The sequence below is a fragment of the Papaver somniferum genome, chromosome 5, assembly GCF_003573695.1.
Source record: "Papaver somniferum cultivar HN1 chromosome 5, ASM357369v1, whole genome shotgun sequence".
Classification (NCBI taxonomy): Eukaryota; Viridiplantae; Streptophyta; class Magnoliopsida; order Ranunculales; family Papaveraceae; genus Papaver; species Papaver somniferum.
The window spans coordinates 55,830,721-55,902,809 of record NC_039362.1 but is presented as its reverse complement, the minus strand read 5'-3'; the positions used below and the strand labels follow the sequence as shown (position 1 = coordinate 55,902,809).

Sequence of the window (72,089 nt, the reverse complement as noted above, 5' to 3'; positions counted from 1 at the left end):
TGAGAAAGAAGGAGATATATAATTTTGGAATTATGCCTAGGTGTATGAATGGTAGATTTGGATAAAAATGGAAATAACATTAATTAAGAAATTTACTTAGTGTTAAGATGGAAAGTATATCTTTATTATTAAGCAAGATGCTTTATTATTTACTAGATTTGTGCTCGTGCTACGCACCGGGCTTATTTTTTTTGCTTGGTGTGCGCGGGGCTTCGCCCCGTCCGTGGCGATGTACTTTTGATTTGGAGTGTGCGGGGCTTCGCGCCGCCCCGTGACAATGTATGATTTGGTGTGCGCGGGGCTTCTCCTGCGCCGTAGCTATCCTTTTTTGATTTGGTGTGCCCGGAGCTTCGCCCCGCCCCGTGAAGACGTATTTTTGATTTGTATGTCGAGAAAAATACATTAAATAGGTGAAAAATATATTCAGATATTTATTTATTTTTCCTTTCAACTTGGTGTGCGTGGGGATTCTCCCTCCCCCGTGGCAATACATTTACGATTTGGTGTGCGCGGGGCTTTGCCCAGCCACGTGGAGATGTATTTTTTATCTAGTGTGGCGGGGAAAATACATTAAATAGGTGGAGGATATGTGCAAATTTTATTTATTTTTTCCTTCTATTTTCGCAAAAAATATATGGATTTTTTTTCTTTTTATATATTAATTTGAAAAAAAATCGTCCTAACATAAAAATTATTCGATTACCAAATTGAATTTGGACTTCCATAAAATCCAAACAAGGTAAGTTATGTTTTCCTTTTAGGTGTGTTATTTTTAAACCAATCATACGGTTGCCAAGTGTCTTCACCTAAATATTGTCACTTTATAAATTCCAAATTTAATTTGGTTTCCTTTATTTAATCTTTTTTCTATTCTTTTTAAACCAATCATAAGTTGGCAAGTGTCCTCACCAAAACACTCGTTTCACAAAACTCAAAAAAAGGCCTATTTCGGCCTATAGTAAGCGAGGGTTTCCTCACCATTCAACGTGGGAGCTTTATTTGTCTAGGCCTTTAAGTCTTTAGATAAGAAAACGAAATCAAAACATTATTATTAGAGGTACTATAACTTGATATTTTGGGAGAATCTTCAATGGAAGACTATTATGTTAGAAAACAGAAAAGTATTGTCACTAGATAAAATAGAGAATAGTATTCGAGACGATTATTTTGGTATTAAAGACGCTGAATCGAAGTGTCTACAAAGTTAATAGCTTGTATTTTCACAGCTTCTGGATCTTTCGATTTGAGGTAGGCGCAACACCAACTCTTAAAACTGTTTTAATTAAAATGATTTTAAAATTATTGATTCGTGATTTTGGTGTGATTGCTATTGTGAGCATGATTATCTTTAAATATTTTGATGGGAGACGAGATATCTTTGGGAACAGATTTGATTCCCTAAACCCACGTGGGGCTCCCTGGGGCAAGCGGTTAGTTTATTTAATTCTATTGTTGATATTGGCTCCCTGGGGCGAGCGGTTAATTGATTTGATTCTTTTTATTGATATTGGCTACCTGGGCGAGCGGTTGATTGTTTAATTCTTTTTATTGATATTAGCTCCCTGGGGCGAACGGTGAAAATTGACTTTTGATTATATTGTTGTTGCAATGGATGACATGGTGTGAGATATGTTATGGTTAAAATCATGATTGTTTTAATTAAAAGAGTTGAACATGTTTTGTTGCTTCTTTGCCTACTGAGTGTCAAAACTCACGTCGTATTACGACAAAAATTTCAGATTTGATGCATGGCAAGGATTTGATCAACGTGGAGCCTAGAGAATAATTTTAGATCTTTAAATTTGTTGTTTATGCGTAAAATTCTAGTTCAAAGATGTAATTGGTCTTATATTTAAATCTGTGAAATATTATATGATGTTGAGTTGACTGTTTATCATTTTAAATTTCTAATAGATTTAAGTTTGATTCTTTTTACAACAAACGTAAAACATCCTCAGGAATACTTGATGTAGATTTTATAATTTTATGAATTGTGGAAGTATTTTTAAAATAATTCTTTGTACCGGTATTGAATCCAGAATTATCCGACAATTTTAAATGTCTCGTAAATATCTTATTTTAAAATTATGATCCACTAAATTTTAGACCTTAATGCCTTCTGAGAAATTTAATATATATCCTTTATATTTATAAATTGACAAGTTTCATCCAATTTTGAGTTGTGATTGATTTTATATAATTTTTATAAAATAGAATGTCACAGTTCTGATTTTCTGCAGTGCTGGTCAACTACGTAGTTGACCTTGTTCACATGATATTCAAATAATTTAAAAATCCTGAATAATTTGCACCTAATAGTATTTGCAATTTAGATTTTATCCATATAATTACCATAAATTTTGGAACTCGTATGAAGCCTGTGATATTCTAGGAATCTACCTTGGTCTCATTTCAGTTTTACTATTTCGTGTTGAAATCGTTATTTATAAATTAAAACTTAAGTCTTGAACGGTGGTAATATTTTTATTTGAACATAAGAAAGTGTTTTGTTTCCCATGGCTATAAAATCATGTGAAATCAACGGTTAGATTTTCCTAAATAATTTTTTAAGTATTCCGCTGCGACAGAAATGGTAACATGAACATAAATTAATTAAGCCCAAATAACCTTGGGCTAGTAGCCGGGCTTCAGCTATAATATTGACGTAGAACTTCGGGTTTTCGTGCAGGTTCCGGGTCCGAAAAATCGGGGTGTTACAGTTTGGTATCAGAGCCGACGACAGGTCACCTTCCACGGGTAGGAAGGTACGCTAGCGGGATTGGTCTAGGTGCTTCTCATTAGAGGTATGGTACGTCGGAAATCTGTGATTGTATATATATTCCGGAGCCGAGGACGACTCCAATTTAAGGTGGTGGTATTTGTAATACCTTTATATTCGGAAGTGGTTGGCCGAATGGAATATAAGTAATGCTTTGTTCTTTCCTAACACCGAGGCCTGATGAGTACACTTGATTGAGTTGTGGGAAAAACTTTTCAGTTAAGCGTGCTCGAACGGAGTAGTCACGGGATGGGTGACCTCTCGGGAAGCTGCTTCCGGATAATCGCAGTAGTGTCGTTCAAAAACCCCACACTACCGGATGACCGCAGTGGCTAAGTGGGTACAATATCGATGGAAGAACGGTTCATTACAAATGGTATCAGATACGACAACGGGTCACCTGTCGAGGGTGGGAAGGCACGCTGGACGAGGTTGTTCAAGGTGTTTCTCATGAGGGGCAGAGAACGTCGGAGATCTGGGCTTGTACATATTCCAAAGCCGAGGAAGACTCTAATTTAAGGTGGTGGTATTGTAATACCCCGATATTCGGAAGTGGTTGGACGAATGAAATATAAGTAATGGTTTTTCATTTCCTAACACCGAGGCCTTTTCATCATAGTTGGTTCCAGAGTTGGCAGAAAACCTGCAGTTAAGCGTGCTAGAGCGGGAGTAATCCAAGGATGGGTGACCATCCAGGAAGTTCCTGCAGGAATACCGCAGCGATGCTCGTTGAAAACCCCACACTGCCGGATGACCGCAATGTCTAAGTTGGGACAGTATCGGTGGAGGGACGGGTCATTACACGAAGATTTAATAAACCAATCCATCTCACACAGAAAAGTTGTCTCCCACAGATAAACCTATGAGTTTTGTTCCGTCTTTTGATAAATCAAGGTGAACAGGAACCAATTGATATATCAATTTTATTCCTGAAGAACAACCTAGAAATATCAATCACCTCACAATAATCTTAATCGTATGGTAGCGAAACAGGATATTGTGGAATCACAAATGATGAGACGAAGATGTTTGTGATTACTTTTTATCTTGCCTATCAGAGAATGAATCTCGAGCCAATCTTAAAGAAGATAGTTTCAATCACGATAGAAGATGCAAGATCAGATTACACAACTACAGAGAAAATAGTTGGGTCTGGCTTTACAATCCCAATGAATTCTTCAAGTCGTTAACCTACAGGGTTTCGTGAAAAAACCTAAGGTTAAAGGAGAATCGAATCTAGTCGCAACTAGTATCACACATAAGGTGTGTGGATTAGGTTTCCCGGTTGCTAGAGTTCTCCTTTACATAGTCTTCAAATCAGGGTTTGCAATCAATGCTACCTTGGTAACAAAGCATTCAATATTCACCGTTAGATGAAATCCTGATTTGACTCAAGATAATATCTTTCAACCATTAGATCGAACTTAGCTTGTTACACACAAATGAAATGTACCATCATTTAGGTTTGAGTAACCGTACCTAAACGTGTACACCTTGTTGGCCCAACAATAGTTAACCGAAGTTAGCCATATGAACACTTACATATCAACCTCATTCATCTTAACCATAACTAGTTCAAATGACTCAAATGAAACTAGTTATAGAGTTTTTCAATTATTTATATTCTCATAGAAGTATACAACATACAATTGAAGAAAAATCGATTTTGATTCAGATGAATCAAGTCAAGAACATTGTAGCCAAGGTAAGCAAAAGATTGCATTCCTTATTATATAAATATATTAGTTCATGAACAAACCGATTTTAGAACATCATCTACTTAGGTATGTGTACGGGTATGCGTGCCTAAGTAGCCGGACCAAGTTTGGGTTTCGCCAGTATGCGAACTTGTACGCATACCATCCAAACTCAGCAAAAACTCTTGGACCTGAACTTTACGCCAGTACGCGTACCGGTTTGCAAACCAGGTTCCCGGACTTTCTTAAGAACATGTACGCATACGGGTATGCATACCATGGTTCCCGGACATGGATTACATAAATGAAAGTACGCATACTATGCCTAAATCCAATTGTTCTAAACTCTCATTTAAACTATTGAAACATTCTCGGAAGATGAGAATAGATATCTCACACAAACTACTAGCTTCAAAGAAATTTTCAAGTGATCAAATGATTCATACGAAACATTCCGAGTCTACATCAAATGACTGTCTCACACAAATCATGTAAGATGTTACCAGGCGATTTTCACATGATCATCTTTTGACTTTTTTTAATAATATAAGATGAACTTGGTTAAAGCGAAAGCTTACCAACACATATTTCGAGAAATATATAAGCGAGTTAAACTCAGCTCGAAATATCAAATGTGTATAAATGAAGTCTATATAGCTATACGACTTTTGTATCAAATAAGAGATACAGTAGATAGACTTTTGAGTGATAAATGAGTTCAAGTCTCCACATACCTTTTGTTGATGAAGTTCCATAAGCTCCCGTTAGTAGTTATTCGTCTTCAATCTATGAACGTTGTGAAGTCTAATGCTCAACTGCACTTTATATCATAATCCGAGACTTAGCTATAAGTAGACTAGAAATCAAGACTTATAGTTTTGACAACTAAACTTGACAACAAGCTTGATATAGCAATGCCTGCGAGTTCCACCTAGTAGTTCTCTAACAGATTGGTTTATCAAGTCTTCGACTTTGGGTCGTAGAAACTCTTACTTGTGGGTGAGATCAGCTAAGGGAATCAAGTGTGTAGAGTCCTGCTGGGATTCAGAGACGTAAGGAGCGCAACTGTACCTTGATTAATCAGTGTGAGATTGGTTAGGTATCAACAACATTCCATTCCGAAGTTAACTTGGAGTAGGCTAGTGTCTGTAGTGGCTTAATACAGTGTGGTGTTCAAATCTGGACTAGGTCCCGGGGTTTTTCTGCATTTGCGGTTTCCTCGTTAACAAGATTTCTGGTGTCTGTGTTATTTCTTTTCCGCATTGTATTTTGTTATATAATAGAAATATCTCAGGTTGTGCGTAGTTCAATCAATAAGAGATTTCAACCTTTGGTTGTTGATTATATTGATTGACATTTGAACATTGGTCTTTGGTACCGTTAAGTTGTTTCATATAATAATCAGGCTCACAGATTTCTATTTGTTTGCTTTGTTGATTACATTTTGGAACAAAGATACGAACTCTTCGATATATTTCCGCTGATTGAGTTTGAATGTCTAGTTGATTCTCTTTGAATTATATTGGAGTTTGTCCATACAGATTGCTAAGCGAAATATTGGGTGTGGTTGTTGTACCCCCGCTTTTTCAATATAGTTTCCCACCAACGGTACTCGTATAGCTTCTTGATCTCACAAAGTCTTTAAACGAGCGGTCGTAAGAGATTTCACCTAATTAGGATACTTTCCTCTCCGAATAGACGGCTCCACCAGAAACAACAAGAAATGAAGTTTTCCTGGCTCTTAGGATAGTGTTCTATAAATGCAAACTTAGATATTTATAAACCAAGGATGTTTGGACACCAAGGAATTTCCAAAATCGAAAGTATTCTCAAGATATGCAATGAATGGCAAAATTCGGTTTTCCTAATTCCAATAAATGCTTGTCCAGTATTTCCAAAATCTCTCAATAGAAAATCTCCAATTAGTAAATGCACATTACTAATTTTTATTTTCTAGTGATATGGATTAATTGTTGGTAATTAAAGCACATAAAACCAAAATCCTTAATTAAAAGATTCTTAATTTATTTCGGCACAGGATCACCTTGAGTACTAAGGAATATCTTTGAACAATAAATGATAAAAGTTACTTATCGTGTTCAAAGTATGTTGATAATATATTATGTTTTTAATTTCCAGGTATATGATTATATGTTATGTTTTCAATTACAGGTGTTGTGTTATTGAAGAAACATAATCTTTTAAAAAAGGAATAAGGAAAATTTGTCTTACAAACTCAACCAAGTGAAAGAACAACTTTTGGAACTTTATGATGCTAATGTGGACTCCAAATATGAGTTACAAAGATTAACCAATGTCAGAGATGTCCTTGAAAACAAGATAATAAAAGAGGAGTTTAACTTTTTAAAGTGTGTACGACTCAAATTGAGAGTCTGGAAAAAAATATAAGATGTTTTATTCCCTTTCTTTATTAAGCTTCATTTTTGATTTTCTAAACATGAATGTTATGCACTAGAGTTAGGATGCACGTTTTGAGACTGGAAAATAAATAAATGGTACATCAATAATGAAATGAACTTAGTTGGAATTGAATCCACTTGGGGTAGAGCTTCTAAGACTAGGTAGACCATTTCTCATATCATTAGGCTCAATTTTTTCTGAGTACAACAAACACTCGCAATCCATTATCGAATTTGATTATTACATATTCAAATTGATTGACATTTACTCATTTTTTAATGACCACACAATTCTAAAACAAAGGCTTCTTGCTAAATAGTTTCTATTTTAATAGTATCCAAATCTGGATTTTATTCTAGCTAGTTCAGGTTTTGCATTTTGCAACGCTTTGCATTATACTTCTACAAATGAAATGTATGATGCGTTAACGAACTTTATCATCTTCTTGATGGAAGTAATGGAAAACGGGACTTTTTCATGCAATCTTCTCTTATATTTTTGATACATTTCTGTGTTTGTGTTTCCTTGTTATTTATATGTTGATATTTGCAGAAGGAAGTTCTTAAAGTTAATACAATATACAAAGTCTTGTTGTCAAGAAAGACCGTTATGAAGCTGAGTTGGAGGATGTTAACACGAAACTGAACTCTCAGATTACTGTTTTCTATTCTGATGCCGTGAAGCTAGGAAAGCAATAATATGGAGCCTACTATGTGAAATTTATATGATGTTGTATGTGTATATCAAGGAACAACAATTTTTGTGTTACAACTCTTTTCTTTTTTGACCTGAACTCTTGGAAAGACTTGAAAAATACTAATCAATACTTGTTCGTGTCTCGGTAATATAGTCTTGATTTGGGAAGCCAAGCTGTCCATTTACCTTTTTGTTGGTGTTGTTTGATTTCATAGAAATGTTGGTCCATCAAGGCTTTCTGGTGAAGATCATACCATAAATTCATATTTATTGAAAACATTTAAGAAGACAACAATTATGAGCAAAAACAAAGCGCTATATATGTTTCGTAATTCAAGACAATACATTAGATGTTTATTTAACTACAAAAGATGTTACATATTAAATTTATTTATTTTTACTCAAAAAGGGTAATATTATTAGGGAAAAATTGTTTCACCGTCGATAAGATGTAAACGGACTTTAGCTTACATCAGATTAAAAAGTTTTTACTATATGTTAGATTAAAAAGTTGGTTCATCTTCACTAGTTTTAATTAATTATTTATTTTTATTTTTTGAAGCATGTATCTAAACACATGGTTAGTCACGTACTTTTTTATACGATATTAAAAAACAATTCAGCATATTTTTCTTTTACAAAAGAAAAAAGATTTAACTTTCAGGTTTTGGTTCTTAGAAGTGAAACATTTCCAATCCAGCACAAAGCGCAAGATCTTTTTAATCTTTCTTTTTAATCAAGGTACACACTTGCACCGCCTTAATCCTCTATATATACCTCCAGAAGTAAACGAATATTTTCGTTCCATTTTTAGCCTTTTGAAAAATTCAAATTTCCCGAACTAAGATTGTCCACTTAAAATATTAAAGAGTGAGAAAGTTCTTCAAGTTAGATTAAAGATTGCCCAACCAAAGCAGTTACTTCATCAATTCTTTATACTTATTGCTCCTTCATGTTTTTATTTTTAAAATCGTCAATGGCTCATTTGAAGAAACATGACATGGTATCTTGATTTGTGTTGTAAATCTGATATAAAAGGTCGTCAGCGACATATCATGGAGAAAGATACTGGTATGTTTGAAATTAATGAGAAACACAAGTCTTCATCACTAGATTCCGCATTTTATTATATATGTATGATTTTCTCTAAGTATTTTACTGATTTCATTGTTTGTGCATTGTATTACTGGTAAATGATTTTAGTTTAATTTTGTAGTAAATTAATCGTTTTCAATTCACTTTAGTATGATTTTCAATATTTTCTTTATAATTTCACCTTTGAACTCAAACTGAAAGGAAGTAATCAGATTCTTACATGGATCTTCTCTTCCTTTGTTATTTTTCATCGATTTTGAAGTTTATTTATGGGTTCGAAAAAGTTCTTCTAAATGGTTGCAGTATTCGCACGAGGTATCAACATTCAAGATGTAAAGGAATTCGGGGATGCTAGTACTTTCACTTACAATGAATTGGTACTCCGTACAAAAGAGGTAAACATATTTGGAAACCCCGAGTTCATGAGAATTTTGAGATATTTTCAAACTTGTTCCCTAGTTTATTTTCTTTCCTCCTAATGAAACAATCTTGTATTCCCATGTTTATTATAATCCAAGATTAGTCTTATCTTAAAAGCAGCTGACGAAAGAGCTATAAGTACGTTGATTAAACTACTGTGATTTTCAGTTGATTACTTCGAATGATGTACTCATGCTATTGATTTTGTTGTTTTTTAAAATCCTTTTTCGATGAGTGTTTTCCTTATTCTTTCAGTTTGATAAATGATCTGAATCGTTGAGATTTGTTGATGTTAAAAAATAAAGCAGGTACCAAAACGATAAAGTAAAGTATACCCTGGATTAACTTGTAGCAGATAAAAAAAAAATAGATTTTAACAAACTAAAAATATTTCTAAGTATCAGACATGTGTTTCTCCTATGACTACGAAGTTCCTGTAACTTGCATAATTCTGTTAATTTTAGGAATTGCATGTTCTGGAAGAGAAATTGGAACTACTTTTGGTGGCTTTTTTTTTTTTTTTTTTAATAGGAAAGATAAGTTTTATTGAAGATTTAAATCATAACATCCAACTCTTCTCTCATAAGAGTTTTAAACCAACTGGGAAAAGAATAAAACATACTTGAGTTTGTTCTAGTTGTTCTGGCTTTTTGGCCAGACAATTAGCAACCTCATTTGACTCTCTACGCACATATGTGCCTTTCCAAGACTGAAAATTCCTTAGAAGAGTTTTACAATCACGGATAATATTATTATTTGTCCATTTAACATATCCATTGGCTCCATTAATAGCTTTAACCACATTTGAGCTATCTCCCTCCAAGTGCAGACGTTGTACATTTGCTCCTTGCGCCATTTTTATTCCTTCCAATGCAGCAAGAGCTTCCGCCTGCTCCTCATCTTGGCCTATCCCAGCTGCTGCAACTGCACCTCCACATGATCATGTTGCAGAAAACATAGTCAGACCAATACCCATATGCTTAGTTTCCTTGACATAAGAACCATCAAAATTAATTTTAACAAACCCTTCTTCTGGAAGTTGCCAATGTGGTCTATCTCTACCTGAAATTGGATTAGGAGAGACAGTTCTAAGGTTATGAGAATTACTTACCCAGTCAGAAATATCTCTATTGATGAGACTCACAGTGTTCACAATATTAACACTTGCATTATCAAAGACCACAGCGTATCTAAGTTTCCAAATGTGCCATAAAGTAAAACTGACAATTCTGATGCATGTAGAGATAGTTGAATTTCCATTGTCATTACTATCTAACCATCCAGTAAGCAATTCATTAATATGTTTACCATTAAGCATGCCTGCATAATTAGGATCAACAGCTATCCATAGATTTCTAGAAACAGGACAATCAAATAACAAATGGTGAACGGTTTCATCACAAGAATCACACAAAGGACAAGTATTAGTTACATTGGAAGCATACCTAGCTAGTTTGCTCCTAACAGCCAGGCAATTTTGGACACATTTCCACAAAAAATGCTTGATTTTCTGTGGAATATCCATTCTCCAAAACTTTTTCCATGGAAAAACAACAGTCTCATGACTATAAAGATCATCCATAATGGCCTTATAGGCAGTTTTTACACTAAAAAGACCATTATAAGATGGTTTCTGAAAAAGCAGGGGTCTAACAACACCACCCAATATTTTGCTTAGCAATATGTATGGACTAACTCCGAAATACTTTGCTAGAGAATCAACTAGACAGTCAGACTCAATCTAGATAAAAGTATCTCAAGGAGTTAATATCTCTCTCTTGATTTGATTTTTACTCAAGCTAAAAACAATAGCGAGTCTTTATCAAATACAAGGAATAACTTGGACGGTACCAAAGACCAATGTCCAAGTGTTAATCAATAAAATCAACAACCACAAGGTCGGATCTCTAATCGATTAATCTTTAACGCACAACCTGTATTATTTCAATTATAAAGATAAACAATATAATGCGAAAAATGAAATAACACAGACACCAAAAAAATTTGTTAATGAGGAAATCGTAAATGCAGAAAAAACCCGGGACCTAGTCCAGATTGAATACACACTGTATTAAGACGCTACATACACTATCCTACTCCAAGCTAACTTCGGACTGGACTATAGTGGAACCCCAATCAGTCTCCCACTAATTCAAGGTACATTTGTACTCCTACGCCTCCGATCCCAGCAGAATACTGCGCGCTTGATTCCCTTAGCTGATCTCACCCACAACCAAGAGTTGCTGCAACCCAAAATTGCAGACTTGATAATAAACAAATCTGTCTCACACAGAAAAGTCTATCAAAGGATAAATCTGTATCCTACAGAAAACCCTAGGTTTTTGTTCTGTCTTAAGATATGAAATCAAGGTGAACAGGAACCAATTGATAATCCGGTCTTATATTCCCGAAGAACATCCTAGATTAATCAATCACCTCTCAACAGTCTTACTTGAATACACAAGAGGACGTCGAGGAATCACAAACAGTGAGACGAAAATGTTTGTGACTTCTTTATCTTGCCTATCAGAGAACTCTCACGATCTCAAGCCAATCAATAGATTGTACTCGTATGATAGAAGATGCAAGATCAGATCACACAACTACGATAAAAGTAGTCTCCGTCTGGCTTCACAATCCCAATGAAGTCTTTAAGTCGTTAACCTAGTTTTAGAGAAGAAAACCAAAGGTTAGAGGAGAATCGACTCTAGCGAGCGTACTAGTATCACACAGATGTGTGGGAATTAGTTTTTTCCAGTGCTAGATGTCTCCTATATATAGTCTTCAAATCAGGGTTTTTCCTTAGTTACAAAGCAATCAATATTAACCGTTAGATGAAAACCTGATTTAGATTCAAGTTAATATTTCTCAACCGTTAGATCGAAAACTTAGCTTGTCACACACACTTGGGTAGACGTTTACTGGGTTTGCGAAAACCATTCCCAAACGTGTACGTGTATGTTGGTTCAACATAGTAACCCAAAAGGTTAACCATATGAGCATTTCATATTAACCTTGATGTTATTCACCATAACTAGTTCAATTGACTCAAATGAACTATTTAGAGAGTTGTTCAATTTCTATGAGATCTTATGTAACTACAAAAGACACAATTGAAACAAAGATGATTCGATTCGATTGAATCGTCTCATGAACTTTATAGCCACGGTTTGCATACTGCATTCCTTAGTAATTTAAGTTTCATGTTCAGAACACATCTTTAGATCATAACCCACTCAAGTACGCAAACAAGTTCGCGGACTTAAGACAACCGGCAGAGTTTTCCAAACTCAGCAGAAAATCTCAGCAAGGAGACTTCCGCCAGTTCGCGTACTAAACACGCAAATGAGTTTTTGGAAAATCCCAACAGAAATTCTAGGCAAGAGAACTTCCATCAGCTCGCGGACTGAGTTCACAAACTGAGTTCGCGGACTTGGCAAAGCCAATTCCTCCGGTTTTTCTCAATCAACAAAGTTCGCAAACTTCGGATTAAGGAATATGACTTAAGCACATATGTGTTACCACACAATGCTTATATCCATCATTGGTTATATAGACCTAAATTCTCATTCCAACCATTGAAACATTCTTAGAGGACGTTATACAGTTGTTACACTATTTCTCGTCAAAGCGATTTTCAAAGTGATTGAAACAATATGACTTTCGTCATTAGGTGAAGATAAACTTGATCAAAGCGAAACGCTTTACCAACACATGATTTTCATATATATATAGGCGAGATATACTTGGCTCGAAATATCAAATGTGTATGATCCAGTCTATATAGCATACGACTTTTGTCTCATAAGAAGTAGGAGATAGAAGAGATAAACTTTTGAGTGATAGATAAGTTCAAGCCTCCACATACCTTTTTGTTGATGAAGTTCCACGGTTCCTTGAGTAGATCTTCGTCGTTGTATGATGAATCGCCATGAAGTCCTTGATCTCAACTACACTTTTCTATCCTAGTCCGAGACTTAGCTATGTAGACTAGAAATCAAGACTCATAATTTTGATCACTAACATTGACAAACATGCTTGAGATAGCAACGCATGCGAGGTCGACCGAGTTATGCTCTAACAATCTCCCCCTTTGTCAATTTTAGTGACAAAACTATTAATACATATGGAATACAAAAAAGATAAACTTTAGTGGCTCCTATTCCATAGTCTAATCTTCAACGTTCCCTGAAATCTTCGTCCTTCCAAGTACTCCAATGATCCCAAAGGTTGTAAGTTTAACATCACCGTTGTTGAAGATCCGTAGCTATAACAATGAGAGAAATCGATATCCTCGATCATCATTATACAGTGACATAGTATTATTATGTAACATCAAAGTCCAATTGCATCACGACTTTAACAATAATACTACAGTGATATGTATCACTCCCCCTTAGTCAATACTCCATCTCACATGGAAACCACTCCCCCTTACACAATGATCCGAAAACCATATGTATATGTAGTAGAACTACACATTAATTCTCCCCCTTTTTGTCAATAAAATTGGCAAAGGTACAAGAACGGGTTCCTAATGAAATTTCCGAGAAGAGACGTTTCATAGACTAAAAGAAAAAAATACATACCAACTTAATTTAGATGCAATCATAAAGCCGAAGCTAAATGCATTCATCAAGGAGTTTTAAGATACAATATAACCCCTATAAATTCCACAGCCGCACACCCTGCAAGATATTACCATTAAGCACAAGTTCAAAATAATTCTCCCCCATTTGATGTCATTCCCGAGAGAACAACAAGAACGACCTTAATTTCGAAGGAAAAGAAGGATTTTTAATTAGACACCAAAAACCATAAGAAAACGATTTTCTATATCCAAAACTCAATCAAATTAATCACAAGTAAACCCATGATTAATTTAATTGGAATACGTAACTAAATCAAATCACAAAAGTGATCAATTTAATTGATTGTGCTCAACATAAGTAAACTTACGGAGCTACGACTAAGGTAATCGTACGGAGATGACTAACTTAATCGTTCACATACTCAACATAAGGAATCCCTTACGGAATATACGACTACATCAACCAATAGAACATAGTTAGTATAGCCGTTCATATACTCAACACAAGAACTTGTGGAATATATGAAAACTCAACTTTACAAGAGAACCCATAATTAATCTAATTGGAATACAAACAACCAAACTAATCATGAAAGTAATAAATTTAATTGTAAAAAGTTTTGCTCGACAAAAGAAGACTTTCGGAGCAAATAACTAAATAACCAACCAAGATGATTAATTTAGTTCATAATGCTCAACATGTAGCATATTATGGAACAACCAACAAAGCCAAAAAGAATAATCGACTTAGTTGTATCGTACTCAACATAAGACACACAATGGAGCCTTCACGGTAATACAAAAAGAATGGATCAATGAAGATCAATACCGTGGAATTCATACAAGGATCTATTCTATCTTTCCATCACTATATGCATAATGACATAATAGACTTTATCCTTGTCACACAAAAGATTTTATCATATTTTCCATCAAATAAATGACTGCATAGGCATAAATTTTGTATTTGTCAAAAGTCCATTCGTCCTTTCATCAATACGAATACCAATTCATGAACGACTTTACTTTTGACGGCACATGGGACCTTCAAGTTCACGGACGCAAACAATACATATCCCATAAAAATATTGCAATAATCCAAAATCAAACAGATTAATACTGCAATAACATCATCCTCCAAATATTTTTAGAGTTTAAAACCAATAAACCTATAAAATAAACATAAGAAGATGAAAACAAAATAGCTATGTGTAGTCACAATCTTCGCTATTCAAAACGCTAGTTATTCTTCTAACTAATACAAAAAGAAGACATACTAGGTAACCAAAAAGACAAGCTAGAGAGAATCAGACTCCATCGTTTCCCTGACAGCAAATAGGGATATGGGCAGTACAGGATCCTCGCAAGACATGGAGTCTTCGGGCTTGTGAACGCCAACCTTCTCTGTTTCATCAGAGAGATGATTCTCTTTACGAAGATCATTTATTTGAGATTTTATGAGACCAAGGTCAGACACAACCTTTTCCAACTCATTTTTCACCTTATCAAGACCTTTTAAAGTATCAACAAGCTGTTGTTTTGCTTCCCCAAAGTACTTATGAAAGTCATGAACAACTTCAGCAGAGATCATATCATCCTTCACAACATCCTCATGAGAATAAGCAAAGAAGCATGAAGCATTGGGATGATATTCATCTAAAAGTTTTCTCTTCTTCCTGGAATCAACCTCAACACTTTTGTCAAGAATTCCTTTTCCGAAACCACCATAGAAAGAAGAGGAGGAAGACATTCTTTGAAAATCCAAAAAACCACAAGAAGTACACGTACGTGATTTGTAACCCTATGAGGTTGGATATTTTATCCTTGGGGATAACAATTTAGGGTTACAAATAAACTGTTGACTCGTGCCAGAACGGAATCCGTTCGAGTACAACAAATACCCAAGAAATCAAGTCCTCCAAACATTTTAAAACAGGTCCTAAAAATAACTTTTAAGATAATATGCAACATTTTCTTTTGACTTAACCAATACTTGATCTTAGCGGATCTGTCAACACAAGTTTAGCTATGGACGATAAGAAAATAGCTTAACTTAACAGATGCAAGCAACAAGTATACCTGTTTTTAACACAACTTACTCAACAAGATTTTATATGAGTAAGTTCTCGAACCTTGTGATTAATTAGCACAAGTACGAGCCACAGGCTCATTATGAGGTTTATGTCTTTGGTTAAGTTTGTTTTTCCTATTAGTCTTAGAGAGGGATCCTATTTGACATGAGAAATTATCATAAAATTTACTGTCGTCAAAGTAAGAGACATAGTTAGAGTTCTTACCAGAAGTGCCTTGACATAAGGAAGAAGATAATCTGTTGACAAGCTCTTTGTATCTTACAATTATCTCTTTAATATCCTTTCTTATCTTATCAATTTTCCTTTCTTCTGGAATGATCTTCTCAGCAGGAACAATGTTGCATTTAGAGACAAAGCGTTGAACTTTCTTAGGACGATGTTTATTAAGACGTCTATTCTTCCCTTGAACATTGAAGGAACTCACTGCACTGACTTTCCTGGTTGCATACACAAGATAGGTACGAAAACCAATTGGCTCAATCATACGGATGTCAGTCACACCTTTGAGAATCAAATCTAGGGTGTGTTGAAGTTGAACTAAGGAGTCTTTATTCAACTTGGAGTTTCTCTTCTGTCTAACAGAACACTTGGTCTCACAAACAAGACATACCTTTTGATCATATGAATGATTTGAGGATGTAGTCTTAATATTACCGTCAGAAGAGTTATCTCTTTTACAGAATGTCCCAAGTTCATGATTGGAGGAAACATTAGGAACATCTGTATTTACTTCTGAATGTAAAGCATCATAAGTTCTTGGTACATTATATTGCTTTGAACATCCTTGAATGGAGAGTTTCTTCAAGCGGCGTTCAATATCCAAGGCATCCTTTTCGAGGCTGGCCTCAAGAGTCAAGCATGAAGAGCTCTTCAGCGTTGCCGTGGACTTTGCAATCTCTTACAATACCAAGAAGAACATTGACATGGTGTTTTAACTGATTCATTCTAATAGCTTGCATTCTAACAAGATTTAGAATCAATTTACTCTCTTCAGCTGTATCCCATTCATTAGAAGAGAAGGTCTCTTTGAAGGGTAATCATGAACACTCATGTCATTGTTTGTCTGTCTCGTCGAACCACAAGGTTTCTCTATATTCGAGATTGAAATTTTCTCTTTAATAGATTCAGAAGAGAGAGAATTTTTATTACTGGTGACGCGTTTATCAGAGATAGTACTCTTGTCCATAGAGTCAGATCGCTACAAACACAGACTTGTAAGGTCTTAAACATGTTTGCTTGCTCTGATACTAATTGAAAAAACGGGGGTTGATAGTTGTCTAAAACATCTAAATTTATTATCTATTGATTATGCTTTCTTTGCTATTTTTCGTGTGAATTATGTATTTTATGTTTACTTTTGAGTATACAGGTGTTTGGAGTCATTCTGAACGAAAGAAGAAGAAATCGCCAGTAATTTCACAAAAGCGCAGAAGGTAAAATTGTCATTTCACAGACAAACGCTATTGAGAGCAAAGCCAAGGTTAAGGGTCGACCAGTCCTAGAGGAGCACTAAAGACAAGCCCAGCTGAAGTTAAGGGGCTGCCATTGGGTGGTCGTATCCAAGCACATGATGTGATTTTCAATTGAGTTGTATTAAGATCATTCGTTCACTCATATTTGTTGAGAATTTGTTTTAAGACTTAATAAAGAAAATAAGGAAAAATATATATACACAATTTGTCACAAGATGAAGAGACGCTGAGACGCGAGATTCCACTACTTTTCATATTGTTATGGTTCAGTCATTAACTCTAGAAAATATATCTCAAACAAAAGAAGTTGTGACTCTAGTTCTTTGCCAAAAATAGATTTCGTAAAATATTATTTGTAAGTTAAAAGAATGACGCATCTAAAGTATTTAGAACTAAGCATGCGGCATCTAACAAAATAACAAATAATTAATAGAAATCATAAAGCAATTAAATCTATGCAAAAAGTCAATAAAAGAATTAATTCATTTACCACAATCATGAAAAGTTGCTTCCTTCGTTGTCCCAGTGATGGGGTCTAGCTCCGCATGGTGAAAACACACTCAAAGGAATTTTTCATTGCTCAAAAAGGTGTTTACAAGGAGAAAATGGAGAAATAATTCAAAATCGGGTTTGTAACAATTATATTTGTTACAAACCAGAGAACGATACAGAGGATGTGTCATTTTTACTGTTACTCTAAGACTGTCTCCTGAACTACGACCCTCGGCTGTGGGTCGTTATCGATGTAGCTTCTACGACTGTCACTATGTGTCGCAACCACTGTAGCAATTACGACTGCTCCTTGTAGTCTTATTTCATCGAGAAACGATTATCCTCATCTTTGTTTCGTCGAGAAACAATTATCCAGCCCAATTTACTCGATCCAAGAAGACATATCGACCCTGTTTAGTCCTAACAGGACCAGCCCAACCAAATTGAATGATTGAATCTGATAAAATCACGTTCAACCTCTGATCCAAAAATTCACCAGCCATCTGCAAGAATTTCCCGCCAAATTCTTTGTTTGAAATGTTGAAGAAGATGCCCCCTAACCAGAGTAGGGGTGCGAGTAGCACTGGGATGCCGATTTTTTTCGAAAATTTTTATTTCCAAAAATACCTAAAAAAACATAAAAACACCATATTAGCACAAAAATCGAATTCCAACAAAACAGACATTGAGGAAATTTAGACACAAAAATGTGACTATCAGCACAATGGGTGGAAATAACTATCTCATTATTAAAGCCCTAAAATCGAGAGATGTTTTCCCTCATTCACCACCTCTTTTACCTGAAATGAAAACAAAGCAGCGGCTGCTGTTTATGATGGAAACAATTAGAAATTGAGAGAATTTGAGAGAGTAGTTGCCATTCGAATCTTAGAATGAGAAGGAACTGAGGCTGCTGTAAATCCGAGATAAAGGAGAGAAACGTTGATTGATGCACAGAGGATGAAATTAGGGATTTGAATCTGCAAATGAAGAACAAGAAGAGAAATTCAGGGTTGAAATTGAAGAATGGAGTCGAAGGATTAGTTGATGCAACGACGATTGTCGATGAGTTTCCACTGAATTTGTTGGTGATGGAAGGGTTTTGAGCAGCTGATGTGAAGCAATACTCTGAATCTGTAGCTGCAAGTGAACTGAATCAAAGATTAGATGGTTGTTGTGGTTACGTTGGATGGGTGAAGAATCTGGGTTGGAGTTGGTTTAACAGGTGGTTGAACTGGCTGAACTGCTGTTGAATGGTGCTGAAATATGGCAGTGCAATTGCAGGGACTGAGATGTTGAGAATGTCAACTGGAGCTGTTGACGCCATGGTTTGGAGCTGTTGATGCCAAGGAATGGAGTGTGTGTTGGTGCTGAGAAGAGATTGAGCCGACATTGAAACTGAACCTGCAATCAAGAGTCGACAATGTGATTTGTGGTGTTTGTCGCAGGCTAGACTTGTTGGTGTTACTGCTTAAGTTCATTACAAGTAGTGATGCTGAGATTATAAGGACTGAGATTGCAGTGGGGTTGGTTGTGTGTGCTGGTTGTGACCTAAGCTGGAATGGAAGTTGCAGGTACATTGGCTGTGAAAGACAAAGAGCAAGTCAAGGTTATGAGTTTTGATTTCAGTCTAATTGCTACTGGTGATGAATATACATGGAGTGATGCAGTTGGAGATGGCAGTGGTGGCAGTACAAGATGATGTGTTATAAACGAAGCATGAATGAATGATGTATGTGTGAATGTAAACTGTGCAGGGGAGGAGTTATAAAAGGCCTGAATTTGGCCTGGATCGGACAGAAACAGAGAAAACTCTGCTGGAATCGGGCGGCGACCCCGGAAGACCGTTAGCTTGACCCAGTTAGCTAGCGGCAGATTACAGGTAGCCGGTGATGATGTATTCCAGCCGGCGACACCAGTTTTTCCGGCGACAGTTTTTGGATAAAATTTTCACACGGGTATTTTCCACACATGGGATTGGTGGACCACTTGGAGATGGGTTTTGAGAAGACCTAATATGGGAAAGAGTATCCTTTTGGAATGGGAGAAGCTTATAAATAGAAAACTCTTTCTCTAAACCTAGATATATCCATTAGGGATCTCTTCTTCTACTTTGTGCTCTAGGGTTTAGAAACATGAAACCTTTTCTCTTTCTTCTTGTTATGAACTCCATGAAACATGAGTTAGAGTTTTATTATTGGTTTAAGGTTTGAGTTGGATTTCACATAACATGATTTTGGGTTTAATGAATTAGTTTTGTCTCATATTTATCGTTCATGATTCTCTGAAAATATAGTTGCATGATTGATGTATTGCAACATGATTTGAGTATTTGTTTTGTCAAGTTGAAAATTGGTAGAACTCATATTCATATCCATAGCTAATTTAGGGTTAATCATCGAACGATAATCCTTGAACACAAGTAGCATAAATATTATTGTAGGTTATAGTGATATATCCTTGTAATCATATGAGAACCATGACCTTTGTTCGAATTGTTTGCGCAATGTATTTCAATTGCATTGATTAGCCTAATTTCATGAATCTTAATGCTCCATGGGAATTGAACTTGATTAGCGCAAGGCGTTAGGTTATTCTTTTGGTAGAATTCATACTTGCATCGTTTTACATGTATGTGTAATGATAAGAGGAAATTGCGGGATATTCTTTCGACTAGGTATCTTAGGGCTTTTGATAATGAGAGATTAAATATCAATTCTAGTTATTAAGACAAGAACATGTTAGTGAATGAAAACGAAATCCTTGACCAATACTTTCACATATTTCTGAATTGCTTGCTTTATCGCTTTGTTTGCTTTTAGTTTTGTTTAGTTATAAAAATCAGAAAATCCCCCCTTGTTACCTATAGGAAACCGAAACATATTGACAATCTAGTCCTCTATGTGGGAGCGATCCTTTCTTTCCCTTGCTTCATTATATATTTTGAGTAGTAAGAAAGTGTAATTATTTTTGACGTCTACGACAGCGATCAAATTTTGGCGCCGCTGCCGGGGAGACAGCGGCTGTCACTTGTTTTTGGTTTCTTAATTTTGTTTTTAGTTTTGTTTCTTGTTTTAGTTTTTCATATTTTTTTGGTTCTTAACCGAGTTTTGAGAATCTCGTTTCAGGAACCAATTTCTATGGACGGAGCATTTTGGAGCAATCAATACGGCTTTCAACCTCAACAACATGACAACTATCCCTTATGAGTTATTCTCATACATATCAACCTTCTTATGGTAGGTATGTAAGTGAGCAACCACAAGGAGGGGAGACTAGTTGTACTCATATTCATATTTCTTCGAGTTTGGTAGATGAGATGCAACAATTTATGGTTAGCATGGAGTCAGTTTGTAGACAACCAAGCGTGGAACCAATTTCGTCGACCGAATATGCTCATAGTATGTTTGGCCCAATTTTTGATCGTAGTTATGATCATTCACCCATTCAAAGGGAAGATAATTGGCCTAACAATACTGAAGTAAGTGATTCTACTTTTTCCTTGTCGAACGAGATTTTCCAACAAATGAAACACTATTTTCAAAATTTGGATGGATCACTCCAAGAGCTTCAAAAATGTGTTTCCAATTTAAGACAAGGTATTGAAGAATACAAAGAGGACATGCAAAATTATGCGAAAGACCAATCTTTGGGAAGTGGTAGCCAATCTTATGTTGACTATAATAGTGATGATGATTATGCCAATACATCACTTGAACCAATTTATGGTGACATCCCCGAGGAGTGTACAATGGAGTCTTTTTGCGATCAAGGTGAAGATGAAAAGTAATATGATGACACTAGTGTAGCTTACTCGAGAATTGATCTTTATAACGATCAAGAACCTATTCAAAAGGTAGAGCTTGAGGATGATGCATTGAGTGCTTTAAAAAAGTTACTTATGGTGAGACTTGAATCCTCAGTGGAGTATGTACCTTGCAAAGAGGAGTGTGTTGAGAATGAAACCGATATGACCAATATTGTGGAAGACCCAATTGAGCTTGCAAAGGATTGTAATGAAGATGTTGATGTCGAGACTTTGGTTAAGGCGGAAACGGACGAAGAATGGTTGCAAGGTTTGATAGAGGACCATGATATAAAAGAGGTGAATAATTCACTTGAGTTTTTCAAGGATGGAGAAGATTCTATAATACAAGAGATTGTGCAAGATTTGTCTAACCCGTTGCGTATTGTTTCTTCTCCTTTACCTCTTATTGGTTTGAATGTATGTGCTTCGAGAATATTGTTGAATGACTTTGTTTCGCGATGTCCTCCATTAGAGATACTAGATTCTCATACTATGCAGGTTTTGGAACAAGAAACCGTGGAAGTACCCGACTTCTATATTCTTTATACACTTCCAAGTGTGGACAAGAATAAGTGTGGGGGAAACTTTTATTGGTTGATAGCTTCACTTATGCTTTATATTACTAATTTTTGTGTGAAGCTAGTGTTTGCAAAACAGGTGCTATGGGTGGATCCCCAACTTTTCCGATTATTGGTGTATGGAGAATCCGTCTTGCAAGTCTGGTTGGCGACTTTAAACCAAGCGCTAAATGGGAGGCAACCCACTGGTTTTGTGTATCTATCTCTATCTTTTTATTTTTCAAGTCTTTTATCTTTATTTTCTTATTTTGGACATTTGCATATCAAAACTCCAACTTTTAGAGATTTTTGAACAATTTAGAATAAACACTAGCCTTTCTAAGTAGATGGAATTTTTTCTTGACAATGAGGTATATATATTGGCTGAATTGAGATTAGATGCCAACTAAATAGCTTGCTTAGTGTTAATCCTCTATTGTTCAGAAATAGCTATGAGTTGGAGTATGAGTTTTGTTATGCATTTTATTTTCTTATTGTGTATTTATATCATGTTATGCATTTCCCACCTTGACTTTCTTTGGACGATTCAATTTAGATTGAGGACAATGTAAAGTTTAAGTGTGGGGGAGTGTTCTCATATAGAGTTTTTAGCCTTGTTAGTTTTGCCTTGTGTTTATAAAAAAAAAAAAAAAAAAAGTAGAAAAACTAAAAAGAAAAGAAGAGGAAGTCTAGCAACTTGTGCCTTACACTTATGGAAACATCGTGGTTGTAGGAGTTGAGGAACCCATTAGTAGAGTCTATTCATATGAAAACGAACAAAATATAAAAATAAATAATATGTTAGTTGTCACCATATCTTGGAGTCGTCACCATATCACGTTCTATTTTTATTTTTCCATATTTATTGTTTCTCTAGGTTAATTGGTAGGGCACGAACATCGAATTTCTATCACTGCTAGGCTGAAATAGAGTGATTGAGTTACCAAAAAGAAAAAAAAAAGACCGACCAATTGACCAAAAGGAATAAATTTGACACTTGGATAAAGCAATATGTGTGTGTTCTCCCTGTCTCCGTCGCCTAAGCAAGCGTGGAGTGCAGGATCCAAGGGAACTATCATGTAATCTGCTGACAAGAAACATGCGCTTGGATCCACAAGATCCAATCATGATGTCAATGAATTTTTTTTTTTTAAAATAACATTATTATTGTGTTGAATAAAATTGATCACTGGTTCCCTTGTATATGCCAGTGAATTGATCTAGAATTAAGTTTGTCGACCGCTGGTTCCCTTGTATATGCCAGCTGTGTTGATATTAGTATTCGGACCAGTAGCTCAATCCAATAGGATTTTTAGGATTATTTTGGCAGTGACCTTCAGATAGATATGGGAAACACTGTTCACCTTAGTCAACAGTTCGCCACCATCTACTTTCTATATCCATCTTCTTAATATTTTCATGTGATTGTGGTTGATTAGATTCCGAGTATTGTGGTTGTGTTCAACTTTCTAATAAAGCTATATTACTAATTTATGGATGAATTGGATTCGAAAGTGGGTACTTCCTCAAGTAATCATTGATTGTATGCCATCGAATAAAAAATGTTTACTGCTATAAATTTCTCACAGGTAGTTGGAATTTGGAGTAAAAGGTTTTGTAGGTACACCGCTTGTAAACCTTCACGAGACTATAACTCGTCCACTAGGGACACCCAGGGGTTCAAAGGCCTGTTATTCATGCTAAGAGTAACCGTATCCTCGACGAGACAGAGTTGTATGTATGATTTGGAATTACTTTTGTTTGATTTGCTCGAGGACTAGCAAAGTCTAAGTGTGGGGGAATCTGATAGGTGTCTAAAACATCTAAATTTATTATCTATTGTTTATGCTCTCTATGCTATTTTTCGTGTGAATTATGTATTTTATGTTTACTTTTGAGTATACATGTGTTTGGAGTTATTCTGAACGAAAGAAGAAGAAATCGCCAGTAATTTCACAAAAGCGCAGAAGGTAAAATTGTCATTTCACAGACAAACACTATTGAGAGCGGAGCCAAGGTTAAGGGTTGACCAGTCCTAGAGGAGCACTAAAGACAAGCCCAGCTGAAGTTAAGGGGATGCCATTGGGTGGTCGTATCCAAGCACAATGGGTGGAAATAACTATCTCATTATTAAAGCCCTAAAATCGAGAGATGTTTTCTCTCATTCACCACCTCTTTTACCTGAAATGAAAACAAAGCAGCGGCTGCTGTTTATTCTGGAATCGATTAGAAATTGAGAGAATTTGAGAGAGTAGTTGCCATTCGAATCTTAGAACGAGAAGGAACTGAGGCTGCTGTAAATCCGAGATAAAGGAGAGAAACATTGATTGATGCACAGAGGATGAAATTAGGGATTTGAATCTGCAAATGAAGAACAAGAAGAGAAACTCAGGGTTGAAATTGAAGAATGGAGTCAAAGGATTAGTTGATGCAGCGAAGATTGTCGATGGGTTTTCACGGAATTTGTTGGTGATGGAAGGGTTTTGAGCAGCTGATGTGAAGCAATACTCTGAATCTGAAGCTGCAAGTGAACTGAATCAAAGATTAGATGGTTGTTGTGGTTACGTTGGATGGGTGAAGAAGCTGGGTTGGAGTTGGTTTAACAGGTGGTTGAACTGGTTGAACTGCTGTTGAATGGTGCTGAAATATGGCAGTGCAATTGCAGGGACTGAGATGTTGAGAATGTCAACTGGAGCTGTTGACGCCATGGTTTGGAGCTGTTGATGCCAAGGAATGGAGTGCGTGTTGGTGCTGAGAAAAGATTGATCCGATATTGAAACTGAACCTGCAGTCAAGAGTCGACAATGTGATTTGTGGTGTTTGTCGCAGGCTAGACTTGTTGGTGTTGCTGCTTAAGTTCATTACAAGTGGTGATGCTGAGATTAGAAGGACTGAGATTGTAGTGGGGTTGGTTGTGTGTGCTGGTTGTGACCTAAGCTGGAATGGAAGTTGCAGGTGCAGTGGCGGTGAAAGACAAGGAGCAAGTCAAGGTTATGAGTTTTGATTTCAGTCTAATTGCTACTGGTGATGAATATACATGGAGTGATGCATTTGGAGAGGGCAGTGGTGGCAGTACAAGATGATGTGTTATAAACGAAGCATGAATGAATGATGTATGTGTGAATGTAAACTGTGCAGGGAAGGAGTTATAAAAGGCCTGAATTTGGCCTGGATCGGACCGAAACAGAGGAAACTCGGTCGGAATCGGAGTACAACGAGTTGACTCAACGATCCAGGTACTTGACTCACTGATCCATAGATAATAGTGACGTTAACTTGACCGTTAAAGATGACGGCGACCCCGGAAGACCGTTAGCTTGACCCAGTTAGCCAGCGGCAGGCTACAGGTAGCCGGTGATGATTTATTCCGGCCGGCGACACCAGTTTTTCCGGCGACAGTTTTTGGACAAAATTTTCACATGGGCTTGGTGGACCACTTGAAGATGGGTTTTGAGACGACCTAATATGGGAAAGAGTATCCTTTTGGAATGGGAGAAGCATATAAATAGAAAACTCTTTATCTAAACCTAGATATCTCCATTATGGATCTCTTCTTCTACTTTGTGCTCTAGGGTTTAGAAACATGAAACCTTTTCTCTTTCTTCTTGTTATGAACTCCATGAACATGAGATAGAGTTTTATTATTGGTTTAAGGTTTGAGTTGGATTTCACATAACATGATTTTGGGTTTAATGAATTAGTTTTGTCTCATATTTATCGTTCATGATTCTCTGAAAATATAGTTGCATGATTGATGTATTGCAACATGATTTGAGTATTTGTTTTGTCAAGTTGCAAATTGGTAGAACTCGTATTCATATCTATAGCTAGTTTAGGATTAATCATCGAGCGATAATCCTTGAACACAAGTAGCATAAATATTATTGTAGGTTATACTGATATATCCTTGTAATCATATGAGAACCATGACCTTTGTTCGAATTGTTTGCGCAATGTATTTCAATTGCATTGATTAGCCTAATTTCATGAATCTTAATGCTCCATGAGAATTGAACTTGATTAGTGCAAGGCGTTAGATTATTCTTTTGGTAGAATTCATACTTGCATCGTTTTACATGTATGTGTGATGATAAGAGGAAATTGCGGGATATTCTTTCGACTAGGTATCTTAGGGATTTTGATAATGAGAGATTAAATATCAATTCTAGTTATTATGACAAGAACATGTTAGTGAATGAAAACGAAACCCTTGACCAATACTTTCACATATTTCTGAATTGCTTGCTTTATTGCTTTGTTTGCTTTTAGTTTTGTTTAGTTATAAAAATCAGAAAATCCACCCTCGTTACCTATAGGAAACCGAAACATATTGACAACCTAGTCCTCTCTGTGGGAACGATCCTTTCTTGCCCTTGCTTCATTATATATTTTGAGTAGTAAGAAAGTGTAATTATTTTTGACGCCTACGACAATGATCAAATTTTGGCGCCGCTGCCGGGGAGGCAGCGGTTGTCACTTGTTTCTTATTTTTGTTTTTAGTTTTGTTTCTTGTTTTAGTTTTTCATATTTTTTTGGTTCTTAACCGAGTTTTGAGAATCTCGTTTCAGGAACCAATTTCTATAGACGGAACATTTTGGAGCAATCAATACGGCTTTCAACCTCAACAACATGACAACTATCACCCTTATGAGGAGTACCATCAAAACTAATCCTTTGGTTATGGTTAATATTCTACGTACCCTTTGAGTTATTCTCATACATATCAACCTTCTTATGGTAGGTATGTAGGTGAGCAACCACAAGGAGGGGAGACTAGTTGTACTCCTATTCATATTTCTTCGAGTTTGGTAGATGAGATGCAACAATTTATGGTTAGCATGGAGTCAGTTTGTAGAAAACCAAGCGTGGAACCAATTTTGTCAAACGAATATGCTCATAGTATGTTTGGCCCAATTTTTGATCGTAGTTATGATCATTCACCCATTCAAAGGGAAGATAATTGGACTAACAATACTGAAGTAAGTGATCTACTTTTCCTTGTCGAACGAGCTTTTCCAACAAATGGAACACTATTTTCAAAATTTGGATGGATCACTCCAAGAGCTTCAAAAAGGTGCTTCCAATTTATGACAAGGCATTGAAAAATACAAAGAGGACATGCAAAATTATGCGAAAGACCAATCTTTGGGAAATGGTATCCAATCTTATGTTGACTATGATAGTGATGATAACTATGCAAATACATCGCTTGAACCAATTTATGGTGACATCCCCGAGTAGTGTATAATGGAGTCTTTTTGCGATCAAGGTGAAGATAAAAAAGAATATGATGACACTAGTGTAGCTTATTCGAGAATTGATCTTTATAACGATCAAGAACCTATTCAAAAGGTAGAGCTTGAGGATGATGCATTGAGTGCTTTAAAAAAGTTCCTTATGGTGAGACTTGAATCCGCAGTGGAGTATGTACCTTGCAAAGAGGAGTGTGTTGAGAATGAAACCGATATGACCAATATTGTGGAAGACCCAATTGAGCTTGCACAGGATTGTAATGAAGATGTTGATGTCGAGACTTTGGTTAAGGCAGAAACGGACGAAGAATGGTTGCAAGATTTGATAGAGGACCATGATATAAAAGAGGTGAATAATTCACTTGAGTTTTTCAAGGATAAAGAATATTCTATAATACAAGAGATTGTGCAAGGTTTGTCTAACCCGTTGCCTATTGTTTCTTCTCCTTTACCTCTTATTGGTTTGAATGTATGTGCTTCGAGAATATTGTTGAATGACTTTATTTCGCGATATCCTCCATTAGAGATACTAGATTCTCATACTATGCAGGTTTTGGAACAAGAAACCGTGGAAGTACCCGACTTCTATATTCTTTATACAATTCCAAGTGTGGACAAGAATAAGTGTGGGGGAAACTTTTATTGGTTGATAGCTTCCCTTATGCTTCATATTACTAATATTTGTGTGAAGCTAGTGTTTGCAAAACAGGTGCTATGGGTGGATCCCCAACTTTTCCGATTATTGGTGTATGAAGAATCCGTCTTGCAAGTCGGGTTGACGACTTTAAACCAAGCGCTAAATGGGATGAAACCCACTGGTTTTGTGTATATATCTCTATCTTTTTATTTTTCAAGTATTTTATCTTTATTTTCTTATTTTGGACATTTACATATCAAAACTCCAACTTTTAGAGATTTTTGAACAATTTAGAATAAACACTAGCCTTTCTAAGTAGATGGAATTTTTTCTTGACGATGAGGTATATATATTGGATTAGTTGAGATTAGATGCCAACTAAATAGGTTGTTTAGTGTTTATCCTTTATTGTTCAGAAATAGCTATGAGTTGGAGTATGAGTTTTATTATGCATTTTATTTTCTTATTGTGTATTTATATCATGTTATGCATTTCCCACCTCGACTTTCTTTGGACGATTCAATTTACATTGAGGACAATGTAAAGTTTAAGCGTGGGGGAGTGTTCTCATATAGAGTTTTTAGCCTTGTTAGTTTTTCCTTGTGTTTATAAAAAAAAAAAGAAGAAAAACTAAAAAGAAAAGAAGAGAAAGTCTAGCAACTTGTGCCTTACACTAATGGAAACATCGTGGTTGTAGGAGTTGAGGAACCCATTAGTAGAGCCTATTCATATGAAAACGAACAAAATATAAAAACAAATAATATGTTAGTTGTCACCATATCTCGGAGTCGTCACCATATCACGTTCTATTTTTATTTTTCCATATTTATCTATTGTTTATCTAGGTGAATTGGTGGAGCACGAACATCAAATTGTTATCACTGCTAGGATGAAATAGAGTGATTGAGTTACCAAAAAAAAAAAAAAAAAAAAAAAAAAAGAAAAAAAGAGACCGACCAATTGACCAAAAGGAATAAATTTGACACTTGGATAAAGCAACATGTGTGTGTTCTCCCTATCTCCATCGCCTAAGAAAGCGTGGAGTGCAGGATCCAAGGGACTATCATGTAATCTGCTGACAAGAAACATGCGCTTGGATCCACAAGATCCAATCATGATGTCAATGCAAAAAAAAAAAAAATTAAAAAAAAATATTATTATTGTGTTGAATAAAATTGATCACTGGTTCCCTTGTAGCCAGCTGTGTTGATATTAGTATTCGGACCAGTATCTCAATCCAATAGGATTTTTAGGATTATTTTGGCAGTGACCTTCAAACATATATGGGAAACACTGTTCACCTTAGTCATCAGTTCGCCACCATCTATTTTCTATATCCATCTTCTTAATCTTTTCATGTGATTGTGGTTGATTAGATTCCGAGTATTGTGGTTGTGTTCAACTTTCTGATAAAGCTATATTACTAATTTATGGATGAATTGGATTCGAAAGTGGGTACTTCCTCTTGTAATCATCGATTGTAAGCCATCGAATAAAAAATGTTTAGTGCCATAAATTTCTCACAGGTAGTTGGAATTTGGAGTAAAAGGTTTTGTAGGTACACCTCTTGTAAACCTTCACGAGACTATAACTCGTCCACTAGGGACACCCAGGGGTTCAAAGGCCTGTTATTCATGCTAAGAGTAATCGTATCCTCGACGAGACGGAGTTGTGTGTATGATTTGGAATTACTTTTGTTTGATTTGCTCGAGGACTAGCAAAGTCTAAGTGCGGGGGAATTTGATAGGTGTTTAAAACATCTAAATTTATTATCTATTGATTATGCTTTCTTTGGTATTTTTCGTGTGAATTATGTATTTTATGTTTACTTTTGAGTATACAGGTGTTTGGAGTCATTGTGAACGAAAGAAGAACAAATCGCCAGTAATTTCACAAAAGCGCAGAAGGTAAAATTGTTTCACAAACAACCACTATTGAGAGCGGAGCCAAGGTTAAGGGTCGACCAGTCCTAGAGGAGCACTAAAGACAAGCCCAGCTGAAGTTAAGGGGCTGCCATTGGGTGGTCGTATCCAAGCACAATGGGTGGAAATAGCTATCTCATTATTAAAACCCTAAAATCGAGAGATGTTTTCTCTCATTCACCACCTCTTTTACCTGAAATGAAAACAAAGCAACGACTGCTGTTTATGCTGGAATCGATTAGAAATTGAGAGAATTTGAGAGAGTAGTTGCCATTCGAATCTTAGAACGAGAAGGAACTGAGGCTGCTGTAAATCCGAGATAAAGGAGAGAAACGTTGATTGATGCACAGAGGATGAAATTAGGGATTTGAATCTGCAAATGAAGAACAAGAAGAGAAACTCAGGGTTGAAATTGAAGAATGGAGTCGAAGGATTAGTTGATGCAGCGAAGATTGTCGATGGGTTTTCACGGAATTTGTTGGTGATGGAAGGGTTTTGAGCAGCTGATGTGAAGCAATACTCTGAATCTGAAGCTGCAAGTGAACTGAATCAAAGATTAGATGGTTGTTGTGGTTACGTTGGATGGGTGAAGAAGCTGGGTTGGAGTTGGTTTAACAGGTGGTTGAACTGGCTGAACTGCTGTTGAATGGTGCTGAAATATGGCAGTGCAATTGCAGGGACTGAGATGTTGAGAATGTCAACTGGAGCTGTTGACGCCATGGTTTGGAGCTGTTGATGCCAAGGAATGGAGTGCGTGTTGGTGCTGAGAAGAGATTGAGCCGATATTGAAACTGAACCTGCAGTCAAGAGTCGACAATGTGATTTGTGGTGTTTGTCGCAGGCTAGACTTGTTGGTGTTGCTGCTTAAGTTCATTACAAGTGGTGATGCTGAGATTAGAAGGACTGTGATTGCAGTGGGGTTGGTTGTGTGTGCTGGTTGTGACCTAAGCTGGAATGGAAGTTGCAGGTGCAGTGGCTGTGAAAGACAAGGAGCAAGTCAAGGTTATGAGTTTGTATTTCAGTCTAATTGCTACTGGCGATGAATATACATGGAGTGATGCAGTTGGAGATGGCAGTGGTGGTAGTACAAGATGATGTGTTATAAACGAAGCATGAATGAATGATGTATGTGTGAATGTAAACTGTGCAGGGGAGGAGTTATAAAAGGCCTGAATTTTGCCTGGATCTGACAGAAACAGAGGAAACTCTGCCGGAGTCGGTGTACAGCGAGTTGACTCAACGATCCAGGTACTTGACTCACTGATCCACAGGTAACGGTGACGTTAACTTGACCGTTAAAGATGACGGCGACCCCGGAAGACCGTTAGCTTGACCCAGTTAGCCAGTGGCAGACTACAGGTTGCCGGTGATGATGTATTCCGGCCGGCGACACCAGTTTTGCCGGTGACAGTGTTTGGACAAAATTTTCACACGGGTATTTTCCACGCATGGGCTTGGTGGACCACTTGGAGATGGGTTTTGATAAGTGAAAACTACAGGGAGACCCATTCTCCTTGATGTCTCTACTGTGAAACCCACGCTCCCAAAACTATAGGCGCGCACCCAAATTTTGGAAGAAAATTATTCTCAAACCCAAAATATATAAAATTCTGTTTCTGTCTTTTTTTTTCTTCTTCTGCTTCGTCTTTTTTTCTTCTTCTTCTTCTCCACTATACCTAAATCTCAGAAAAAGGGAGAGATTCGATTGATTTCGAGAATAAATTCATGCCTAAATTCGATTGATCTCAACAGCAGCACCAAATCGTTTTCTTCTTCGAATTAATGACGAACACTCTTACTATCGATTCTCTTCATTACAATTTAAATTCACTACTGTTATTAATGGTAGCAGCAAAAATCCCTAAATGGGTTTGTAGAACACGGTTTGGTCATCATAGATTTATGATCAAAACTTGTTTTCAATGAAGATTTTGAAATGAATTTCAGATTTTTATGAAACTCTCAGCCATGAATTGAGTTGGAGTAAGCAATACTGGATGAGTTGTGAAGAAGGTTTAATTGCAAATGATGGTGTAAATACATGAAAGAAGATGATGGTGTAAATAGATGATTTTGACCAAGAGCCCCCGAATAACTGAAAGATAATGGTTTGCGTGGGAGTTAATGAAACATGAAAGAAGATGATGATGTGGTTATGACTGCATAACATGTCATTCAGTCGAGAAACTGTCTGCATAACATGTTATGCATTCGTGAAAATGGAGACATAACCTGTTATGCATCTACAAAATTTGTTGCATAACTTGTTATGCAGTCCAGAAAACCTGCATAACCTGTTATGCAGGTTTAATTGCAGATGATGGTGTAAATACATGAAAGAAGATGATGGTGTAAATACATGATTTTGACCAAGAGCCCCCGAATAACTGAAAGATAATGGTTTGCGTGGGAGTTAATGAAACATGAAAGAAGATGATGATGTGGTTATGACTGCATAACATGTCATTCAGTCGAGAAACTGTCTGCATAACATGTTATGCATTCGTGAAAATGGATGCATAACCTGTTATGCATCTACAAAATTTGTTGCATAACTTGTTATGCAGTCCAGAAAACCTTCATAACCTGTTATGCGTCCGAAAATATGCCTACATAATGCATCGAGAAAATAGATGCATAACCTGATATGCATCCGTAAATATGGATGCATACTGCATTATGCATCAATTTTTTATATGTACGGCTAAAATCAACCAAAACAATGGTTACATAACTTGTTATAGATGCATAACTTTGTTATGCAGATACATAACTTGTTATGCAGTCGAAAAAATGGTTGCATAATTCGTTATGCGTCTGCGGAATGTGTTATGCATCGTTTTTGGTGACTGCATAATGGTTAAGTATCAAGTTTTCAAAAAAAATTCCTAAAATGAGGATCACCTCCGATTTTTTCGTTAAAAACAAAGATTTGATATTCTTGTTTGTACTCGTTGCGTAGCTCTTTTAAAAAGATTTCCAACGATATAAAATTTGTAAAATTCTAAGACGCGGATTTTTAGATATGTTATGTCCAAGTTGTGCTGCCAATTATACCCCTGAAAAAGATAGTATGCATAACGAGTTATGCCTGAAAAGATAGTATGCATAACCAGTTATGTATTGATTCATATAATAATTTCATATAATTATGGGTGTCACGGTATACAAAATTAATTGTGGGCCTGAGAACGAGAATATTATTTTTTTTGGGTCTCCCCCTAATTTCCCCTTTTGATAAGACCTAATATGGGAAAGAGTATCCTTTTGGAATAGGAGAAGCATATAAATAGAAAACTCTTTCTCTAAACCTAGATATCTCCATTAGGGATCTCTTCTTCTACTTTGTGCTCTAGGGTTTAGAAACATGAAACCTTTTCTCTTTCTTCTTGTTATGAACTCCATGAACATGAGCTAGAGTTTTATTATTGGTTTAAGGTTTGAGTTGGATTTCACATAACATGATTTTGGGTTTAATGAATTAGTTTTGTCTCATATTTATCGTTCATGATTCTCTGAAAATATAGTTGCATGATTGATGTATTGCAACATGATTTGAGTATTTGTTTTGTCAAGTTGCAAATTGGTAGAACTCATATTCATATCTATAGCTAGTTTAGGATTAATCATCGAGCAATAATCCTTGAACACAAGTAGCATAAATATGATTGTAGGTTATAGTGATATATCCTTGTAATCATATGAGAACCATGACCTTTATTCGAATTGTTTACGCAATGTATTTCAATTGCATTGATTAGCCTAATTTCATGAATCTTAATGCTCCATGGAAATTGAACTTGATTAGCGCAAGGCGTTAGTTTAATATTTTGGTAGAATTCATACTTGCATTGTTTTACATGTATGTGTGATGATAAGAGGAAATTGCGTGATATTCTTTCGACTAGTCTTTCAATAATGTTGCCATTTCTTCCGGGGATGGTCCTTTATTAGTGGTTGCATCTGGTCGGGATACCATCTCTATAGCAAGTTCGGTAGAAAAATTAGCTCCAGAAAATGTCTTTGTGGTTCAGGTTTGTCTACAACCTTCGGTGATTGTATTTCTTGTTAAACGTACTTCAAACTATGCTCGTTCTTGACATGGAACAGTGTATAAACTTGTTTAAGCCTCTGCTTGTTTTACATTGCATTCAGTATTCACTAAAGTAGATTTTTCTGTTTTACCGAAAGAGAACTTTTGTCTGAAAGACTCCTTTTCCTGGTTTGTCTTGTGATTGCTCTTATTGTTTGTTGGTGGAGATTCAAGTAAGTCTAGTTCATCATGATGTTGGATGATCTGAACTTCCTTAGGTTAGGGATGTACATCATCTTTGGAAAATCGTATTCATTGTGTCACGTTGTTTGGTTAGTTTTTTATTTATTTGTCCATAATTGTTTTGCTATGTAATGGTTGTCATTTTGGAGTGGCTCATCACTTCTTCTTAATGCTATAATTTCCTCACCGCAGGAAAAAATGTCAAATGCAGTTGCCTAATTATCTCCTCCATATTATTTGACTACCCTTTGTTTGGCCAGATATAGAAACAGTGGTTGCATGTACTGATCGAAGAGGAAAGAGACCCGAGATCCTAATTTGAACTTAGTATTCAGGACAAAAAACAGAAAACTTTAGACCGTATGTTCTCGTAGAGTTTCCTCTCTGTGCATTATTTTATTTTATTATGAAAAAAGCTATCTATGATTGCTGAGTAACTTGGGTCCGTTAGATTAGGAAGATCAGCAGCACATACAAAATTTCTCCATCTCAATTTTTTTGCTTGTCTTTGGGAGAGTGGTTGCAGTGGCTGCCTCCCATGTTTATTTTTAACTTGTAAACATGAGAATGGTAAGGTGTGTCTTTTGGATCTAGTTTATTGTTTCTGCCCATAGATGTGACATAGTAAATTGTCTTCTGACAACCTTTGTGTTTCGAGATCTAATAATTTGTTCAAATTCTTATGACAGGCCACTGTGGTTGCGGAGCTGATCTTGCCAAGCAGTTAATAGGCTCTCTACAGAATGTGCTAGCAGGCTGTGGAAGTCTTAGAATCTCTTTTTTTTTTTTTTAGGATGTCCCCTCAGAAGGTACAGCTGCATGAACAATAATTGCTTATTTGTCTCTGCACCTCCCCAACCTTTTCCAACTAGTTACCGGCATTGGCTATATGTATTACATAGGTATCCAGCATGATAGTGAAAGAACTCAGTGGTCATCCAAAGATTTGCATTTGGAATGGTGAAGGTAAAATCTCGTTTCTTTTGTCTGCGTAAGGGTTTATTATAGACCTTTTTGGACATCTAAAAGATGTTTTTGATATGGTTACTCTCTTGTGTGTATGTATGTAGAGCCAAACCCACACATGGGACATTTAGCTTGGGCAGATGTGTTTGTCATCACCCCTGATTCAGTCAGTATGCTAAGTGAGGCTTGTGGCACATGGTTTATGGTGAATGTGAATCCTACCTGAGTTAAACTTTTTGGTTGATCTCGCAGAAAACCTGTTCATGTTAATGGAGCAGAGAGATGTACATGGAAGTTTGAAGACTTCTGAAGGTGTCTCCAACAACGTGGTGTAACTAGGTCGATGTAAGTAATTGACTGTATATTTCTTGGGAAAGGATTTGCGTTGGATGGTTGACTTTTCAATGATAAATTACTAGTCTATCACAAACAAATTGATGTTGAAAATATCAGTCACATTATTCATTCTTTGTTGCTTTGGTTTTTGAATTACCAGATATCAGAGAGTTGGAGCTACCGTCCTCTTAGTGATACTGCAGAAAGAAGCCATTGCGGCCTAGAATAGAAGAATCTTTTGATCAGATTTATCAGTTATCATTGCCATGAATCACGGATGAGTAATTCAGTTGGATGGTGTTCTGATTGCCTACTTTGAAGCTTGGTGGTGTGATTGCTTTCAGACATAAGACCGAACAGGAGATACGGTTAAAGACATTCCCCTAGAAAATGATACAGTAACACCCAACACTATTTTGTGGAGTGTTGAGGAGGTCGTCTGTAGAATGGACATGTTTTTGCAATATTTTAACATTGCAACACCTTCAATACTTGACAATCTGCCTAAAAGGTCATTTGGTGTCTTATAGGGTTAACAAATGTTTACCATCTGACTGACTCTAGTGCTGTTCTTGTTCTTAGTATATTCATATCGACTTCTTACATTTTTATCAAAAGAAAAATGATTCTAATTTACAATAGATAGTAGCTGATGTAAAAAAACCGAGCAAAACAAAAAAAATGTAAAGCAAAATTCGTAGGGTTTTGTTCTTCTTCTAGAACAAAGAGGTAAAAATCTGCTAGTTTCTGCTTGACGGTGAGGGTGAGAGGGGAATTCACAGAGAGAAAGAGACAAAACTCTGAATATAACCGCAGTATATTTTTGATTTCAAAAAAGAACAAAGTGCACCCTTATCTTGTTCACCCACTTCTCCCCTTCCGTAACATTAGTTTTCGGTCGTACACGTAGATGTCGATTGAATTTTAGTTTGCTTTATTAACAAGGGGATTTTAATAAAATGCCCCACTTCCAATTTGCAGTTCAAGAAAATGCCACCGTTTTTTTCAGAGTTTATTTAATGCCACACATTTGACCTTTTCCATCCCGTTTTTCTGAGAAAACGGTTAACTGTCGTTAGTGCCTACGTGGCAGTAAATCAGCCCTAATAAAAGACATTTAACCCCAAACCATCTAACTAGGACTGATTCAAATCGACCTAATAGTGTGAGTCATTGTCTGAGTTTGGACCAACACGGATTCAAGCCTAGACCAACACCGATTCAAGCCTCCATTGCACCATCAAATTCATTCTGTATCTTCATAACCAACAACACCACTCCCTTAAAAACAGCAGCGACAAGTTCTCATTTAGAACTATTTTCACGACTTGAAATCTCTGTCCAAAACTCTACTGAATTCCAAAACCCTTGTAGTCTACTTCATCCACTCCAGAAATACATCCAGCCATGGCAGTCAACAGGCAGCCGCAACGAGAACTCGATTGTTGATTTTCGAGTGAAGCAGGTGGTTCAAGCAATTCAGGAAACACCTACATGTGTTCTGCTGGTGGCATATCAAATTCACATAAAACTGATTTATTCACTCTATCATGTCTTCAATCTAACACGACTCCAAAGATGGGATCATTTCTATTCAATTAATCATACACTTAGATTTTAGCAAACTGCAAGGCATCAGTAGGATAGAAGAATGCTGGTGGTTGAGCAAGCATACATCCGTTTCTTTTTTAGAACCCAAGAACCCACTTTGTTTGAACTTGAATCAACATCAGCAACATATCTACTAGATCTACTTGATTCCATTACTACCGACATTTTGATTTGTTTTTTCAACTAAATTTTGCTTAGAGAAGTTCTTATGCTAGTTTGTCTCGAACAACAATTCCAGTATCACTAGCCACAACTGACTGCAATGCAGCTCCCCTCTACCAGTATCAGTGGAACTATATATGTTTTTTACATATAAGCAATTTCTTACAAGCATCTTCTTGATTCTCACCACTCTTACAATGACCCAAGAACAACTGCCATTAGACCCAATCTCAGCCACCGACTCCTGTAATTCATGACCACCATTTGATCAAAACCAAATTGGGCAAAAACCCATCTTCAGATTACATCCATCAACATCAGTTCTTAACCAACCCTAATTCAATTCCCAAATATTCTATTCTCTCAATCAAACTCAATTCATCCATCAAAATCTTCCAATCTATTCAACCCATCCTTTAATTCCTTCTTATTCACCCTTAATTGAATCTCGAAATTCATTTCAGGAACCCTAATTTCTTCACAATTTCATTAACATCTCAATTCTTCTTCAAGACAATACTACAACTTCAATTTAGCAATAACCCTTTGATCTTCATCTGTTAACATCCCGTTTAGCTTATCAATTCCAAATAAACTCAACATCAAACTCTAACCTTCACAGAAACACTTCGCTTCAACTCAATCGTGGATTCTAACCAAACCCAACTATGAACTCATCAGCACCACACTCGGTTGATTGGTTTCACTAATTTTCTGCAAGGTTTTCTCAACAGAGATTTCATCTCTGGAACGCCGGAGAAAAAGAAGAAGGAGAAGGAAGAGAAGAAAGGAAAGAGAAAGAGATTTCAACAGAGATTTCATCTCTGATTCAAATCGACCTAATAGTGTGAGTCATTGTCGAGTTTGGACCAACACGAATTCAAGGGTAGTTAGGTAATGTTGACACGTTGTATTGACTTTTTCAATGATTATAGACCGAGTTAGTGGGCCTTGACGGAATATCTAACGGTTGTGGCATTTAATAAACTCTGAAAAAAACGGTGGCATTTTCTTGAATCGGGATTTGCAAGTGTGGCAGTTTGTTAAAAATCCCTATTAACAAAAGATTGTCTCCCTATATATAGAAACTAGACTGAAGCAGAGAGACTGGGAGCAACAGTAACAGAGATTGTCTCATTTTAATTTGTTTCCCAAGTTTTGCTATCAAGATCTTTCAACTCCTTGACCTTGGAAGGAAGCTATCCAAACAGAAAAGGTAAGGAGATTCTTTCCTGGAGAATTGTTTCACTCTCTTTTCTTGTGATGTTTCTGTTTGTAAGAATATGGGTTGAAGTTATGGATTTCTGAAAAGGGTTTGTGTTCTGTCATGAAGGATGGAATTTTTGCGTTCAGACATCAATGATAAGGGAGTAGTCAGTGTTGCTCCGAAGTCAAAAGAACAAGCAAGGTAAGTGTCTGGTTTTGATAAAAATGGGTTTATGAAAGGTTTTTGTGGTTCTGCTTTGATTTCTTTTTTTTTTTTGTGTGTGGGTTTGATTGTTTTTTACTTTTATCAGAGAAATTGGGTTTGATAATCAAGGAAGATGGGTTTATGTGAGTTTTCATGAAAGAATAAGAAAGTGGGTTTTTCTGGTTCTGTTTTAAAGTATTTTTTGAATTTATTCAGCTATTTATTTCTGAATGATTTTTGATTTTTTGTGGGTTTGATTGTATTTTACTTTTATCAGAGAAAGTGGGTTTGATTATCAAGGGAGATGGGTTAATGTGAGTATCTATGAAAGAATAAGAAAGTGGGTTTCTCTGGGTTCTGTTTTTGAATTTGTTAAGCTATTTGTTCTTGAGTGATTCTTGATTTGTTGTGGGTTTGATTGTTTTTCACTTTTATCAGAAAGTGGGTTTGATTATGAAGGGAGATGGGTTAATGTGAGCGTTTATGAAAGAATAAGAAAGTGGGTTTCTCAGGGTTCTGTTTTTGAATTTGTTAAGCTATTTGTTTTTGAGTGATTTTTGATTTGTTGTGGGTTTGATTGTTTTTCACTTTTATCAGAAAGTGGGTTTGATTATCAAGGGAGATGAGTTAATGTGAGTGTTTATGAAAGAATAAGAAAGTGGGTTTCTCTGGTTCTGTTTTTAAGTATTTTTGAATTATTTCAGTATTTGTTTCGAGTGATTTTTGGTTGTCTAAGAAAGGTATTTTCATCATCCAGGTACTCGGCGGTTTCGCAGTCATCTCTTGGTGACGGAGGATTAGGAGTGGAAGAAGCTGCAAAGCTATGTGTCTTTGTTATCCAGGTAATTTCAAGTGTTTTTGGGGATTTTTTTTTCTGTTTGATTGCCTATGGATGTTGAATTGGGATTTAGATTTCCTTTCTTTTTTTTGTCTTTATGATTTGTTTTCGTTCCATCGATAGTGAAATTGGTTTTTCTTGTTTGTATGTCAGTTCGCCACCACACCGAGGCCATCTTCTGGTCCTATTATGTATGGTAAACAGTATGAGCCCGGATTGACATTCCACAAGTCTCAGCTGCCAATGAAGGATCAACAATGCAGCCCTAGTCTTTCAACCACCGGCCCACAGGCTTCCGTGAAGGCCGTTCAGAAGCAACCACCGGTGCCAGCATTATGGTGGAGGTGTGCTCGCTGCCCACGTTTGTTGGTGCGTCAGGAAGAAACAACTCGCGATACTTTCCAAGGTGGCGTTCGTTTTCATACAAAGCCCAGAACCCTGTTCATCGTACCTGTTGGACACCATTTGCCTTTGCTGTGTTGCATGCAGTGGATGTGTTGGAATCGTACTTGACACTTATGAATTGGGAAATGGGATACTATTGCCACTGGACGAAGATTGGATTGCCTTTCAAGATGCATTGGAGGAAGCCCAAGTGATCTGATGTTGGGTTGACTTATTATCTTCCACTGCTGTTTTTTCTTTAATGATGAGACTCCAAAGTTTTTGGTATCTAAGACTTCAAATTTGTTTTTTTGGTATTTAATCTAATTCTGTTTGATATCTGAAGATCAACTGTTTTGTGAAAAAGAAAACTATTCCTTCCAAACATGTGAGGGATGAAAGCAATGCTTTCTCAAATCATCCTTACATTGTACAATGGAAATGGAATTTTTCTTGATATATAGCATCTGATGTTGCAGGGCATTTTATTAGGCAAACGTTATATGCAGGCATGATAGTAATCTAATCTATCAATAGTCCATTCCTTTAGAATAGCTAACCTATTTGCGAATATATGTGGGAGGTGTATCAGCTAATTCTTTCGAGTTTCAGGATAAATTAAATCTGCAAATTATCTCAATTCAAGGAACAAGGAAATTGCAAAGCACATAAAAAGGCAGAATACACGAATTACGCCATCATTGTGATCTGGCCATCACCATCATCCTTATTGTCAGTTGTTTTGTTTTTGCATTTACAGATACACATTAATCTATTGTTAAGGTTACCGGGCTACGCGCTTTGGTTATTCAATCCTCGGAATTCATTTCGAGCTTTGGTTATTCAATCCTCGGAATTCATTTCTCGACCGTGGCCTCTATGTCTGAATGAACAGATTAAGGAACAACTTCTTACCAATTACTACAAAAATGTAGTGTCCATGTCATGCTGTATGTACTCTCCAAAAGAAATTGCAATGGACGTCCTGGTAGAAAATCTACCAACCAGTGTGAGCACCAATGTCGTGGTACTCTGGAACTTCCACGAGAATGATGGATTCGCAAAGCTCCCGATCTGTTTGTTGGGGAAATTAAATTAAGGAACCAATCAATTGATAGATACAAATAGAGACAAACTCCCACAAACTGTCTATACCTTATCGATTCCGAGAGAAGTATCAAGACCTTGGACACAGAGGCTGTCAGTCTGTCACGAACAATGCCAAGTCGAACAGGACAGCCTAATGAGTCTCTGTCATTCCACTTTACTGCCTGCAATAGTCATGAGTACAATTAAGATACAGAACTTGCAACAGATTTTGGAGCATAAGCTGGGAAATCTACCTCCTTCACAGCTTCTTCAGATGCAAACTCAACATGGGAAACTCTCCTTAAAGTAGTTTGATACTTGTCGCGAGAGAAACACGCGCACAGCAATGATATCCCCAACATTTTCAAAGAAATTGATCCTATAACAGCAACCACAAGATAGTGTCAAGACAGTTAAATGTGGTAAAGCTCAGAAAGAAGTAAGGTTAATCAGCATATATACACAATTCACAGATCAATTTCTCTCTCTTCTCAATTTCCCTCTCTGAAATCCATAAACAATCTAGATCTCTAATTTCTAATACCAATGGCTCGTACCAAGCAAACCGCTAGAAATCAACTGGAGGAAAGGCACCAAGGAAGCAATTAGCAACCAAAGCTGCTAGGAAATCTGCAATGGTAAATTAATCGCAAGTACAATCTACACAGACTTTCGACTAATTCTGAAGCTTAAGTTGGGAAGTTTACCTTCTCTGCAGCTTCTTCCGTTGCAAACTCAATATGGCGAGACCAGTCGAACTTTTCATCCTTATCGCAAAAGAAACACACATCAACAATTTTCCCAACCTGTTTAAAGAACTTGATCCTACAACAGCAATAACAAAAGCGTGTTAAGAAGATGAAATGTAACTAACGTCAGAAAGAATAAGGTACAACAATCGCATATAGTCATACATCAGATCTAACAGTGTAAAATGGTATGTCCTTCATGAGAAGTGTTTTCGATGCTCCGGGGTTTTCCAGTCGAGGGAAAAGTTTAATACGGGGACCCAACAAGTATTCACGAAGATTTACTGCCTGCAACAGTAAATTAATCATGAGTGCAATTTAAGATATACATAACATTTGACTAATTCTAGAGCATAAGCTGGGAAGTATACCTTCTTTGCAGCTTCTTCAGTTGCAAACTTTATATGGCCATCCATTACACTCTGGACTTGCCATCCTTACAGTAGTAATAATAAAGACACCCATCAACAATATCCCCAACCTACTTCAACAAGTTAATCCTGCAACAACAACAACAAAACAGTGTTGAGACGAGAAAGGCCAGAAAGAGACGTTAGCAATTATACTCACACATGAGATTTACCGGTGGAAAATGACAGGAATAAGTGTTTTTGATGCTCTGGTGCTTTTCAAAATGACACAATTACAAAATGTATCTATCACAGTGAAATCACAAGTTAGTGCACATCAACCAGAATGTGCTAAAATAGTCGGTAATTAAGAAACAACTTTTCCTTATACCTTAGGCATCAGAGAACTAAATGCGGAATAACTTTTGAACCTAAAAAAAAATCATCTAATTGTAACATCTTTCTTCTTGTCTGGAGCAGCTGAACTAATGTTTGTTTCTGTTCACATATTTACGCGGATCCTGGTTGAAGTTTACAAATACCTTCAATCCCCATATTACTAATGTCAATCACTCCCTTTTGCAAATAGCGTACCCTGTCAGTGACACTTTGATAGAGAATGCGCCTTTATGGACCAATCTTGGTTTGTAGACAGATTATAAAAAAAATAATACAGAAAAAACTATTAGCTTTAAAACAATAACAAAGAGAATATGAATTATTTTACCAAACAATTGGGTTGTTCAGCTCTCTCTGAGAACCCGTGGGTCACTGGAGATGAACTTGGCAAGGTCAAGTCCAGAAAGACCTTTAGATTTGAAAAAATCGATTTGGATTTTAGGGTTTGAGGATCGGATGAGAGGATTGAGGGTGGCATAATATTCTAGGTAAACAGAACACCTAAGTAGTTTTCCATTCTACAATTAGAAATCATAGTGCACATCTTCATCACAAAAGGTTGAAAATGGGTACTAGTTCTTAACATTGCTTTCGAAGAACTGGAATTCACTCCATATACAGATCAAAATGTATCATTTTACCTTTAACCATGTAAGCAAACAACAGAAAATGATAAATTCAGAAAACTCTCAAGTTTAATACCTCCAGGACTGAACATCCTTCAGAAGCACTACTAGGTAGCTCTCGATTTAACAGCACTTGGGTATAGCTTCAACGGTTCTGGAGCTTCTACCTAGGTATACTCCTCTTCTCCAAACTTTAAACTCAAAATCACCGACAATAAGCGATGGTTTATAACCCGTTTGATTCACAAGAAAATCCATTGACGTTATCTTTTTCTCAGAAGTGATACAGTCGGGAAATTTCATAAATGCATTTCGAATTTCTTCGTCAAGCCAACCTGAGAAAACTAGAGAGATGAATATAGAATGTCGGAAATGACTAAGCTGCTATCATTCTGTTGTCAACTGTTTCTAAAGCAAAGACTGACAGGTGTCCTAATAATACAAGAGTCAATACAAGTCAACAGAATAAGACTTTGACTTTATACTTAACACCCCTCTCAAACTGATATGGGCTATCAGAGAACAATTTATCAGCTTGAAACAAAGAAAACAAAAGACAATCTCATTCTTTCGAAAAGAAGACAAGAGAATAACTCCAATCAACTAGCTGAAGAAGATGCAGCAGATCCTCGGCGACAAAAGAAGATCCAAGTAGTTCATGCAAAAGATTATAGAATATTGGATAACAAAGACCTTTTTGTGAAAAGATTAGCCAACTGAGCATCATAAGAAACACGTGGCACCTTCAAGAAACCACTAACCACCATCTCCTTGATAACATGGAAGTCCCCCTCTTCATGCTTCCTAGCATGGAAACACGGTTAGAAACCAAATGTTCCAATAAAAAGATGAAGATTTTGGAGTTATGGAAGATATTTGAGAAGATATCAAGTGTTGTCTATAAACAGGAGTTAGGGGAGAGCCACGAGAAGATAGAAAGGGTGGGGGTTCGAAGAAAAAGAAGTTGTAGTTTCACTTTTTTATTATTTTTCTCTATTTTTCTTTATAAACACCATTTGAGCAATGAAAAAGATATTTTGAGAATGTGTAGATGGTGGATTTTCGACAAAGGCTAAAATCGTAAACTCATAATTATACGAAGCTCTGATTCAGCAATCAGACGTGAGTATCGATACATGCGTCTCTCATCGAATTCTCAACGGAGAGTACTTTCTCTCAGAGTACATGTAGATATGCAGTCTCACGACTGGACAACGGCATATCTCATGAATACTGAATACTTTCAGTGATTATTTCTATATAGCATCACGAGATGGACGGCTCCTAGACAGCTTGCTCTGCTAGTATAGAGCGATAACGTCTTCAGGAACAAACAACAAGTTTACCCTGACTATATAAAGGATATGACTTACCGGCAAGCTCATATCAGGATAATTAATGCTCCTAGACAGCTTGCTCTGCTAGTATAGAGCCACAAAGTTAATTATTCCTAATTACAATTGCTCCTATTCCATGGTCGAATCCACGACTGGTCCCATGGAATGGCAATAACAATTGTTCTGATTCTATGATCGAATCCACGGCTTGATCTCATAGAATAGCAATAACTATATTATCTCATTACTCCGATTTCATGATCGAATCCACAACTGGTCTCATAAATGGTAATAGATAAATCTTAATTACTGATTCTATGGTCGAATCTACGATCCCATGGAATGGTAATGCTCACTTTATTATTCTGAATTCGTAGTCGAATCCTCAGCTGATCCTATGAATTAATAATAAACATCTTATTACTCAGTTTTGTGAATTATTCTCCACTGAATTCCACAATTAGTAATAAATAATCAACAACCGGGCGTCTGAGCTACCTCTAAGTAAGCCCCGATTCAAATGGTGAAGGTGTATTCAACGATGATACACTAACAGTCACCGCACGAACGAGTATTTCAAAAATACAACGAAACGATGAACCTATGCAAAATAGAGAAGAAAATAATAAATAATTAAAAATATTGACCAGGGTGCTGGGAGCACGGACACATGACCGACCGTGTCGTGGTCAATCCCACGCCAGTTTTATATTTTTAATGCATTTTATTATTTTCCATGATTTGATGAAAATTCTCTCATTTTATCAAATCTCCTTCGTCTCGAGGAAACTCCTCGGTTTCATGGTACTTCCATAAATCCATAAAAAATAATATAAAATTAAGGAAAGGAGTGTGGGGCGTGACCATTGGCCAACCGGCCATGCCTTGGTCCCAACCGGCCCCACACCCACGGTTCCTTATTATTTTATTATTATTATTATTATTTCTCTAATTTCATGAAAAAACTCCTTGATTTCATGGTATTTTTGCACAAATCATCAAATAATAATAAAATAAATTATGAAAACTTGTGGGACCGGGCCTTGGCCGGCCGGCCATGCCCTAGCCGGTCCCACACGCCCCTTTTTTTATTATTTTATTATTAGTTTTCCTTGAATTCATCAAATTCCTTGATTTCATGGTATTTCTCTCAAATTAGGAAAAATTCCCTCAAATCATAAAATACCTAAAAATATTAAAAAATTAGAAAACTCGTGGGACCGGGCCCTAGCCGGCCGGCCATGCCTTCCACGGTCCCACACGCCCTTGTTTTTATTATTTTAATATTTTTTGCTTCCTTGAACTCATGAAAACTCCTTCAATTCATGGAAACTCCCTAAATTCATCAAATTTCTCAAAATTCATGAATTTTTCATAAATCATCATTATAAAATTAGGGAAACTCGTGGGACCGGGCCCTAGCCGGCCGGCCATGCCTTCCACGGTCCCACACGCCCTTGTTTTATTATTTTAATATTTTTGCTTCCTTGAACTCATGAAAACTCCTTCAATTCATGGAAACTCCCAAAATTCATCAAATTTCTCAAAATTCATGAATTTTTCATAAAATCATCAAAATATTATAAAATTAAGGAAAAGGCACCACGGGACCGTGGTCACGACCGGCCGACCATGCCTTGACCACGGCGGTCCCACGCCTCCTCATTCCTTATTTTATAATTATTTTTCATCATCTCATGGTGTTTTCCTCAGTTTCGTCGAAACCCTAATTTTGGCATATTTTCTCGAATGGATGCTCAATTGCACGCCAGAAAATATCAAAATTCTCAGGACTGAGACGCGGACGCCTTGGGGACACGAGCACGCTATCTTGACCGACCAAGATTGGCTCTTTGGCTCACGGAAGCCGGTCCCATCAATTTTCACAGTTTTGACCTAATTTGCACAATTGCTCGTATTAGGTCCAAAACTCTCCCAAACACTTTGGATTTTCATGAAGTGATCGTCAGGCGGTCACGGGACAACCCAGGGCCGGTTTCATGACTCCATGGTCGGTCCCTCGCCTCGTCATAATTAATTAGGTTTTCTCACCTAAGGCTCAGACGAGCATTTTCGAATAAATGATTAAACCAGCATTTAATCATTCTTTCACCAACAAATCGTCAACTCTTCAGGAGTTCTTCGTATTTGCTCACGTGAGCATATGGACACTACATGGTTGATCCACGGTCCCATGTAGTCGCTCCCTCCTTCGTCCCATGGTTGAAATTCTGACGAACCATGAATTGATCATCAATTGATCAAATTAGGGTTTCTGAATCCAAGGATCATCATTCCAGATTCTACCTTAATTTTAATTTACGACCTCATGGTCATTAATTTTATTAATTATGCTCGGTTCAACGACCAGTATTCTAATTAATATTTTGGTACGCTGCCAATAATCCATCAGACGAGCAACACATGCTCAGACGATCAAATATTCAACAATTCATCACATGAGCAACACTTGCTCAGATGATAAATATTTGTTCAAACAAGGAATATTGGTTCAACAATCAATATTCAACGATCCATCGAATGAGCAATACTTGCTCACTTCATCGTAAGAACTATACCTCTGTCTCATGACATGTCAATTCACGAGTTTCAGAACATCATGTTCAAACTCAACGACTACATGGACTCATCGTCCCATCAAACCACGAAGTCATCAATTGACTAACAAACCACGAGACGTCAATCGTGTCACTTGGGGGGATATCACTTAGGGTTTTGGTCTGGCGGTCTACGGCACGTGTGTTCAAACACACGATGGAATGTGAGCAAGTCGTGCAATCAGTTGAAGGAATTCACGAGGTAGTGGGTGGAAAATCGACCAAGTCTCCCAAGAGCAACTGGTTTCAAACACGATCTCCACTTCCCCACTCCTTGATTCCATCAACTGTCACACTTCATGGAATCATGGTGTCTAAAATTCCAGCAATATAAATAAGTCTCTGAATCATGATTGAATCATCATCATCAGTATCATCAATCTCACGTCTCATCGACAACACGAGATCATCAACTCATCAATTGAGCAACTACTCTCAATTGAGCAATTTCAATCACTCAGAGCTTATCGTATTCAGATTCACACACCCACAATCTTTGATTACCATTGATTCCACACATTTCTCAGCTTCCCTCCTACAGATCAACCCATCCTCTCTTGTGACCGAATTTACTCTGGAACGGTCATTGTCTTGATTTAGGCCAGAGTACTACAGATTGATCTCTCGAATCTAAAGCACCCCCTTTGCAGCGGTGCATCTGTGTGAGGTTTAACATTTCGTTCGGTTCGAGGAGTCTCCTCCGTACGGTCGTCTCCTCAATTCCTTAAAAAACAGCAAATCGTTTTTCCCCATCTACAGATTGGCGACCACAGTGGGAGATCATTCTCTCGGTTGCAATCTCACAAGATGGTTGGTCTTAGGACTAATTCAACTAATTCAGATCAGAATATTTCAAACGGAAACATTCCTCATGTTACACCTGGCGACATTGAGGGCAGAGGGATCCCGACTTTGGCAGAGTTGGCTCAAATCCTAGAGGTCCATACCAGGAACATGGACCTGATGAAGGAGACGATAAACCACATCCTCGACTTCCTCATCAGATTGACATCCGAGTTAGGAAGTATCTCCGCTCCAGAAGCCTCAACACCGGGGACTGAGACGTCATCTGACCCTCAAATCAACAGCTTAACCACATACGAGAAGACGGTGGAACAAGAGGTCACACATTTGATTGAAAATATATGTGAACTCCTGCACTTCTCCAGGGATCAGCGCACAGACACATTTTCAGCACTAACCAGATATCATCCAGCGTAAATAACGCCACCAACACCATCAGTTGAAGAAGTCTCCCTAGTGCGGGATCGATCGACAACATCTCTTTTGGAGAAGAAGATCGCATGGGATGAAGGACACAACGAGCATTGTATGTCACTGGTTTCATCAAAGGCACCGAATTTAGAAGAGCTCTTGTGACACGGTGCTTCCACCAACATTGTCACTATGAAGACTCTCAGGATGGCCAGATTCCCACAAGGTAAAATCGTTCGCTATCCCATCCTAATGACAGGATTTGAAGGAAGTCAAAGCCATACATATGGATATGCATACATAGATTTGAGGGTGGGGCCGATTCGATCGAAAGCAAAGTTTCATGTGATCGAGCAAGAACCTGACTACCACATAATACTGGGACGCCCATGGCTCCATGATAACAAGGTGGTTCCTTCAACATACCATCAATGCATGAAGGCCCTGCTCGACAACAAGATCGTTCGCATTCCGGCTTCATCATCTCCTTATGCTCCCGTCTATGATACTGAGTTCCTTGAATCTCAAAAAGGCATCCCGGAACCTCCAAGCAGGATTCGCAGTACTCCACTTCCAAGCTGGAAGACTATCGAGAAGGCTGATAACGATCCGTCATCCTCAGCTGCTAAAATGATCAAGTCACCTACTACACCGACTAAACGCCATAATGATCAAGTCTCAACTCCAGGGAAAACTTCACGACCGATCGAGACGTAGAAGGGAGAGTCATTTATCGCCGACGGAAAGATTAGCAATTAATCGGGGAGAACGATGAAAAGTCTCCCCACCATGAAGAATCGTGTCAGAGTGAGCTATCACTTGAAGAAGAAGTCCAAGATGCCCCACGACAACTACAGGCACTGACTCTACCACTGACGATCTTGAAACAATCAACATTGGGACTGAAGACGATCCAAGGCCAATCCTGATCAGTTCAGCGCTATCACCAGAGGAGCGGACCGAGCTGGTAAAATTATTGAAAGAATATCAAGATGTCTTCGCCTGGACGTACGAAGAAATGCCGGGTCTGGATGACAAACTCGTCACCCATCACCTGCACATCGTCCCTGGTTCCAAAGCTGTCAAACAACCGCCCAGACAATTTAGACACGAAGTCGAGGAGCAAATCAAGGTCGAAATCCAGAAACTGTTGGCAGCAGGGTTCATCAAGCCTATTCTTCATCCAACGTGGCTAGCAAATGTGGTACCTGTTAAGAAGAAAAATGGTCAAATCAGATGTTGTGTCGACTTCAGGAACTTGAATAAATGTTGTCCAAAGGATGATTTTCCTCTACCCAACATTGACATGCTCGTCGATGCAACCAGTGGTCACGGTATGTTCTCATTCATGGACGGCTATAGTGGGTACAACCAGATCAAGATGTATGAACATGACGCCAACAAGACTGCGTTCCGTACTCCCATTGGGAATTTTCACTACACTGTGATGCCCTTTGGATTAAAGAATGCTGGTGCCACCTATCAACGAGCCATGACTGCCATATTCCACGACATGATGCACAAGCAAGTAGAAGACTATGTTGATGATGTGGTGGTAAAATCGAAGACTCGAGCATCTCATCTCGAAGTTCTAAGGCAGGTGTTTGAAAGGTGCAGAGAATACAAATTAAAAATGAATCCTTTAAAGTGCGCATTCGGAGTTTCTTCCGGAAAATTCTTAGGATTCCTGGTCACGGCTGAAGGGATCAAAGTCGACCCAGACAAGGCAAAAGCTATTACCACCATGCCTCCTCCACGTACCGTGAAGGAACTACAGAGCTTTATGGGCAAGGTAAATATATTCGACGCTTCATTCCTGGATTAGCTCAACTCATTGCTTCGTTCACACCTCTGCTGAAGAAAGGAGCAAGCTTCACCTGGACAGCTGTTCAACAAGAAGCTTTCCATAAAATACAACAGTATTATTGTCACCGGCCGTCATGAGGTCTCCAGTGCAGGGACGACCTCTGATTCTTTACACAGCCTCCAGTGACGTCGCCATCGGCGCACTCCTCGCTCAGGAAGACGACGAAGGCGTCGAACGACCGATTTACTACTTCAGCCGCACAATGAGAGATGCTCAACTCCGATACCCAAAGGCCGAAAGGGCATGCCTGGCATTGGTACATGCAATCCAGAAGTTCAGACATTACTTACTATCTAACAGGGTCGTACTCATCTCCAAAGCTGATCCCATAAAGTTCTTGCTATCAAAGCCAGCCTTGATAGGAAGACCAGCGAAGTGGCTACTCCAGATGTCAGAATTTGACATAGCTTGCACGCCACCTAAAGCCATCAAAGGTCAAGCGGTCGCAGACTTGCTCGCCGCTTTTCCAGGGGAAGACACAACAACACTACATGAAGAAGTGCCCGGCGAATTCCCAGACATCTTGGTCATCAAGGAAGAAACATGGCTTCTATACTTTGATGGATCTGCCACCCCTAGTAGTGACACCGGAGGAGCGGGCATAGTGCTGGTGTCTCCATCTGGTGAAGTTTTCTCACATTCGTTCAAGTTGGATTTCCACTGCACCAACAACTCAGCGGAATATGAAGCCTTCCTATTAGGATTATCCTTGGCCAAGCAAGCAGGAGCAACACACCTCGAGATAAGGGGAGATTCAAAATTATTGGTCAACCAGATGAATGGAACGTATTCTCTCAAAGAAATCACACTTGCTCCATTCAGAACCGAAGCTCAGCGACTGTTGACCTATTTTGCTGACGCAACGATCGTCCATACTGGACGGACTAACAATAGGCATGCTGATTGCCTAGCAACTCTCGCCTCCAAGCTGCAATTCGAAGGAGCACAGAAAACGATCACTGTACAGAGCGTACGTATCTCAACTTGGCTCACTCAGATCGAAGACATTCCAGCGAACGATTGGCGAGCACCCATCATTCATGAATTGAGCAGCTCTATTTCAGAAGGCCAAGTCAGCCTCAAGGAATTGAAAACTACTTCTTGCTTCATGGAGGGATACTATCGAAACCCTGATGGATCTCTATCACGATGTCTTGGGAGCGACGAAGCGGAAGAACAACTCAAGCGCATACATGAGGAAGTCTGTGGGCAAACGTTAGTGGTAACACTTTACAGAAAGCTTCAAAGAATGGGGTACTACTGGCCATCCATGGAGACTCGTCAAGAGCTTTACAAGGATCTTGTCCTGATTGCCAAACACCTCCTCATCACTTGGAGGTTTTGACGGTCCACCACACTGGGGACTGGAGGGAGCCTTACATCAAATACCTCGGGACAACGAACTACCACTGGAAAAGAAGCAAGCAGTCAAACTCATTCAGAAAGCTAAGAGATTTGTCTATCTCGATGGGATCTTATACCGCAAAAGCTTTGGTGGAAATTTACTAGGTGCTTAGCCGAACATGAAATCCCTACAATCCTGAAGGAAGTACATGATGGAGAACATCAAGGAAAGAAACTATTTCTTCAAATTCATGAGAAATATTATTGGCCAACCATGGAAGATGATGCAGCCACACGTTCAGAGGTGTCACCAATGCCAAACCATGGTAATCTCATCCACACTCCTTGTCTCCCATTGAATTCTGTGAATAGTCCGTGGCCTTTCTACAGCTGGGGACTAGATATCATTGGGAAGATCAATCCAGCATCTTCAAAACAACATGAATACATCATCACTACGACAGAGTACTTCACCAAGTGGGTCGAAGCTATTCCTCTTCGAAGCACCACTGGAGTTACGATTGCCGCCTTCATCAAAGAGCACATAATATGCAGATTCGGAGTTCCTAAGCATATCATCACAGATAACGGAACTCCTTTTGCCAATCAAGATGTTGAGAAGCTGCTCAATAAATATGGGATCAAACAAATCTTCTCCACGCCTTACTATCCACAAGGAAATGGTCAAGCAGAAAGTACCAACAAGACTTTGGTCAGGATTATCAGTCGGACGATTCATGACAATCCTCGATCATGGCATGAGCAATTACCCATGGCTCTATGGGCTTACAGAACTGCACCAAGGAGCTCGATCGGTACTTCGCCATATTCCCTTGTCTATGGAGCCGACGCCATACTTCCAGCAGAAATCAAAGTTCCCTCAGCCAGGATTGCAGCATCCAGTGGTGTACAATGGGATGAGGCCGAAATCTCCAGATCAAGAATCGCTGAGCTAGATATGCTGGAATCAAGGAGAACCAAGGTGGAAAAAATGTGGAAGCTTACAAACAGAGGATCTCCAGAGCCTACAACAAAATGGTAAGACCTCGAACATTTCAAGTAGGAGATTTGGTATTAAAGACGGCAAAGCACATTCAACAAGACATGTCCGCTCCTAAGTTCTCTCCTAAATGGGAAGGGCCATATGTTGTTATCAAAGCAGTGTCTAGCGGATACTACAAAATTTTAGCAATCAATGGAGGAAAGGAAGGAAACATCATCAATGGCAAATGGCTCAAAGCTTATTATGCCTGATCCATGAAACAAACTACCTCTTCATCATTTCAAGCATTTTCAAAAATGTAATTTCATTCCTCCAAAGAGCATGCGAATGCTCCTTTGTTCATTAAACATTTCATAAATGAGCAAAATTCGTTCATACCATGATCAACTGTTTCACCTAACTAGAAACTCAGATTTACTCAAAAAACAACAACCACAAATGCTCACTCAGAGCAAACCATCCAGCAACGGATAATCCCTGTAAGAAGCCTCGTCAAGCTTCTTCTGAAAAATCTTGGTCTTTGCCTTCAAGTCTTCGACTGCTTTCTCAACCCTTGCTGACTCCAGAGCCAGTATCCTCTCCTCATCCAGTAAAGCTGCATTCATGGAAATTGCATCAGCAGCCTCTGCGCCTTATGAACCTTGATTATCTCAAGACGACGACGGAGCCAGCTTACATTGAATCGCAATATCTCACAATTCGAGATCATTTCATCCCATTGGTGCAGTCATGGTTTTTGACGTCTCGCAAGTGCATCTGATTCATTTCCTCGATGATCGGCAATAACCCCGCTACCGTGGTTAAAAGGGTTGGAAGAAAACCTTTCCACACTTCTGTGGTGCAATGTGACCATACTTCTTCCAGATCTTGGTGTACAGAGATACATGACATTTGGGAACCACGAATCCGCCGACCATTTCATTGTCTGGGAAGGTATTAATCAATGGGGCTTCGAATAAAAGTCCAGCGGTTGGGTATTCACGAGCATGGACACCGTCTCCGGTCTCCACGGATCCTACAGAATCTTCACATGCCTGGTTACTGCTTTCCTCAACCTCAACCACGGTCACACTTTCCACTCTTTCTTCGTCTAGCATCGACGACGACACGGACATCCGCCTACGATGAAACGAAGGAGTGTTAATCCCGGGACTCAGTACAATCTCAAGAGTCATAGGTTTACTTACAGACGATCCAGCTTCAGCACGAGCCGATCCATACCGGGCAGGAGCTCTAACAGTCCGCTTAGGCCTTGCATTATGAGGAGTAGCATTCTTCTTACAGTCCTACGACAAATCATTCTCTTGTGATCAACAATCTCGATTGAACAAGACAAGAAAGGAGAAGAAGAAGAAGTGTACAACTTACTGAGATAGACGTTGCTATTTCACGCTTCGACTGAAGATCATCTTGAGAAGAAATGCTATTGCTCGACATGACGGCAAGAGGGTAGGATCAAAACTCTCTGCACGATGAAACTGACTCAGGAATGGAAGAAATATTTGCGTGGATCATAGATTTGGAGTCTTGAAGATATATATAGGCGATAGTCATGTCAACTCAGTTACGAGTTTCATGAAACCCTAGGCTTCAAATCGATACCAAACAGGAAAATAACACACTGGGGACTGAACATCACGGGTCAAAGGATAGGCCACGCCCTTGTACACGTCATGAATTCTCGCCGTGTGTATGTTACTTCTCATGAAAATCGACAAGTCATGATGAATTTGGATATATGGACATTGGTCCATGTCATGGATTAGAAGAAATCGACGTTAACAAAATGTTCATCATTCAGAAGAAAAGTCTAATTGAAGTAAAGTCGTTTAAACAGTCAAAAGAAAGATATCCACTATGAAGACTAAAAAGGGAATGCTCTAACCAAAGAAGATGGAAGTAAAACTACTCGTCGGACTCATCCGAATTGTCAGCTTCATCGTCACTGTCCTTCTCGGAATCATCTTCTTCAGAGTCACTGTCAGGATCATTGGTGAAGTCCGGTGGACGGAAGATAACATCATCATCTGAATCCGAATTATCTTCTGCTGCAGCTTCAGCTTCAATTTTCTTCATCGTCCTCCGATGCTCTCTTTCATATCGATCAGGCTTAATGTAACGCTCGGATGGTTCCCATGTGATCTCTCCTTCGAAGCATCAGCATCAGAATCAGAAGGCACCCCATCCAAGAATTGACGCTTCTCCTCAACCCTCTGTCTCTTACGCCGGGTGCGATCTTTTTCACGTTGACGGGCATCCTCCTTTTTGTCTTCAGCTCTTTTCTTTTCGAGTTCAGCAAAAGAGACTCTTCGCTCACCCAAAGGAACATTAGGCTTCGCCCCTTCCTGGGTAACCCTAGCCTTCGATTTCGCTACAGGAGCGTCGGAATCCTCATCAGAAGAGCCAGAGGAAGAAGAGGAATACCAGTAATCATAATTGTGTTATTGTTGGTCGACATTTTCTGGAACCGGAAGATCAAAGATTACTACTATGTAAACAAACCAACATCAGCAAAAATGGTAACTCTTAACTCTTACCTTTTATACTTCCACTAACAATAGTGATAGTAATGCTAGAGTTAACACCTCAAAATCGTTCGTCTCTTCGAAAACTGCAAAAACGAACGAAACTTTATTAATTTCGAAACTGATTTTTCATAAAATCACGGACACAATTTTCATAATGTGAACATTCACACAACTGACCTATGAAGTTTAACAATAAAATATTTCATCATAAATATATTGTCTATCTTCGAAGGTTCCTCAAAACCCACGTTTCTGATTTTTCGAAAAAACAGCAATTAATGCAACTTGCTACATAAATTCTCAAGATTTTATCTAATGAAACAAATCATGCAAATAAAATATATATCATATTTTGCACAATATATGTCACGGCTGCATATATATATATAAAAAAATATTTTTCCTTCGTATCGTCGTTATTTGTCTTTAAAACGAAGGTTTATTTCAAAAAATATTGTGAAAGCTCACATCTCATACATATGATAAAGTTTTGTATTTACATGAAAGCTCATAAGCAAAATTTTATCACTGGACACAAGTTCATCATACATATTTTCCTTCGTGTCATCGTTATTTGTCTTTAAAACGAAGGATTATTCCGATTTCATGAAAATTCACTTCTTTTATGATAAAACCTTGGTACACATGAAAGCTCATAACTAAGTTTTATCACTGGACCTAGGTTCATATACTAAAAAAAAAATCTCTCCTAAATCAGGGATTATAGTTAGTTTTCAAAACTAACGATCGAACGAACATACGTTTTCAAAAACGAGGGTTTTTCATAAAACTCACACTAATATACACACATGTATATAACTTCATCATGATCAAAATGAACAACTCATGAGGATCATAACATCAGCAAAAAAAAAAAACGGCGCGGACGGCGGCGACGGCGGAGCGCCGGCGAATTTTCTCCTCCTGCTGCTGTGAAGGTGGTGGAGAGGTGATGACTGGTCGTGTGGGAAAAAAAAAAAAGAGGATTAATCCTTTTATATCAATTTTATTTCCAAAACCTAATTTTCTAAGGATTTCCTTATTGGGCCCGACCCGCGAATCCTAACCGACCACGGACTCGTCGTCCAAACCAGCGGTTCAACACCAATTTATGCTCATCAAACGACGCTCCAATCATGACATTGAAGCCTTCATCAAGTCGTGGTTTGCTCATGCTCTCTAAATCCGGTAACGTCTCAACTTACGACTAAGTTCAATTACTGGTATTATTATTTATGGCCGGAAAATCACCATTTAATGCTGACTGAGGAACACAGCTTTCCTCAGTAAGCAGGGGACTTAATGTAGATGGTGGATTTTCGACAAAGGCTAAATTCGTAAACTCATAATTATACGAAGCTCTGATTCAGCAATCAGACGTGAGTATCGAGACACGGTCTCTCATCGAATTCTCAACGGAGTACTTTCTCTCAGAGTACATGTAGATATGTAGTCTCACGACTGGACAACGCATATCTCATGAATACTGAATACTTTCAGTGATTATTTCTATATAGCATCACGAGATGGACGGCTCCTAGACAGCTTGCTCTGCTAGTATAGAGCGATAACGTCTTCAGGAACAAACAACAGTTTACCCTGACTATATAAAGGATATGACTTACCGACAAGCTCATATCGGATAATTAATGCTCCTAGACAGCTTGCTCTGCTAGTATAGAGCCACAAAGTTAATTATTCCTAATTACAATCGCTCTATTCCATGGTCGAATCCACGACTGGTCCCATGGAATGACAATAACAATTGTTCTGATTCTATGATCGAATCCACGCTTGATCTCATAGAATAGCAATAACTATATTATCTCATTACTCCGATTTCATGATCGAATCCACAACTGGTCTCATAAATGGTAATAGATAAACTTAATTACTCTGATTCTATGGTCGAATCTACGATCCCATGGAATGGTAATGCTCACTTTATTATTCTGAATTCGTAGTCGAATCCTCAGCTGATCCTATGAATTAATAATAAACATCTTATTACTCAGTTTTGTGAATTATTCTCCACTGAATTCCACAATTAGTAATAAATAATCAACAACCGGGCGTCTGAGCTACCTCTAAGTAAGCCCCGATTCAAATGGTGAAGGTGTATTCAACGATGATACACTAACAGTCACCGCACGAACGAGTATTTCAAAAATACAACGAAACGATGAACCTATGCAAAATAGAGAAGAAAATAATAAATAATTAAAATATTGACCAGGGTGCTGGGAGCACGGACACACGACGACCGACCGTGTCGTGGTCAATCCCACGCCAGTTTTATATTTTTAATGCATTTTTATTATTTTCCATGATTTGATGAAAATTCCTCATTTTATCAAATCTCTTCGTCTCGAGGAAACTCCTCGGTTTCATGGTACTTCCATAAATCCATAAAAAATAATATAAAATTAAGGAAAGGAGTGTGGGGCGTGACCATTGGCCAACCGGCCATGCCTTGGTCCCAACCGGCCCCACACCCCGGTTCCTTATTATTTTTTATTATTATTATTATTTCTCTAATTTCATGAAAAAACTCCTTGATTTCATGGTATTTTTGCACAAATCATCAATAATAATAAAAAATAAATTATGAAAACTTGTGGGACCGGCCCCCCCTTTTTTTTATTATTATTATTAGTTTTCCTTGAATTCATCAAATTCCTTGATTTCATGGTATTTCTCTCAAATTAGGAAAAATTCCCTCAAATCATCAAAATACCTAAAAATATTAAAAAATTAGGAAAACTCGTGGGACCGGGCCCTAGCCGGCCGGCCATGCCTTCCACGGTCCCACAGCCCTTGTTTTTATTATTTTAATATTTTTTGCTTCCTTGAACTCATGAAAACTCCTTCAATTCATGGAAACTCCCTAAATTCATCAAATTTCTCAAAATTCATGAATTTTTCATAAAATCATCAAAATATTATAAAATTAGGGAAACTCGTGGGACCGGGCCCTAGCGGCCGGCCATGCCTTCCACGGTCCCACACGCCCTTGTTTTATTATTTTAATATTTTTGCTTCCTTGAACTCATGAAAACTCCTTCAATTCATGGAAACTCCCAAAAGTCATCAAATTTCTCAAAATTCATGAATTTTTCATAAAATCATCAAAATATTATAAATTAAGGAAAAGGCACCACGGGACCGTGGTCACGACCGGCCGACCATGCCTTAACCACGGCGGTCCCACGCCTCCTCATTCCTTATTTTATAATTATTTTTCATCATCTCATGGTGTTTTCCTCAGTTTCGTCGAAACCCTAATTTTGGCATATTTTCTCGAATGGATGCTCAATTGCACGCCAGAAAATATCAAAATTATCAGGAATGAGACGCGGACGCCTTGGAGACACGAGCACGCTATCTTGACCGACCAAGATTGTCTCTTTGTCTCACGGAAGCCGGTCCCATCAATTTTCACAGTTTTGACCTAATTTGCACAATTGTTCGTATTAGGTCCAAAACTCTCCCAAACACTTTGGATTTTCATGAAGTGATCGTCACGCGGTCACGGGACAACCCAGGGCCGGTTTCGTGACTCCATGGTCAGTCCCTCGCCTCGTCATAATTAATTAGGTTTTCTCACCTAAGGCTCGGACGAGCATTTTCGAATAAATGATTAAACCAGCATTTAATCATTCTTTCACCAACAAATCGTCAACTCTTCAGGAGTTCTTTGTATTTGCTCACGTGATCATATGGACACTACATGGTTGATCCACGGTCCCATGTAGTCGCTCCCTCCTTCGTCCCATGGTTAAAATTCTGACGAACCATGAATTGATCATCAATTGATCAAATTAGGGTTTCTGAATCCAATGATCATCATTCCAGAATCTAACCTTAATAATTTTACGACGACCTCATGGTCATTAATTTTATTAATTATGCTCGGTTCAACGACCAGTATTCTAATTAATATTTTTGGTACGCTGCCAATAATCCATCAGACGAGCAACACACGATCAAATATTCAACAATTCATCACATGAGCAACACTTGCTCAGATGATAAATATTTGTTCAAACCAAGGAATATTGGTTCAACAATCAATATTCAACGATCCACCGAATGAGCAATACTTGCTCACTTCATCGTAAGAACTATACCTCTGTCTCATGACATGTTCAATTCACGAGTTTCGGAACATCATGTTCAACTCAACGACTACATGGACTCATCGTCCCATCAAACCACGAAGTCATCAATTGACTAACAAACCACGAGACGTCAATCGTGTCACTTGGGGGGATATCACTTAGGGTTTTGGTCTGGCGGTCTACGGCACGTGTGTTCAAACACACGATGGAATGTGAGCAAGTCGTGCAATCAGTTGAAGGAATTCACGAGGTAGTGGGTGGAAAATCGACCAAGTCTCCACATGATGAGCAACTGGTTTCAAACACGATCTCCACTTCCCCACTCCTTGATTCCATCAACTGTCACACTTCATGGGATCATGGTGTCTAAAATTCCAGCAATATAAATAAGTCTCTGAATCATGATTGAATCAGCATCATCAGTATCATCAATCTCACGTCTCATCGACAACACGAGATCATCAACTCATCAATTGAGCAACTACTCTCAATTGAGCAATTTTAATCACTCGGAGCTTATCGTATTCGGGATTCACACACCCACAATCTTTGATTACCATTGATTCCACACATTTCTCAGCTTCCCTCCTACAGATCAACCCATCCTCTCTTGTGACCGAATTTATTCTGGAATGGTCATTGTCTTGATTTAGGCCAGAGTACTACAGATTGATCTCTCGAATCTAAAGCACCCCCTTTGCAGCGGTGCATCTGTGTGAGGTTTAACATTTTGCTCGGTTCGAGGATTCTCCTCCGTACGGTCGTCTCCTCAATTCCTTAAAAACCAGCAAATCGTTTTCCCCCATCTACAGAATGTTTTCACTTTTCACCATGTGGAGCTAAACCCCATCACTGGGACGATGGAAGAAGCCGAATTTCATAAATGTCGTAAAAAAAATTTTGATTACCCTAGATTGGTGGTACCTAGAGTAAGTGTGGTAATCTTACTATAATAAAGAAAAGGGAGACGTTTCAACCGTGGCCCCCCTTTTTACTAAAATATCCTCGCTAATTTCTACCACTGAAACTACGCAACGAAGGGTACAGTCGTAACTTGACTTAACAATAGAAAACCAGTTTCGTTTTCTCTTTTCGTCTTTCGTCTTCTGTCTCCATCTCTTCTTTTTTCGTCTGAAAAACCCCATGAAAGAGAATCTGAAACACCTCCGCCATGAAAGAAGAACAAAGGTTATCCGAGGCTTAACATAATATTTGAATCCAGGTAAGTCTATTTCTTCTCTAATTTTAACAATATATCAATCGCCGATTTTCAACTTATGATGTTGACCTAAATTTCGAATTTCGCTTTCCCAATTTCAGCAACTATTGCAATTACTGTCCATTTCTCATTCTACGGAAATCTAAGACTTTAACATCACAAGTTAGTCAAATTCCTAATTATAACCTAATTCTTTTAAATTTGGGAATTCCAATCACCGATTTTCAAATCATATAAATTGGGTACCAAAATTGAAATTTAGGTTACTCAACTGTTTTTTTTTTTGTGATTCTTAATTTGTGTTTCCCTTATCGGTAAGTTTCAAATTAGATAAACTGAATTGTATTTGTGAATTTTACTTCTAAAATTTGGGTTTTTATTTAGGTGGGTTCATCTTTAGGAATGAGTAACGAATTAATGGGTTTGTTTTAGTTGTCAATTTATGATTTATGGATGAAATAAATGGGTTAGCTAATTGGTTTGCTTAAATTGGCACATCTTTGGGTTTTTGGCTTGGTTTTGAAAGTAATGGACTTTATATTTAGACTAGCAGCAATACCTTTAAGCTTTCTCATGATGTTAACTGTGCCATTTAGGTAGTACTTGGCCTTTAATGGTTATTATCCAATTGTGCATGCAAATACCCAAGGAACTGCAGGTAGTGATGTGTTAGTAATGGCTATGTCTCATCTTCAATAGGCTTTGGAAATGGCAAATTTAATCCACCTTAGTTGCAAATAGAAAATACAGTAAAGATAGTACACCACCTGTATGCATGTTTAAAGATTAACTCATTTAAAAGGAAAAATCATCACCCATAATCATCAGGTTAGTGTTTGACCTTCCAATGTCCCATTCTTGCATTTCAGTCAGGTTGCATTATTGGAAGTTGCATAGGTATACTTGGAGCCCTATGCTAAATTATGCAGCAAAATTTCTTCTTTAATGCATCAAAATTTTAGTAGTAAGAAGAACTAAAGTAACCTACTTGGTAGTGCTAATGTGGATGTTAGAGAGGTATATGCTCAGTAGATAAGAATAAAACAAATGGAAGGTATTTTGGCTAGGTTATGTACATACATAATTTGACTGAAGTGGCAGACAGAGTGTATGTAATAGAAGCTTTCTTTATCGGTTTTCGATGATTGAGGCTATACATGTTTAGAAATGTTACTAAGTAGTATGGACTATGGAGAAGAATGATTGGACCCCATTTTTTCGAGTTAATACTTATCCCTGAGACAGGTTAATGATTGAGATTTTGTTAGAGAGGTATATGCTCAGGAGATAAGAATAAAACAAATGGAAGATATTTTGGCTAGGTTATGTACATACAAAATTTGAATGAAGTGGCTATTTGTGGGTTTTGAATTGGTGCACATAGTGTGTGTAATAGAAGCTTGGATCACTAATATACTGCTCGGTTCTCAATCTTGAAAGAGCATTGAGGTTCAACTACTAAGGACGTCTTGGAAACCATTTTGAGATCAAATAATTTACTTTCTAGGATGAGGTGGTGTTTGGAATTCAGATTATTTAGTAATTTATGCGGGAACGATATTTATGCAACGATATTTATGCATAGTTAGGTATATCATCTCTTGGAAAACCAATCTTCAGATGCATAGTTTGTGATTAGTTTGTTGTGTTTTCACATCTGTATTTCTGAAATTAATGTGGGTTTTTGCAGACTATGGCATGGATTTCGGATGAGTTTCCGGAATTTCATGGTTTCTCTTCGGTTATTGTTACAATATGGCCATGTAAGTACTCTTTCAGGAATATTAACTGTTTTTTATGCTCATATATCTTACCTACTTTGTTGTTTGATGCTGTAGGACCTTGGTGGATCATTAAGTAGAGAAGCTAGCTATAACATTGACTACTCTTTCCCTGTAGGAAATGAGTGGAAGATCAATTAGATCTATGAGTTGCTTTGTATTGGTTTAACCTTTTTGGCCTCTTTGTCATTCAATGACCGAGTTTTTTCTGCTAAGAAGAAATTTCACTAAAATTCAAATATTTACTTTTTGCAGTCTCTTTCTTTTGGAGGTTCCCAAGAGTTATGACCCGAGCTATGGCCGGGAATCCAATTTTATGTGTGGAAGTAATTCTCGGATAGGGAAGCACCAGTTTGAGCCTCCTTTATAAGTGTCGTGGTTAGTTTCTATGTTGATATTGTTGCACTCTTCCTCCTGCAAGGTTCTGCATTTTACGGACGATGAAATTGATGTATTGACTGAATAACCAGCTAAGGTTGGGTCGTTTGTAGGCCGAGCCTTTTGATGTTGTTGCTTTTTAACTTATCTGTAATATGTAAATGAGAGTTCATACTATAATTTACTACAGGTTTTCGATCATTTTATAAATTTGATTTCATCATGATATTTTTCTGAAGGCATTATGATATTGGATTTTCTGGATATGGAACAATGCATTTGAAATATGATATTGTGCCAATGAATGGAAGGGCAGGCACATCGCGCGTGCGTTTAGATTAGTTCTAATAAATTTTTTTATGACTTGTTGCATCGATTATTAATAGAACTATGAATTTTATTGAATGTTTGTGACTTCATTTGATGGGTCATTCTTAGTTTAAGTGTTTCGATGTTCCATGCTTTAGATTTATAGTCATTACTTTCAAAAATCTATTTTTGGCAATGAATTAGAGTCAATAAATTGTTAGTATTTGAGCTATAAATGTCTACAATTATTGGTTGATCCACATGAATATAAATAAATTTTTATTATTTGAGCTATAAATGTGTAGAATTATTGGTTGATCCACATGAATATAAAAATCTCTGAAATCGGGAATCCCAATATATCTCGATATTGTTACCATATTTTGTATTTTTTTTCTTCTTTATTTTTGGTATTTTTTTATTATTAAGTCTTAAAATCAATCTCAACAAGTCTGGGTTAACGACAACCTTTCTTACCTATGTACAAAGTCACATCAATTTTTGGCGCCGCCGATGGGACTTGTCTTTAGGTTTAAAATTTTAGTTTTAGTTTTTTAGGTTTTGTTTTTCTTTTGTGTAGTTTTTATTTTTATTTTATTTGTTCTATTTTACGCTCTTGGATATTTGTCTTTTCACTACAGATTTTGGAATTTGGAGCGAAAGCAAAAAAGAAGTTTCCAAAGCTTTTGGTGATCAATTAAAGATTTGGAGTCAAAAAGACAAAGCGAAAAGAACACAAGAAAAAAAAAAGTGAATTTTATTTTATCTTAGATTTTCACACTGGAAATTGTATTAGGAATCTTCTATTTTTGTAATTTTATTCTTCTTTTGCACTTTCCTTTTTGGACATTGGACTTTGGACATTTGGATTTTATTTTATTTTTTAAACCTTATGGAAGGGTAGTTAAATATTAAACTACACAGGGAAGGACGACAGTTACGATACTGTCTCGGCCCCTCGAGTTCGTACACTGACATAGGAGGCGGTGACCCGAGTCAACTTCGGCTGTTCATCCCACGTCTCGAACGGGAGGTAAATATTTCTAAACACTCGTGAATCCCCTGTCAGCGGGTTTACCAGATGATTTTGTAATGCATATATGTTGAAGTTTGACTACGGTTTTAATTTCTAATAAAGGGAAAGGCCTGGCCAAATTAAGATAAGGACTCAGATTTCATCACTGTTTCCTTCTTACCCGCCTTAAGAACACGTAACCTACACGAACCTAAGCCTAAATTTTTTTGACTAGAACGAGAATGATAGGGTAACAAGCTTAATAGGAAATTCGTTCAAAAGACATATTGGTTGCTCTATTAAGCCTAACTCGAAGTTCATGATGATTATTGTAAGTTGAGTGTGTCGTCTTGTAGCCCAGGGAAACGTTACCGGTGAGGCGGGGGTATTCAAGATCCCTTGAGATTCTACTGTCTCTATTAACTTAATTCGGATTTATTTCAGAGAGGTTTGCTGAAATTGTGACGAATTGCCTTTCGGAATAACAGAAGCAGACCTAGAAACAATCTAAGTGGAGCCATCATGTTTTTTATTTGCTAGATTCAATAGGATTGTTTTGGTCGAGTCATCCTTGTTTGTGCTTGTGTAGTATTCCCTTGCAATATTATTTTCATGACCATAGTGTGAATAGTGGTTGGGAAAACCAATATTTTGAAGATTATGGTTCATACCGCGATCCCAATTACTATCCACACGCGCCACGGTCATATAAGCAGGATAATAAGGAATGATATAGTACTAGTTCCTCTTCTTTAGACGATTTAATTAAACAGTTAAAACTAGTCCTTATTATGATCTTTCAATTTTGATTCCTTCTCTAAAGGAGTCACTCAAGCAGTGAACTGAGAATACAAATAGGTTTATGTTCGAAACGAAGAAACAAGATGCAACTGCGAGTATTTCTCCTCTAGAAGATTCTCTCTGGCAGTTAACTGAAATGCAACCTAGAAATTCTTATGAACCAAAACCTTCTTGAGAAGAGTCACTCAAGCAGATAATTGAGAATACAAATAGGTTTGTGTTAGAAACGAAGGAAAGAATTGCCCAAAATAATCTTGATTGTCAATACGGCGTTCCCAATTTAAACCCTAACAATGAGGATATCTATTATTCACTTAATCAAGATGACGAGGTTAGAATTGAAAATATTACTTTAGATAAGGTTCGATAATCTCCAGCTTATTATGATGGTGAGGATAGTGTTGATGAACAATATGAAACATGTAGGCATAGTGATCAAGAAATTATTACTCCAATTGAGCTTTATGATGAAAATACTCCCTCTGTTTCTGGAAAAGTGTTACTTTCACTTTTTCAATTTGGTCTATTTTTAGGCTAAAATGAAAAACTGAAAGTACCTCTTTTCCAGAAACAGAGGTATTATTATTTTTGGTTCAGATTTTAATAATTTTAATGATTCTTCTCATATTTAAAAGGATGAGGATTTGACTAGAGATACTATCGTTTTAGAAGATGTAGTTCGTGATCCTTTAGTATGTAATGTATTTGGCAATCCTTTATTTGATGAATTTTTAGTGAATCGCAGGAAGTAACTACGATTGACACCTTAGTTGAAGAGCCTTTGCTAGGGAATTTCTCTAAGAATCCTTTATATGATTGTCATGTTGGTTTAGAGGAAAGATTTTATCCTGAGAATACTGTTTTTGAGTCTAGCGATTTAGAAATATTAATCTTAGAAAAAGAAGATAGACTCGGAGAGATGAGTGAGGATGCACCACCTGATTATAACTTAGAAAAATCAATTGACCATTTTCAGGAATCTGATGATCTATAAATTAGGGAAATTGTGACTAGTCTACCTAGAGACACTGAAAACTCTGAGTTTGAGGGTGATTATCATTCTCCTTGTGACTTAACTCTTAGAAATATCTCTCACCCGGGAGTTGACATATGTGCCTCTACCATCTTACAAGATTATATTCATACTCGTTTTCTAGATTCTAATGATGTACAGAAAGAACCTCAGTTGTTAGAAACATATCCTCTGGTTGATGTGGTTAACCCAGGCTATGATACCATGATTGACTTTGTTTTCCCACCAGAAACTTCTCTTCCAATTGTGGGAACATATCAGTTATTAAGTTTTGAGACTAAACCTAAACACTTTAGGATATTAGAATCGCCACATTTGCTTAAGGAAGACCACCACTTTCATTATGGTCAGCTATGTGAGTCAAATCTAATTGACTTCGAGGATCCCCAGTTATTCAGGTTATTATTGTGTGCTTCTAAGTTCTTAGTTGAGTTTTTTCAGACTCTTCAACCTGACTTTCAGATCCTAACTTTGAGGAAATCCAACCCATGAGATCATTTTATCTATACCCTTTTATGGTGACTGAACCCTTTTAAAGTATTGACTAAGGAGGAGTGATGAATATTACCATAGTATTGTTGTCAAAGTTGTGATACAATTGAACTTTGATGATGTGTAATAATACTATGACATTGTATAACAATGATTGAGAACATTTTGTTTTCTCATTGTTATTGCTACGGATCTTCAACAACTATGATGATGAAATTACAACCTTTAGGATCATGGAGTACTTGGAAGTGACGAAGATTTCGAGTCGTGTTGAATATTCCAAGGAGATCAAGCATGTGTATGAGAAGCTACAATTTTTATCTATTTTGTAATCCATATGTATTGATAGTTTTTTCACTAAAATTAACAGGGGAGATTATTAGAGCATTGCTCGGTCGAACTCACATGCGTTGCTATCTCAAGCATGTTTGTCAATATTAGTGATCAAAACTATAAGTCTTGATTTGTACCCTATTTATAGATGTCTCGGACTAGGACATAAATAGTGTAGTTGAACTTAGTTTTCACGGCGTTCATCTGTTGAAAACGAAGAACTACTAACGGGAGCTTGTGGAACTTCTTAGACAAAAGGTATGTGGAGACTTGAACTCATCTATCACTTGGAAAGTCTATTTCTACTATCTCCTATATTTAGACATAAGTCGTGTTACGATATAGTTTTTTCTATACACATTTGAGACTACGAGCTGAGTATATCTCGCTTACATATTTCTCGAAATATGTGTTGGTAAGTTTTCACTTCGACCAAGTTCATCTTATATCATGAGAAAATTTCCGAGTAACATCTTACATGATTTGTGTGATACAATCATTTGATGTAGGCTTGGAATGTTTCGATAATGATTATTTCAATATCTTGAAAATTGCTTTGATGCTAATAGTGTGTGAAAACGGCTATGGACATTATATACGAATGTTTCAGTGGTTGAAATAAAGAGTTGAGGATGTAACCAACTTTGGATATAAGCATATATAGTGTGTTCGCACATTAGTGTACAAAATCCATAAATCGGAAGCCAAGAGTATGCATATATGTGTATACGAAATTGGTGAAGGAGACAGGTTAAGTATGCGTACCCGTATGCATACTGGCGGAAGTTTTCGAACCGAGAATTTCTGTTGAGTTTGGGTTTTGACAAACTCTTAACTAGTCACCTTAAGTATGCGTACCCGTACGCATACTGGCGGAAGTTTTCGAACCGAAAAATTCTGCTGAGTTTGGAAACTTAACAAACTCAAAAACTGGTTGCTTAAGTACGCATACCCGTACGGATACTTAAGCTGGTTACTTTGTCAAATCGGCCAGTTCATGAACTTCAACATTTAAATCATAAGGAATGCAATCTTTACAAACCGTGGCTATAATTTTCATGATTGATTCCAGTGAATCAAACCGATTTGGCTTCAATTGTGTTTTCTAAACAATTGAACAACTCTTTAACTAGTTTCATTTGAGTCATTTGAACTAGTTATGGTTAAGATAAATAAGGTTGATATGAGAGTAATCATATGTCTAACCTCGGTTAGCTATTTTTGAACCAACCTGGTGTACACGTTTAGGTACGGTTACATAAACCTAAATGAGGATAAATTTCATTTGTGTGTAACAAGCTAAGTTCGATCTAACGGTTGAAATATATTAGCTTGGTTGAATCAGGTTGTTCATCTAACGGTGAATACTGAATGCTTTGTTACTAAGGTAACTTGGATTGCAAACCCTGATTTGAAAACTATATAAAGGAGAACTCTAGGAACTGGGAAACCTAATCCCCACACCTCATGTTTGCTACTACTTGCATAACTAGAGTTGATTCTCCTTTAACCTTAGATTTCTTCTCGAGACCCTATAGGTTAACGACTTGAATATTTCGTTGGGATTGTGAAGCCAGGCCCAACTATTATCTTTGTATTTGTGTGATCTGATCTTGTCGATTCTATCGTGTTGAGAGCAATTGAAATAATTGGCTCGAGATTTTTATCTCCGATAGGCAAGATAGAAAAGTAATCAAAAACAAACTTCGTCTCATCGTTTGTGATTCCACAATAACTTGTTTCGCTGGTCGATTAAGTTTATTGTGAGGTGATTGATAATTCTAGGCCGTTCTTCGGAAATATGTATGGGTTATCAATTGGTTCATGTTCACCTTGATTTATCAAAAGAAGAAACAAAAACTCTTGTGTATTTCTGTGGGAGACACATTTATTTAATCATATAGATTTTTCTGTGTGAGACATATTTGTCTATCAAGTCTTCGACTTTGGGTCGTAGCAACTCTTAGTTGTGGGTGAGATCATCTAAGGGAATCAAATGCGTAGTATCATGCTGGGATCAGAGACGTAAGGAGCGCAACTGTACCTTGAATCAGTGTGAGATTGATTAGGGTTCAACTACAGTCCAGTCCGAAGTTAATTTGTAGTAGTCTAGAGTCTGTAGCGGCTTAATACAGTGTGGTGTTCAATCTGGACTAGGTCCCGGGGTTTTTCTGCATTTGCGGTTTCCTTATTAATAAAATTCTGGTATCTGTGTTATTTCTTTTCCGCATTATATTTTGTTATATAATTGAAATATCATAGGTTGTGCGTTAAGATCAATCAATTAGAATATCCAACCTTTGGTTGTTGCTTTACATTGATTGACACTTGAACATTGGTCTTTGGTATCGTTCAAGTTGTTTCACATAATAATCAGGCTCACGTATTTCTATCTGTTTGATTTGGTGATTACATTGTGAAACAGAGATATTAAACTCTTTGATATACTTTACTCTAGATTGAGTCTGACTGTCTAGTTGATTCTCTAGAAAGTGTATTGGAGTAAGTCCTCTCAGATTTCCAAACGAATTGTTGGGTGTGGTTGTTGTACCCCGTATTTTTGTCCAGGTTTTACCAAAACCCATTTTGTCCATTATTTTTACCAAAAAAACCCATTCTACTCGATCAAAAGTTTTCGTCATATCAATTTTGAGGCCCATTATACATTTTTTTCTTTTTGTTCTTTCTTTCTGATCTCATTGTGAACTATTTCATATGCCAAAATAATATTGCCAGCTATTTTCCTACCTGGGACAAAAGCGGATTAGAAAGGCGAGATGATTTTGTCTAGAAACGGTTTTATCCCGCTAGCTAGGAGTTTGGAGATTATTTTGTAAATAGTGTTGCACAACGAGATTAGTCTGAAGTCCTTAGGGGTGCTTGGCGACTATGTTTTTGGTATCAAGGTGATGAAGGTAGAGTTGAATTCTTTTAGGATGTGTTTTGATTCGAAAAAAACTTGGGTCATATTTGTTACTTCATCTTTTATGAGGAACCAATTTTTTTGGAAGAAACTTGCTGGAAAGCCATCCGGTCCCGGAGACTTGTTAGGAGCCATATCAAAAACAATGAGTTTGATTTCCGGCTCTGATGGGGTCACTATAAGTTTAACATTATCCAATTCATTTAGGCAAGTCGGGATGAGGTATAGGATTTCGTCATATATGTTCGGATTGGAAGAGGTTTCCATGGAGGCGAAGTGTTTGTAGAAAGTGTCTACAATTTCTTGTCTATCATTGCACCAAGTGTCGTCACTTTTTTTTGATGGATTCTATTCTGAGTTTTCTAGCTCTATAGGTTGCAGTGGAGTGGAAGTAGCATGTGTTTCTATCTCCAAGATGAAGTCTATCATTAATAGCTTTGGTTTTCCAAAATGCTTCCTCGTAACTATACCATTTTTCCAAATCTTGTCTGAGTTGTAACACTTTAGAGTTTTTGTCATGGAGTTTTAAGATTATTTTTAGCATGGGTTAAGTTCTGATTAAGCTTCTTAAGATTATTTTCCAGTTATTTTTGTGCTTCATCTTCTAAGTTAACTCAGTGAAATCAAACAACTTGGATATTGTGCGATGAAAAGTTATGTCAGTATATTTTTTTATGGAATTTATTCCCATGCGAAAGTTGATTCATTTTTTTTATATTTTCTTTATGATTTTTGTATAGCAGGTCGAAGGCACTCTTTTTGCGTTGAATAATTACTTATTATATCTTTTGTCCAGCACTTCGTATGCGTCGTCCAGACTCCCAAGATCTCAGTAAAGATCACAATATTGCTGTCAATTTACAAGTGAACACATTTTAGGCAGTCATTAACATTAACACAGAGTTTTAAATTTTACACATTTCTATGGAATGCTTAATGTATGCATAATGATTATCGAAACGACATCCTCCTGGTGCGTAGCACGGGTTACTTCCTAGTATAAGATAATTTGTTTTATATGTAATTCTATAGTATAATTAGTGTATTATATATACCGGTTCCTTACGACATTTTTAACAATGGTTTCATCTATAATACTAACAACCAGTACAAGAAAAGAAGGAAAAGAGACTACAATCTCAAATGTATTAAACAAAACTTATTTGAATTAAGGCGAGTAATGTTTTTCCTTACAACCAATACAAGAAAAAAAGGGAAAGAGACTGTCAATCTCAAATGTATTAAACAAAAACTTATTTGAATTAAGGAGGGTAATCTTTTTCCTTAAGATGTAATTTTTTCCTAGTTTATATACGTATATATATAGAGTATATTCTTGGCCGGAGAGGTATTCGGGTTCACCGAGGATAAAAACACAAAAATATATTATCACATTCCAAGTATTAAACTACTGCCACACATTCAGAATTTCATAGTGTAAAAGAACAAAAACATTTATGAGAAAAATATTGTTTGTGGAGGCTTTTTTTTCTTCAGTGAATTGTCTATTACATCGCCAACGGGCTTAGAAACAGTAATAAGAACATCACAGTTATAAAATTTAGGGAAAATTAAGAAAATACCATGTGGAGAAAGACAATTAATAAACTAATCCCGTTTTTTGTTTCGATATTAATTAAATGCCCATGCCTTTAAGAAAACCGTAGGGACCCGTCAAATTAGTAAAAATGTCGTTTAATTTGTCAATTTCCCACCTGATGGAAGATACATTCAAATTAAAATTACAAAGAAACCCATAACTAATCAATGGTTCAAGATGAGTTTTCTTTACATGTGACTGTTAGATTCTTTCGAAAACCTAATGTCTCATTCATCTTGAAAAGTAACGGGTACCCAAATACACCACAATCTTTTATTTATCATCCTATAAGTCCTCTACCTGATTGTCTATGGACAGAGTCGAGACAATACGACAATTATGTTCACATTTCATGTGATTGTCTATGGATATGATATCGAGACAATACTACAACAAAGTGTGTTACTTGATAATAGGTTCGGTAATAATCAGACTCTATAGGATCACTATCAAGTATTACAAAGTTAACGTATATGTGTATTTTACTTTATTGTAATAAACAATAATAATGCGGAAATCAAAGTAAAAGACACAACAATATTTTGTTAACGAGGAACCGCAAATGTAGGAAAACCTCGGGACATAGTCCATTTTTGGATACTCTAATAATTAAGCCGTTAAACAAAATCTAATACCAACTTCGTATAGTTGAGACCAAGCAGACTACCCCTGGCTACTTAGTTCCCTCAGTATCCCTACTCCTTCGACTTCTAGAGTCACGCACGTGAATAGCAAGTCATTTGGATCGTATCCCAAACAACAAAGGAAGAATTTGTTTGGTAACCACTCTAATCAATTTTGCTACAAGATTTAGATGAGTCGTGCACAAAGGCTCTTCCGTTTAATATAAAATCCTTTGTATGGTTAAATCAATCTAACTTTTACTACCGAAATAGTCAAGTATAGATTCACACTCAATCAATATAAATCTCAAATAGAAATATAGAGAATGTATATCTCACGCAACTAATAGAATAAATGTGATTCTAATTAGATCTCAGCCGATCAAGGTTTGTGCACACAATTCACAAGATACGAAAACT

The 72,089-nt window shown here is 37.3% G+C and overlaps 1 protein-coding gene and 1 long non-coding RNA gene across 3 annotated transcripts; one reads left to right on the top strand and one right to left on the bottom strand.

Annotated features, from left to right (window-relative positions):
* The first annotated feature begins 34,984 nt into the window (after positions 1 to 34,984).
* Positions 34,985 to 36,094, top strand: LOC113277429 (mitochondrial fission protein ELM1-like). The gene is made up of 5 exons (XM_026526528.1): positions 34,985 to 35,017; positions 35,111 to 35,174; positions 35,279 to 35,353; positions 35,427 to 35,519; positions 35,671 to 36,094. Exons 1-4 carry the CDS (start codon positions 35,003 to 35,005, stop codon positions 35,507 to 35,509), a joined length of 237 nt encoding a protein of 78 aa, XP_026382313.1. The 5' UTR covers positions 34,985 to 35,002; the 3' UTR covers positions 35,510 to 35,519; positions 35,671 to 36,094.
* A 4,430-nt stretch (positions 36,095 to 40,524) lies between these two features.
* LOC113277428 lies at positions 40,525 to 43,478 on the bottom strand. 2 transcript variants are annotated; one of them, XR_003324913.1, is made up of 7 exons: positions 43,206 to 43,478; positions 42,126 to 42,254; positions 41,920 to 42,042; positions 41,713 to 41,830; positions 41,260 to 41,384; positions 41,072 to 41,187; positions 40,525 to 40,990 (listed from the first exon to the last, which is right to left on the bottom strand). It is a non-coding gene; the product is annotated as an uncharacterized LOC113277428 (long non-coding RNA). The 2 variants fall into 2 exon arrangements; XR_003324914.1 differs by lacking the exon at positions 43,206 to 43,478 and adding an exon at positions 42,338 to 42,565.
* Between the last annotated feature and the right edge of the window lie 28,611 nt (positions 43,479 to 72,089).

Excerpts from the sequence above, each read along its gene's own strand:
- LOC113277429 (XM_026526528.1), top strand. Across the intron at positions 35,175-35,278 it reads TTGCATTTGGAATGGTGAAG|AGCCAAACCCACACATGGGA; the intron begins GTAAAATCTCGT and ends GTATGTATGTAG. Across the intron at positions 35,354-35,426 it reads TGATTCAGTCAGTATGCTAA|AAAACCTGTTCATGTTAATG; the intron begins GTGAGGCTTGTG and ends TTGATCTCGCAG.